Raw genomic sequence first — 70,731 nt, 5'->3', positions numbered from 1 at the left:
GAGGGGAAGGAGAGAGCTTCCCGTCCGGGCGGGTAAGTAAGTCTCAGAGTCCAGACAACTCAGTGGACCCTTCTGACTCCAACGCCCTTAGCCAACTATAACAAGAGTCTCATTTCAGTACCTGGCCCTAGGAAAGAGCTGTTGGTGCCTGGCACAAAGAAAGCCCTCAAAATGTCAACCACCATGAATATTATCATCACCCTTGAAATTAAGGGAGAATTGAGACTAAAGGGGAAAACATCACCTGGAACTGGAGGCCTCCTGGCAGACCAACACTGGGCCTTCCCAAGGCCAACCCGGCTCAAGCCTCGGTTTCCTCCTCTGTAGGGTCAGGCAGCACCAGCTTCCAGCTCAGAAGGGAGTTCCGTGAGCATCTGAAGGCCTGGGGGCCCAGCCCTTGCCTTTCCTCTGTGAGCTCACTTCAAATACTTTCTAATGGATGAGTGGATGAGTCTGTGAGGACAAGGATGAAGCTGACCTTGGGAGGGTGATGCACCAAGATGCCCAGAATTTAATTTTCTGGTACCCCCAAAGTCTAAGTGTCTGTGCACCAAGATGTCGTGTGATTTCTGGGAATAGAGACCAATGAGAAGAATCAGGGGCTTCCCCAGTGGCTCAGAGGATAAATAATCTGCCTGCAAAGCGGGAGACACAGGAGAAGTGGGTTCAATACCTGGGTCAGGAAGATTCCCTGGAGGAAGAAATAGCAACCCCCTCCAGTATTCTTGCCTGAAAAATCCCACGGACAGAGGAGCCTGATGGGCTACAGTTCATGGGGTGGCAAAGAGTCGGATACGACGAGCAGCTAAGCACAAGACAAGAATTAAAGATATTCAATATCGTGCAATATTATGCACCAAAAACTAGGAAACTGTGTATAAGAAAATGCTAAAGTCTCTAGTTGTCAGAAACAACCACCACTTACCAGAATGTGATAGAAAACACACTGTGTGATCCCATGCAGGTCGTACAGGAAGCAGCGCGTCCAAGGGGAACAGTCCAGCAGGGGCCCCTTGAACCTGCAAAAGGTTATTCCCAGTGAAGAAAGCAGGCAGGAGGGGAGGAAGAGAGGGGGCGTCTTTCTCTGTGGTGGTGTAATGTACTAATACTGGCAGTGTTTGCTGGGAGGTTTCCTGCTCATCCGGCTCTCTGGGCTCATCTGGGCTCCGTGGATCTGGCTGTGGGATTGTCCCATGTGCCCCCCCGCCCCGCCCCAACTTCCCAGCCACGGGCACTGCTCTGGACCAAGGGGCTGGGGATCCTGCAGCTAGCGTTCAGCAGGGTCACTGGGGGCCAACCATATATGGCAAACCATCATCACTTGCCCAAAATAGCAGCGCAGTGTCAAAGTGGCCACAGCGGAAAACCAGCAGCACTGTTGGAGTCGCACCAGCCACTGTGGCAGGCCCAGGCGCACGAGGGAGGGCTGCCTGCTCTCCTCAGCACGGCCTGTGCTTACGACTTCCCTGGTGCCCTGGCACCCCACCGAGCCTTTCTCCTTGATGCCACAAGAGAGATGGGAGGAGGTTGAATGGGTCTGCTATCTCCCTCTGCAAAACTGTGACACTTTGTGTCTGAGAAACATCTCCACCCTCCCTTGGACAGGGTCCTTGTCCCACGCTCTGTGAGATGGCCCTACCAGAGAAACCAGAGTTGCTGAGACTGGAGAAGGAGAGTCTTGAGCAAACAGCATCAAGTGCCCTTATCAACAAGGGCTGGCCTGGGAAGGGGAGGCCCCCATGGCATGGGCATGGGGCACGGGGCAGTGCCTGACTCTAGGGGGACAGATTTGAGTCCATGGTTTATGTGGGTCAGAGCTACATAAGGGGTGAGCTCCCTATCCCTGGAGGCATTCAAGAATTGACCACTTTGAATCACAGAGATGTTCTTCCAGTCCGCAGGGTGGCCATACCAGTGTTTCCTGCCTCCTGCATTCTACCTGCCTGAAGCCAGTGGGTAGCCACATCACAGATCACACCCCAGACATCCCCAGTCGCGGGCTCCTCACCCTCCAGGTTCCAGTCTTGTCGACTTGATTCCAGAAATTCTCTGGCCTCCCTCCCCCACCCAGGCAAGCCGTGTGGTGCAGGCTGGTGACACAGAAGCCCTCTCACTGCCCCTTTGGCTGCTCTAGGTTTCCTCCTTGTAGTCCTCCACTTTCTACTGCACAGACAACGGATGGACATGTGACTGTGGCCCTCCTTTGCTCCATACCCCTCTGGAACTCCCCATTGCCTGAGGGCAGAGCCTAAAGCACTCAATCTGGTGTTCAGGGCTCTTGTGTTCAACCTCCAGCTGACCTCCCAGGTCTCACCTTCTCCCACCAAGTTCCCAGCAGTCTGGGAGCCCTGAACCGCAGGAGTTTGCAAGCGTCTGTCCCTGCTGTCCTCTGCCTGGAATGTCCTTGCCCTTGTCTGGCTGGCACCCCCAGTTCTCTCCATCTTTACAATGCCCTCTTAGATGTCCCCACTTGTCTCAGAGCAAGACCTCAACCCACTTCCATGCCCTGGAAGCACTAAGCACTAGCCCTCTCTTCTCGCTGTGTGATGGGCGTGGACCTGACCATGGTGACTGAACCCATCAGCCTGCCTGAGAAGGAACCAGCCCAGGGGAAGCAGAGAGAGGGACTGACTTCCTCAGGAAGAATTAAAATGCTTGGATCCAGCCACGCCTGGAGTTTATGCTCTGCCTCATGTTGGAAGCTGGTCTTTGCTTTTTGGAGGCTTCAGACTGACTCAATGGTTTGAGCAAACTTTGGGAGATGGTGAAGGACAGGGAAGCCGGACGTGCTGCAGTCCATGGGGTTGCAAAGAGTCAGGCATGAGTGACTGAACAACAACAAATATGGAAAATGGGACCAGAAGTTGGGTGTTGAGATGAATGGATTCTATGATGTGGAACTGGTGAGTCAGGTTGAGCTGCCTTAAACCCAGCTAGAGAAGAAGGAACTCTTGGGTGTTCCCTTCCATGAGCTGCTAAATATACCTTCCACCCACCGGGTCAGGTGGTGCTGACTTTGCTTGCTCGCCACAGAGAAGCCCTGATGGACCCACCCTGTCCCCCTCCGAAGGCTTTTCTTTTCCTCGTCCAAATCTCACTGTTCTCCACCTTTCTCTTCTCTCTATTTTCACTGTTGTAGTTTGGCTACCCCTCCATCAACAACCTCAGATATGCAGGTTATACCACTCTAACGGCAGAAAGTGGAGAGGAACTAAAGAGCCTCTTGATGAGGGTGAAGGAGGAGAGTGAAGAAGCTGGCTTAAAACACAACATTAAAAAACTAAGATAATGGCATCTGGTCCCATCACTTCATGGCAAATAGATGGGGAAACAATGGAAACAGCGATAGACTCTATTTTCTTGGGCTCCAAAATCACTGCAGATGGTGACTGCAGCCATAAAATTAAAAGACGCTTGCTCCTTGGAAGAAAAACTATGACAAACCTAGACCTGTATTAAAAAGCAGAGACATCACTTTGCTGACAAGCGTCTGTCTAGTCAAAACTATGGTTGTTCCAGTAGTCATGTACAGATGTGAGAGTTGGACCATAAAGAAGGCTGAGCGCTGAAAAGTTGATGCTTTCAAATTGTGGTGCTGGAGAAGACTCTTGAGAGGCCCTTGGACAGCAAGGAGAGCAAACCAGTCAATCCTAAAGGAAATCAATCCTGAATATTCATTGGAAGGACCGATGCTGGAGCTCCAATACTTTGGCCACCTGATAAGAGCCAACTCATTGGAAAAGACCCTGATGCTGGGAAAGATTGAGGGCAGGAGAAGGGGAGACAGAGGATGGGATGGTTGGATATCACAGACTGAATGGGCATGACTTTGAAAGCACTCCAGGAGACGGTGAAGGACAGGGAAGCCTGGCGTGAGGCAGTCCATGGGGTTGCAAAGAGTCAGACGTGACTGAGCAACTGAACAACAACAATAATAATGACCACTGTGTGTCATTTGACAGGCACTTCCTGTTACACACCAGTTGGGACTGCGATCAGCTCCACCAAGGTGAGGCACTGGTCTCCTCTTCCTCAAAGCTCCCAGGCTTGCTCCCACCTCTGGGCCTCCTGCCTGGGACACTTCCGCAGGTGTACCCCACCTTCCAGAACCCCACAGAAAATTTCAGCCCGCTGACACTTCACACCCCCTTCCCCTGAAGCCCTGTAGAACCACCGCGGGCAGAAGGAACACACCCTACTGTGTCTCGTTTACTGGCTGCGTCTTCTCTAGAACATCAGCCCCCTGAGGGCAGAGCTGTTAGCTGATATCCTTCACTGCTGTGGCCTCAGTACTTGATTCAGAGGAGGTGCTCAGAACACTCTTACAAAAATATTTAATTATTTTTGGCTGTGCTGGGTCTTTGATGCTGCGTGTGGGCTTTCTCTGGTTGCAGCCAGTGGGGCTACTCTTTGTTGTAGTGCGAGGCCTTCTCACTGAGGTGCCTTCTCTTGTTGTGGAGCACAGGCTCTAGGGTGCCCAGGCTTCAGTAGTTGTGGCTCACGGGCTTAGTTGCTCCACACCATGTGGGAACTTCCCAGATCAGGGATCGGACCAGTGTCCCCTGCATTGGTAGGCAGATTCTTAATGACTAGACCACCAGGGAAGTCCCAAAATGTACTTTTAAAGCCAGTGAATACTGGGAGAGACGAGCTAGTGAGCAGTGCCTGTTACTTGTAAGGTGAGTGCTCTTATCGGACCCATTTTGCAGACAAGAAAGGTGAGGCTCAGAGGGGTCAGACTCAGTCATGTCACACTCTTTGCGACCCCACGGACTGTAGCCTGCTAGGCTCCCCTGTCCATGGGATTCTCTAGGCAAGCCTACTGGAGTGGGTTGCCATGCTCTTCTCCAAGAGATCTTCCCTACCCACATCTCCTATGTATTCTGCATTGCAGGTGGATTCTTTACCCACTCAGCCACCTGGGAAGCCCATCCTTGGACATAGGAGCTTTGAACCCAGGCCAATCCAGCTCCAGGACCCACACACTGACTGCCCAGCAAGGTGTGGGGCACATGGTAGATCCCCCAAATAGAATGAACCTATAAGAGCTCCCTGGATGTGGAGGGCCAGCTGCTGCCAGCTGTGGGGACGGCTGAGTTGCTGAGTCCCCAGCTGATCTGCAGCTGGAGCACACACTGGCTCAAACTGCCCCAGTTAGCACACCTTTAAATTTAGCTTTCTCTCCCTGCCAGGGGACATGGGGATTCAGCACGGGAACACTCCCTTCTTTCGAGGAAAAATGCTTTGCAACTGGAGTGTGGGCCACTGGGCTACTCCTGCCTAGTCCAAGGAAGGGCCTCTCAGGCAGTGTACTCTGGGTGCCAGGGTGAGCTTTAGGTGGATCTGCCTGTAACGGGAGAGGCTCCCTGCTCTTCCCCAGTCCCGTGTCCTGTCTTCCTGGTACCAGAAGTGGAGCCAGGTGCCTCATTTCCCAGCCATGCTTATGGGTTCAATATGTGTAGCCTGGGCCCATATCACTTCCTGGCTTAACATCTCCCCTGGGGATGTCCCTGGTGTCCAGTGGTTAAGAACCTGCCTTGCAGTGGAGGAGATGCAGGTTTGATCCCTGGTTGGGGAACTAAGAGCCCACATGCCATGGAACAACTAACCCCTCCCTTGTACTGCAACTACTGAGCTTGCTCGTCACAACTAGAGAGTCCATGCACCGCAACAAAGATATCTGCACGACGCAGTGAAGATCCCACGTGTCACAGCTAAGACCCAATGCAACCAAACAAACCAAAAACCTCCCTGGGTGCCAGCTGTGCTCATAAAACCCAGCTCCTGGCTACGGCTTGGTGGGGCCGCTCTCACCTCTGCTCGCTTCTCTCTCCTGTTCCCAGATGAGCCGGCACTGTCCAGCCCCAGGGCCTTTGCACATGCCACTTTCTCCTCCTAGCACGTGCTCCCCCAAGCTCTTCGCAAGGCAGGATCCTTCTTAGCACTTCCAACAATGCCTCCGAGACCCTTCCCGACCACCCAGAGGGGCCACCCACCAGCCAAGCCTGATTACTGCCTGTTACCCTGCCTCACTCGCTCTTGTCAGTTACCTGGGATCTGCCTTGCTCTCCTTGATGGAGCGTAGCCTCCATAAGCAAGGGCAGAGGCTGGGTGTGGCCTGGGCAATCATTTATCTCTGGAGCTTGGCATGGGGGAGGCTCTCCCAGCACAAAAGAACACAGAATCATGTGAGAGGGTAAACTTAGAGGAAGAGCAGGTGACCCACAAAGTGCCCGGAGACTTGCCCCTGCTCCAGGATCCCATCTTGATCCTCCCCATCCTGTCCCACACCCTCGTGCTCTAACGGAGGAGGCAGCAAACTCCATCAAGGGCCACGTGTCTTTTCTTCTTTTTTACTATGTATATTTTTTTGGTTGCACTGGGTCTTAGTTGCAGCCTGTGGGATCTAGTTCCCTGACCAGGGTTCAAACCTGGGCCCCCTGCATTGGGAGCCCTGAGTCTTAGCCACTGGACCACCAGGGAAACCCCAAGAGCCGCAAGTCTCAACTACTCAGTTCTGCCGCGGTGGCACAGAAACTGCTGTAGAGAGAGAGAACACAAGGGAAAGAGAACAGGTATGGCTGCCTTCCAATGAAATGGTACTTATGTACGCTGAAATTTCAGCTTCATGTACTATTCACGTGTCATGCAATATGGCTTTCTCCCCAGCCATTTAAAAATGTAAAGAACCATTTTTAGCTCCCGGGATGCACAAAATCAGATGATGCATGCTAGATGGTGGGTAAGTGGGCTGTGGTTTGCTGACCTGTGGTCTCTCTCTGTCTTTATTTTCTTATAATGTAGGCACATTTTCTAATTTATTTGATCCTATAAGTGCACTCCTCATCAATTAAATTGAATGTGGAGACTTTCCTGGTGGTCCAGTGGCTAAGACTTGGGGCTCACAATGCAGGGGGCCCAGGTTCCATCCCTGGTCGGGGAACTAGACCCCATATGCCAGTAAAGTAATACTCCAGTGCAGCCAAGTAAATAAATATTTAAAAGAAAAAAATGAAATATGTTGCTGTTCATGGCACACAGGAAGTTCTCAAGTGCTTTCCAAACCACATAAAGCTCCTCGACTCAGCAATGGGCCCCTCGAGGGTATGTGTGTTTTCTTCTTGTCAAAATTAATAGTAGCAATATTTGTAGAACCTTTGGCTCTGTGCGGAAGACTGTACAAAGCTTAAGAAAAACTGTTTTAAACAAAGCACCGTGTGTCTCACTCCTCAGTGGTTTACACATCTCTGGATTTATCATTGGAATGTTTGTTGTCCATTGATTTCAGGAACAGACTTAACTCTATGAGATATATTTCTTTCTCCAAAGTTCTCAAACAAAGGTATCATGACTTTTGTTTAAATGAATATTCAGTGCTTTTATTATATGAAACTTTTGTTCACAGTGCAACAGTGTCCACTAAGGAACACTTTTATTTTCTAAGACTTGCTCTTTGCTCTTCCTGGAGTTAGTGATTGCCTTTGTTTTGTATGTCTATGACTCTCTCCCTCCCCGAGCTCCTCGAGTGGAACTAACTACCCCAAACAGGAGCAGCTGTTGCCGGGTTGTGCTTCTGACCCCTCTTTCTCCTGTTTATTGGTTTGTGCCTTTGTTTTAGGAATTCATACTCCCCGGGCATTCCCAGAGAAGGTGTTTCCCTTCACTCTCCTGTGTGATTGGTGGTGTGACTGAGGACAAGTGCTTTGGGTAGCAGAGTGTCCTGGGTACACAGTCCCTTGCCTCAGACCTTCCAGCTTCCAGTCTTGGACAGCTAAATAATCTGAACTGTTCTGCTTCCTCATTTTCTGCTTGTCACTTTTCTTTCCCCTCCTCGTTTCTCTTTGGAAGCTTGTAGAATCTTCTCTGTCTCCTTTCGTTTTTGTTGTTCAGTCGCTCAGTTGTGTCTGACTCTTTGTGATCCCATGGACTACAGCACACCAGCCTTCCCTGTCCTTCACCAATTTCTGGAATTTGCTCAGACTCACGTCCACTGAGTTGGTGATGCCATCCAAGCATCTCATCCTCTATCGCCCCTTCTCTTCCTGCCCTCAATCTTTCTCAGCATCAGGGTCTTTTCCAATGAGTTGGCTCTTCACATCATGTGGCCAAAGGATTGGAACTTCAGCTTTAGCATCAGTCCTTCCAATGAATACTCAGGGTTGATTTCCTTTAGGATTGACTGGTTTGATCTCCTTGCTGTCCAGGGGACTCGAGAGTCTTCTCCGCATCACGGTTCAAAAATATCAGTTCTTTGGCCCTCAGCCTTTTTTATGGTTCAACCCTCACATCCATATATGACTACTGGAAAAACCATAACCTTGACGATACAGACCTTTGTTGGCAAAGTGATGTCTCTGCCCTCCCCACCCAAATTCTTATTTACATGGCTGCATCAGGTTTTAGTTGCAGCACATAGAATTTTCATTGTGACATGTGGAATCTAGTTCCCTGACCAGGGATCAAACCCGGGCCTCCTGCATTGGGAGTGCAGAGTCTTGGCCACTGGACCACGAGGGAAGCCCCTCTGTCTTCTCTTTACTCTCCACATCCTGCTCTTTCACAGTGTGGGTTTGCTGTGGACCTATTTTCACCTGTGATGCTGTGCATTTGGGGGGCTCAGTCATGTTTTCCATTGCTGGCAAACTTTTTGGATGACATCACTGGTGATTTTTTCCACTTTTGATGTCCCTGTTCTGTCTCTGTGGAACTCTTCTTAGTCACATATTGGGCTTCCTGAATTGATCTAATTTTCTTGTCTACATTAGTTTTTCTTTCTGTCTTCTGTTTTTTTTTTCTCGTCCAACCCTTCTGTTGCCATTTGAATTTCGATCATCAGGTTTTTTATTTCCAAGGGCTTTTTTTCTGGTTCTTTGAACATTCCTCTTCAAAGGGCAAATTTAAGCTTGTTTCCTGGCTCGTGTACTTTCTACTTGTTCTCTGAGGATAGTGTATATACATAAGTTTGGGGGTTTTTTTCTAGACTGCTTTCTTTTGTTCTACTTCTTTCCTCCAAGTTGTGTGCTCACGCATGCTCAGTTGCTTCAGTCATGTCCAACTCTTTGCACCCCTATGCGGTGTAGCTTGCCAGGCTCCCCTGTTCATGGCGATTCTCCAGGCAAGAATACTGGAGTGGGTTGCCCTTGCTTCCTCCAGGTGATCTTCTTCACCCAGGGATCAAACCCGCGCCTCTTATATCTTCTGCATTGGCAGACGGGTTCTTTACCACTGAGCCACCTGCGAAGCCCTCCTCCCAGTTTTTTCCGGCTTCTTTGACGGTTACGCTCAAGAGGAGAGGGCTGCAGAGCTGACAGGAAGCTCCTCACTGTGGGAGTGGCTTCACTCTGGGGTGATTATGGGGGGACTGGCCACTACTGGAGAGTGCTCGAACATCAGCAGCACCTGTGGGGTTTTTCTCACTCACATGCATGTTCCGTGTGTGACTTCCATCTTAATCACCAGTGTTCGCCCTCACCCCTACCCTCCACTGTGCCCATATCCCTGGGACTAAACACTTCTGAGCACCAAGCGTTTTTAAAAAATGCACTTTGTGTCTGTGTCTCCATTGTTGCTGTTCTTCAGTTGCTCAGTCGTGTCTGACTCTTTGCCACCCCGTGGGCCGCAGCACGCCAGGCCTCCCTGTCCCTCACCATCTCCCGGAGTTTGCCCGAGTTCATGTTCATTGCATCGGTGATGCCATCCAGCCATCTCATCCTCTGATACCCTCTTCTCCTTCTGCCCTTGATCTTTCCCAGCATCAGGGACATTTTTGCTGCTCTGAAAATAGGTTCATCAGTACCATCTTTCTAGATTTCATATGTATGTGTTAATATACGATATTTGTTTTTCTCTTTCTAACTTCACTCCTATAATAGGGAGGTTCAAGAGGGAGGAGACATAGTACACCTATGACTAATTCATGTTGATGTATGGCAGAAATGAAACCAATATTGTAAAGCAATTATCCTTCAATTAAACATAAATAAAAATTTTTTTAAAACCGTGCTGCAACTAAGCCTGGTGCACCACCACTGCTGAGCCTGTGTTCCAGGGCCCATAGCTGCAACTACTGAGCCAGTGTGCCCTAGAGCCCGTGCTCTGAGACAGGAGAGGCCGCTGCAACGAGAAGCACGCATGAAGCAACAGAAACCCAATGTATATTATTACTGAGCTCTCTCCACCGCCCTGCAAGGTTGGTGCTAATGAGTTTTAATCCAGTTTCATAAGAGGCTCTGGGAAGTGAAGTGAGCTCCTGACACCCCATGGCTAATATGTTAAAGGGCCACGGAGTCACCCTTTCTGAGTGAAGTGACTCTGGCTCCGCTTTGGGTTCTCCCAAGGAAGGCGATGTTTGCAGATTGTTGTTGTTCGGCTACTAGGTCGTGTCTGACTCTCTGTGACCCCATGGCCTGCAGCATGCCAGGCTTCCCTGTCCTTCACTGTCTCCTGTACTTTGCTCAAACTCATGTCCATTGAGTTGATTTGCTGAGTGAACATTGAATCAACCTCAGCATTCTCAGTCGGGGACAGAGAGAGGTCCCACGAGAAATGACCCATGGCACATGATAAGGTGTTCAATCAACACATGTTGTGTGAATGAGATGCTGATAGAACAGCAGCTGAATATCCAGGACACGGCAGAGGGAGACCTAACTGTTAAACGTATGTGCAGGAAAGTATCTTGGAAACTGAGAGGGCGTGGTCCTGACTTGGGGACTGGAGTCGGTCTCTTTAGTTTAAAGCGGGGGTGGGGTGGGGGGGGAATTCACACAGTTCTGATGGAACGTGGTCTTGCGCATGGAAGTTTCAAATGCCTTAAAATGTTCATTCCTTTAAACATTCAGGAAGGTGTTTACCGAGGTGTAATTTGTAATCTGCAATCTAAACATCCAACAGTAAGAGAACAATTAAGCAAATTAGGGTAGGTTCATGCAGTGGAATGCTACACAGCTATTAAAAACTACATCTCTTCAAAGGAGAAACATCCCTTGTATGTGGAATCTAAAAAGAAATGATAGAAATGAACTTATAAAACAGAAAGAGACTCACAGACTTAGAGAAGGAATTTATGGTTGCCAAAAGGAAAGGGATAGTTAGGGAGCTTGGTATGGACATGTATACACTGCTATATTTAAAACAGATAATCAACAAGGGCCTGCTGTATAGCACATGGAACTCTGTTCAGTGTTACATGGCAGCCTGAATGGGAGGGGGGTTGTGGTGGGAATGGATACATGTACATGTATGGCTGAGTCCCACATGTATGGCTGAGTCCCTTCACTGTCCACCTGAAACTATCACAACATTGTTAATTGGCTCTACCCAAGTACATAATAAGTTAAACAGAAAAAACAGACCAAAAAACTATATCTCTTCATAGTAGCCACAAAGTGGAAGTGACCCAAATTCATCAACTGGTGAATAGATCAAATGTGGTCCATCCACACACATGTAGTCAAAGCTATGGTTTTTTCCTATAGTCATTTATGGATGTGAGAGTTGGACCATATTTCAGCACCTTGATAATAATGAAAAAGATTTGTCTCCAAAGGTCTCCAGAAGAATTAACTTAGAAAAACTATATCTAAGCACCTTGAAAACACAGCTGAGAAGTCAAAGTTGTTCTAATGTCAAGTGAAGAAAAGGAGGAAAGAAAGTAGTGTAAACAGCGCACTGGTAACCAAGAGTGCCAAAAATGAGAAAGTTGGAAGGAAACAGTATTAATGATGGTTGATTTTATTTCCCTTCTCCCATTTTTTTCTGAGATTTCCAAGATTTTTGTAATTGGAAAAAGCCAGTGCATGAAAAGAGAATTTTATTGTGTTAAAATAGACGTGGTACCAGAGACAAATAAAATAGACAAAATACTATCGTAACCATCTTTAGAGGCACAGGTCAGTGGCATTAAGCGTATTCATATGGTTGCACAATCCCCACCATCATATGATGCAGTCATTCATATGATTCCCTACCATCATCTCCAGAACTTTCTCATCTTCCCAATCTGAAACTCTGCCCCCAAGAAACAGTGACTTTCCCCTCCCGTCCCCAGCCCCCAGCCCCCAGCCCCTGCCATCTCCTTCCTGTCTCTACAGATCTGACTCCTCTAGGACCTCCTGTGAGTGGAATAAGACAGTGTGTGTCCTTCTGTGTCTGGGTTATCTCACTGGGCATCACGTCCCCAAGGTTCATCCATGTTGTGGCAGGTGTCAGAACCTCCTTCCTTTTTAAGGCTGAGTAATATTCCACCACGTGAGTGACCACACTTGTTTATTCATCATCTGTAATGGACACTTGGCTTTTGGCTTTTTCTCACCATTTGGCTGCTGTGAATCCTACTGCTGTGAAAATGGGTGTTCCATGAACAGCAAATATCTGTTCTCTAGTATCTTTATTTTTCAGAGCTTGGGCAGATATACAGAGGGTGACACTCCCCATGCCCAGCTGCCTACTCTGGGCTGCCTTCTCCATGAGTCCTCTGGCCTGTTCACTCCAAAGAGCCTTGATCCGCTTACCTGAAACATCTTCTCAGCCCTGGGAGCTGAACTAACAGGTGACCAGGGAGAGGATGGAGCCAACATCTCTCCAAACAAGTTCAGACCAGCCGAGCCCAGAGATGCTTCCTGTACCCCTGAGCATGACTTATCTAGACCAGCGGCTGCTGTGTGTTTTCGTGGTTTTCATTCAGTGTTATTCGTGACCTTAGCAGGTGGGGTTGCAGGCAGGTCTACCCTCTCATGTTTGTCTCTCCTGGACTGCCTGCCGGGTCTGGCTCTGGCCCTGCCCACACCACCCGCGTCATCCCTCCCACACACAACACCATCTCCTAGCAACCGGGCTGGCCTCCAGCATCCCACAGGCTGAGGTCCTGCTTCGCTGCTGTCTCTGGCTGCTTTTCTCCCCCCTGTCTCCCCACAGTGGTCTCAGTTCTCAAGTGCCTGGTCCTGAGTCTCCCTGCCAGCCGCCCGCCTGCTCTGGGGTCCTCTACCCTGCGGGAAGAGGGCTGGGAAGCAAAGCTGAGAAGCCACTGCTCTTCAGGCCTGCAGTAGGCACCACCGCCTGGGCGTTCCGTCCATCTGGACTGAGTACATCGTTCACCAGCTGTCTGAGTCTGTGGCTGTGTTGCCTAAACTTGGTGTCTCGCAGTTGCTAGGGGGGCAGATTTAACTCTCTGTCAGCTGGGCTGGTTTTAAATCACCTGATGGAGCAGGTCACACCTGTCTTCCCCAGGAGGCAGGGATGGGATGGTGAGCCATGGCTTGTGAGATTCTGGGAGCTGCCATGGCCAGGATGAGAGAGGCTCATGGTAGTGGGACAGGGTTGCAGCTGTGACTGTCCACTACCCCCAAAAAATGCCAACCCGTTTTCCCTTCCCTCCATCCTCTCACCGCCTTAGCCAAAGGCCCTCACCCCGACTGGTACGGTAATCTGGGATGAGACCAGAACAAGAGGTGTCATTTCATCTGCTGGGAAAGGAATTCCTCCAACACAGAGACCCATCTTTGTGGGCAGGGGCATGGCTTCAAGTATTAACAAACTTGCTACACTTGGTGTCTTCTAGACCCGGGGTACCATGGTGAGTAAGACAGATGCAGTTTCTGTCCAAAGACAATTCATAGTCCTGGGGGTGGCGGCGGGCAGGGGGGAAGGCAGATAACAAACTGTTTTAATCGGTTCTGTGTGGGTCTGAAGGAAGTAGACAGAGTTATGTGACAGGCCGAAGGGGTCAAGAGCTTCCCTGGTGGCTCAGATGGTATATAATCTGCCTGCAATGCAGGAGACGTGGGTTTGATCCCTGGTTTGGGAAGATTCCCTGGAGAAGGGAATGGCAACCCACTCCAGTATTCCTACCTGGAGAATTCCATGGACAGAGGGGCCTGGTGGGATACAGTCATGGGGTCACAAAGAGTCAGATATGACTGAGTGACTAACACTTTCACTGAGGAGGTCTAGGAGGCCTCTCTGAGACCCAGAGGAGAAGAGCAGTGGCTGTACATACAGGTTGGGGAGGGGCTTACCAGGCAGTGGGAATAGCATGTGCAAAGGCCCTGGGGCAGCAGGACATGGGGCTGGTTCACTGAGGACCAGCAGAGACTAGTCGGTCTGGAGTGGAGACACTGAGGTGGAGGGTGGCCCCTGGGGTTCCTCTGGGGGCACTGTCAGAATCGGGGGTTTTATCTTGGGTGCAGTCCTGAGTTTTACCCAGAGCCCCAGCTGCTGGAGGACTAAAGCTGTGAGTGGAGCAGCAGGCAGGGGACCAACAGCACTTCTTATTGACTTGGCCCAGAGCAGCCCAGGAGGTCTCCCCAGTAGCGGTGGCAGTGGTAGCCTGGGCAGCTGGGTGAACAGCAGGGCTGTGGATGGAGATGCAGAGGGGGAGGGGTGTGTGGGCAAGACTGCCCTGCCTGAGTGGACGGTGACCACAGCCAAGACCTGCTCAGGGGCTGCTCTGTCTCCTGGCGTTGTTGGGATGCCACTCCCCCAGGAAGGGCCTGGAAGCGGAGAGCAGCCTACCATCCCAGGGAGGTCAAGTGGTCAGGCACCAGCTGGCCACTTCCTGTTTCTGGTAGCTACTGCTCCAACTAGAACCAGACTCAGCTCTGAACGCACCAGAGGGCTGATGCTCCCCTGGCCCAGCTCTGAGCAGCAGGTATTGGCCGTCTCCCTGCCCAGGTCTGTGCTCACGGGCGTGTGCTACTGCCACCAGGGGCCACGCAACCTTGCCCGCCTCCTACCCCTCTGGCCTCCCAACCACTGCCTGGGGATGACCCTGGGCATGCCCCTGGGCACTCGAAGCTGTCAAGGGCTCAGCTGTGACAGGTCTCCTTATCTGGACCCCCTCCCACTGCCCCGAGGTTTGCAATGAGGACCTGGGGAAACAGCAGGGGAGCTCTTGGTAGGGGCCTGTGGAGGCAGAGCCACCACTCCCCACTCAGCTTGGTTGCCCCCTCTTGCAGGAAGCCTTCTGGGTCCCACCTCCTGCTGACAGCCTGCCGATAAGAGTACCTCCTGGACCAGGCCAGGCTGGCTTCCTGGAGTGGCTGTGGATGTGTGTGAGATGAGTGCTGCGGGTGTTGGATCCCTGGTGTTGGGGTGGGGGTCTGCAGAGCCTTGGGGAGATGTCCTGGCCACTCAGGGTCCTGCCTGGAGCCCAGCAGGGTAACTGTGTCCCGAAGAAGGACTGTGTGGGCCACACCAAGACACAAGCACACCTCATTTACTCCCCACCCCCCAAGCTTCCAGGTGGTTCTACGAAGACACTAGACGTGAAGCTGCACACAGGCTGTCCCTCAGATGCAGAGGTAAACTGAAAGCAGTCAGGTGACCAGGGGAGATGGTGTCCGCCCAGAGATGGACATGTCCCCTTCAGCACCACTGGGCAGCCAGGCGAGAGGAGAAGTAGCAAAGAGGGAAGTGTGGACAGCTGGGGGCGGGGACTGGGTGGGGGTGCTTCCAGGCCCACCTACCGGGGCAGGGGGCGCCTGATCTTATGCCCCACCCCCCAGACCCTGCCGCTGAGGGGCAGGCCCCGGACCCATGTTGGCTGCACCTATGCGAGGAGGACGGGAGAAAGAGGAGGCAAACCAGCCCCAAATGAGGCGCACAGAGGGGCTCCTCACAGTGCAGAAGGCACGCAGCGGCACAGCATGCAGACCAGGGGGGTCACTCATGTTCCTGGGGTCAGGGGCCAGCCCAGCCTGCACCCTCACCACCCAGGGGCTCTGCGGCCCCCTCCATGGCGGGCGGGGGTGAGCCCAGCTCAGACCCTGCAAACCTCTGGCCAAGTCTCCAGCCTGGGGAACTGTCACAGGTGGTGTGTTTGGAACCAGCTGGGCTTGGGGATGGGGGACCCCAGCTTGGGCACACTCCCAGGCTTGGCCAACACCCCCTTCCAACCTGCTTCCAGGGCAGGTTTCCTGATGTGGGGCCCTCAGTGGGCTTGCCCATGTTGAGTTGAATCCACGTGTGCTAGGCGCATCCACACGAGGTCATTAAAAACCCACACCCTTCGCAGGCCACAGGGTGACTTTAAAGCTAGCAAGAAATGCCAGGGTTTACGGTTGTGCTGCCCCTTCTCACCCCAGGGTGAAGGGAGGCCTTGGGTGCTGCGCCCAAATCCCACAGCTCAAATTGCCAGATGAAGAGAGCTCACTAATGGTTTAAGCACAGGTGTGTTTAAAGGAAACTACAGAACGTTACTGCAACGGGAGACGTGGGCTGTCGGTGTCAGGGGTGAGGCGGCCGCTCAGCGGCAGCGAGTCAGGTCCCGTTGGGGAGGCGAGGCCGCTTCCTCTGGTCGCTGCCCACCTTGGCCTCCAGCTCGCCTGCCTCCTGTGGCCTCTTCCGGAAGCGTGCCCCCAGCCTGATTCTGGGGGGCGGCAGCGGGTCGATGCCCAGGATCTTGTGGATCTGCCGGAACGCCAACATGCGCAGGGCGTGCTGGGGGCAGACCAGCTGTCAGGACCCGCCTGCCCACGCCCGCTGGCCCACCTCACACAGCCTGCGCAGACTCAGGCATCCTCGCACCCTCCCAGCAATGGCCAAGCTCGAAGCACCTCTGGGCGCGAGGAACTGTGCTGGGAGCTGTTCATACCCACTGGTGCCAAGGACGCTGCCCGGAAGCCCGACAACCTCAGCTCTTCCTCGTCTGCTAAGGGGACCCTGGATCCTGCTTCTCCCAGTTGGGCTCTGATTAACAGCAATTTGACTCTTTCCACTTAAGACCCTTCATGATGTCATGCCCAATGTGAAGTCTGCTGAAGAGACTTGCTCATTAATAGAAATTTGCAAATGAAAGGGAAGCCAGAGATGGGGTGGTGGGGGGGTGGGTGGGTAATGCTTTGGTTCTTGAAGCTGTTGAGGCGCAGCAGGAGGCCTGGCTAGGTGTGTGCAGACCTGGGGCATTGGGGTACTCCCAGGACGATGAGGCCCCAAGTCTGCACCTCATCACGGCCTCAGTTCTGGGCTGGGCTGGCCCTACCCCTGGAAGCAGTCCTGTCACCCACAGGCCACCTGATTCTGCAGGGAAGAGGACGGGAAGTGGGCCCAGACCGTTTCCTGGGATGCAGCAGAGATGTGCACAGGGGCTGGGAGCCGGGCTGCCTGCAGCCGGCTCATGTGGGCCCAAGTTGGGCTGGCCTCCTACCTGGGCGCTGGCTGTGATATCTTCTCGTTCCTGGAGGGTCATGGAGCTGAGGGCATCCATCTGGTCTCTCTCACAGGGATCCTGGAGCCCGGGCCCATCTGGACGAGGGGTGGGGGGTCAGTGGGAGCGGCAGAGAAGCAGATGCACCCTTGTGAAGGCTGCCACCACGGCTCTGCGATGTTGGAAGTCTGCGCCTGGACCTCCACGGGCCCACGGACCACAACTGGGCCTCTCCCCGCCAGTCCCCCTCCGGCCCCCCACGCATTCAGCAGAGCTCCTTGCAGCCTGTGTGTGTGTGTGTGTGTGTGTGCACATGTGCACACGCGTGGGTGAGTGTGCAGTTACATAAAAGGTTCACACCACAGGCCCATGTATCACGCTCGTCTTCCATGAAACACACTATCATCCAAGTCACCAAAACAGCTGGAAAACACCGACTGCATCTAACACGTCACGTGGGCTGCCGGCCTGGTCTCTTCCTGCCACCACCACTCAGGATGCCGTGAACAGCTCCGTGCCCGGCCCACGATGGACCTCCTGTCGTTTCCTTCAGAAGCAGCCCTCGGGCTATCCCTGGCTCCCCAGGAAGGATGGATGTGGCATCAGAGGACCCCGTGGAACCCCCTCCAGCCCGCACCCGCCTCTCCTTCCACCCGTCCACGCCTCCTCATGGCTCCCTTGGGTGAGTGACACGCATGTGTGTGTCTGTGTCCGATGTCCTGCCTAGGCTGGATGGAACTTAGGGGTGTTCCTAAGAGGCTCCTTTGTCCACCTGCCCCGCTCCCCCATGGTCCTTGGTGTCTGCCAAGTGCTCTAGGGTCTGAGCTGCTGGCCAACGGGGACTGACCTGTGAGGAGCGTCCCTGAGGCCACGCACTCCAGGACTCGGCGCACAGCATCCCCGGGGCTCAGGGGCCCCTTGGTGCTGCTCAGGGCCTTCTCCACCAGCAGCTCCATGGCCTGGGCCGGGACAGAAAAGGAGACCCAGGCCTTTGAGGGGACAGTGGTTTTGCGGGCAGCCGGGTCTCCAGAGGACACGGGACTGAAGACTCCTGCCCAGTGGCCCCTCACGCCCACCCAGCCCCCCACCCAGGGGGTCACCGGACCTCACTGCCCTGGCGTGGCCGTGGGCGGGTTTCATCACCCTCCCTTTTCAGTTTCCTCATTAGCAAAATCCCATCAATGGTAATGTGGCAAACTAGTGTCACGTGGGTTCAGAGATTCATTCTCTGTGACCTGAGGGCCCCTGAGGGTCACAGGATCCTGGGGCCTAGTTCAGGTACGTTTCTTCCTCCAGGAGCCACCTGCCTGGAGGGCCCAGGGACAGGGTTGGGGGTGTGAGCTGTCGTGGGGGCGTGTCTACACTTAAAGGGAAACGGGCTCCAAGAAATGCGCAACAGGTCCCACCCCCCCACCAACCAACGCGAACATCTGAGTGAACCTCTCTGGTCACTCAGCATGGGGCAGCTACTGTGCCACCCACCTGGGGTGGAGCTGAGAGTGGACGTCTCCTCAGACCACAGGCAGGAAGCCAAGGTCCGGGGGGCATCAGAGCCCCTGGTTTTGGAGACGGCTCCCTTGAGTACAGCCAAGGGCAGCCTGGGTTGGGGTGTGGGGAACGTCTAGGAGCCCGCCTATGGGCATGGAGCTGATGGACTGGCTACAGATGGCTGCAGAGAAGAGGCACGCGTTCCTCCAAGTTCAGGGCCAAATACCCAGGGATAAGGTCAAAGGTGAAAACCTTAAAAACCTACAAGTTGACTTGGTCACTGGGGAGGTCAGTGGGTGTGTGACAGGAGAGGGATACTCAGAGATGAGACCCTGAAAGTCGAGGCATGGGGCTCCAGTGGGCGGGGCTGGGGGTCTCACGAGGCAACTTTGGGGGTTTGAGGTACCCAGGGTCCCTTGCATCCTCTCTCCTCTCCTCTCCCCCCGGAACGGCTCCAGGGCCAGCTGAAGGGGCGTGTCAGGGCCACTGGATTCTATCCTTCAGAGGAGGTGGGTCTGCCCCAGGCCTAGAGGTCAAAGTGGAGCCAGGACAGGCACGGGCTTCTTGCCCTCACCAGGGCCTCTGCACCAATGCCTGCAGGTCTAGGCAAACACCCCAGCTTTTGCTGGGGTGCCCTTGTATTTACATGCTTCCTGGTGCTGCCTGCAAGGTTGTAGGTTTAAGACAATACAGTCAAATGAGGCCATGTCCTGTGGCAAGCCTCCCCCCTGGGACTCAGACCGACACCAGCCTTTTCTCAGAAAGCTGGACACAGGACAAGGATATGAGGCTCAGCCTAACAGGGCTGTGGCCTGGCAGAGTTTGGGGGCTTCCTAAAGCAAGGCTGGCCCCTTGGCGCTGTCTTACCCAGTCCGGCAGGGCCCCCCAGGTGGGCACGCGCTGGCAGAGGTCCCGGAAGACCCTGATGACAATCACACAGGGCTGTAGGCCGCTGGCTCTTGCCTTTGGGGGAAGAAGCACATGGGAAGCCCCAGGAAGCTCTGAGCACATGGCTAGGGTGGGACAGGGAGCTATGCATGGGGCCAAGGGAGCAAGACTGAGCTGGGGCAGTGAGCCTGGCTGGCGGTCCCATGCTGGCAGTGGAGGCATTGAGGGACTCCAGTGGGATCAGGCCAGCCTCCTGGGCTGTGGGAGGCAACCGGAAGCAGATTCCACTCCCAAATGGCCCAGTCTAAGCCCTAGTGCCAGCCAGCGGGGCCAGAGCGGTGGTCACCCCTTTCAAGCTCCCAACCCAATTGGCCAAGAAGTGACCTCCATCATGATGGTGAGCGTGAGGCGAGGACCCAGAGCCACCCCACCCATGTTGACCCCTGGCCTCTCCTGGGAGCCCGCCCGCCGCTAACCTGGAACCACTTGGCATGGCGGAGAGCAGCCAGTGCCTGCAGGCACTTCTCTGGGCTCAGGACATCTCCTGGGTCCGGCGGAGGCACCTCAGTTCCTTCTGGAAGAGAAGGGCAGATGGGCCAGCCATCCCTCCCCGTTCCCACCTCCTGGGCCCTCAGGTCCCTGAGCCTCGCTGCGTTCATCTGTTCATCAGGAAGACACGCAGCTCAGCTCGCTCGCCCTGCCTCCAGACACTGCCATGGGGACACAGAGCTCCCCTCCTGAAGTCCCATCCCTTTCCGAGACTCTGTGGTCCCTTTCCCCCAAGAGGTCCACATTCAGGGGGAAAACTAGGAATGAAACTGGATTTCCAGAAACTTCCATGTGCGTGTGTGATTAGGGTCAGGTTTGAGCACATGCCATCACAGATGACCAGGGCCCCATGTTGGGGGAAATGTCCATTTCTTCTTATTTCTGCTTGCTTTAGGAAGATTCTTCTCCCCTCATCCCGTGAGGCCCTGGTGTCCAGGTCGCAGGAGGGAGCACCGTTCTCCCCCCGGCCCCCCAGGCCTGGGTCAGTTCCTGGGGGCTGAGAGCCAGCACAGAAACAGCTGAACGCCACCCCCTCCCACCCAGCAGCGGCCAGCAGTGTGTGGACCCAAGTGAGGAGCAGCTCTAGGGGTCCAGCGTGCCTGCAGAGGGGCTTCCTGCTCTCTGGACCCCTCCAGCCCGCCCCCTCCCCGACATTCCTAGTTCCCACTTGTTGGCAGGGGAGCGAGCTGGAGCAAGCCTGAAGCTGGTGTCAAAGGGAGGGCGTCACTGTTCCTTCCCACTGCATCTACTTTTAGATGACACGTGGCACTCCCCTGATAATGGCTTTCCACTCACAGTTCAAAGGCTCTCTTCTTTAAAAGTGGAAGAGCCAAAAAGGACTTGAATCAGAGAAAGCAGCAATGGTTCGTGGCCCTTATTCAAGGCAATGATCCGGAAGGGGGTCTGAGAAAGGCTGGAGTTTGGGAGAGTCCCAGGGGCTGTCCCAGGGGTTCCCTACTCCTGGGCATGAGACCTGGGGTGCCCTCCGGCCTGGCCCCCACCCTCTGTGTTGGCTGCCCTCTGGCCTCGGCCTGCACTCCTCCCACTTGCCCAGGCAGCAGTGCCATATGTCTCAGGTCCCCAGAGCCCCTGCTTGGCTGGGGGACCCCGCACACTGGGTCTCCTTGGGGCGGGGAGCAGGTGCCCGCATAGCCTGAAGGCTCAGGGGGAAGGGCCCCGAGCACACCTGCCACAGCCAGTTCTGAGCCACTTGACACTTGTCCCAGCTCCCCTCCTGCCTTCCTCCGCTACCCCAAGGCCTGGCCCTTATCTGACCAGGGCATCCAGGCTTGACAGAAGCACGGGAAGGTGGTGGTGGCACCCCTCCCCCTAAACCAGAGCAGAAGTGGGTGCTGCCTTAGGCCGCCAGGTATGTGGGAAGAGGGGGCTGAACAGAAGGGCCCAGCCGCACCTTGGTCTTTGGAGGGGTCCTCCCGCATTAGGGGCGAGGTGATGGACACAGCGACCTGTATCCGGGGCTCCTCGCAGGAGGAGATGACAATGCTGGCGTCCGGGTCAGAAGAGACCTCGTACTTGTCGTCTGTTACCACCTGCGAGGCACACATACAGCATGAGGCCTCAGGACTCCACCTGTGAGGTGGGACCCAGCCGGGTGCCCAGCCCCACACCTTCTGGGACCTCCTAGGGACCGAGACACAGCCTTGCCCTCCAGAAGTGCACATGTAGAAATACCAAGGTGCCTTCATATGTAAAAAACACCTGGAGCTCAATAACAACCAGATCAGCAACCCAACAACAAAACTGGCAGGTGATAGTTTGCAGAGAAAGAAACCAAAGTGACCCTTTTCACACAAAGACAAAAAAAAAAGAGCCCCATGGTAAGGAAGACTCATATTAAAACTAGAATGACATGCCATGGCCACCTGTAAGAAGGGCAAAATTTGAGGAATCTGAGGAGCAGCTGGGCTGGCGTGTGCATGCTTAGTCACTTCAGTCGTGTCTGCAGCTCACCAGGCTCCACCGTCCATGGGATTCCCCAGGCAAGAATACTGGAGTGGGTTGCCATGTCCTTCTCCAAGGGATCTTCTGGACCCAGGGATCAAACCTGAGTCTCCTGCATTGCAGGCAGATTCTTTACCATCTGAGACACCAGGGAAGCCCTTGGCCGGCAGATCCATGCATCTATAAACTGCTGGTGGAGGCTGACCTGGCGACACTCACCAGGAGCATCCAGGCTCGTGCCTTGGACCCAGAGACTCTGCTCCAGGAAGTGCTCCCACGTGTGTGGAGCAGTGTGTGTACAAGCTTATTCACTCTCTGCAGCTTCGCTGGTGACCCGGAACACGACACAACCTAAATGTCCAATTACATGGGAGGACCCGGCCAGCTACGGACATGTGGAAACAGGACACCCTCCGGCCACAAGAAAGAGTGAGGCTCCCTACACATGAGTGTGGAATATGGCCTGACAGATCCACAATTATTCAGTGAAAACCACACAGTCCTTCAGCTGGCCTACCAGGCCGCCCTTGGGAGGATGAGGGCAGACCATGGTCTCTCGGAATGCAGGACAGGGGGTGCCTCCAGGCAAGGTCTGAGGCCGCTTGGCTCTGGTCCCCACCCGACCCCTGCCACGGGGCCCAGGGTTCAGTCTTGCCCCAACATGGGCACCTTATGGCCCCGCCAGCCCCGGCCCCCTCACCCGGGGCTGCCCAGAGGGTCAGTCCTCTGCAAGCAGAGGCTCCAGGCAGCCCTGCCCTCTTAGCGGGCCCCCTCCTCTCCAGACCTCGTTCCAGTCAGTCTCTCACAGGGGGAGCTTCGGGAGCAGGGGCCCTCGCTTATGGCTTTAGAACTCCGACTGCTGCCGCCTGGGAGACAGCACAACGAAGGTGGGTTTGGTGCAGTGACCCAGTGCCTGGAGACAGTTTACTGTGTCCCTCACGTTGCTCTGGAGTTCCCGAGTCACTTGGCCAGGTGACAGCTAAGAGGGTCTGTCTATCTCTCTGGAGGCTGGGCACCACCAGCTCTCCCATGGCCTCTGCTATCTTCCCTCCGGCCTCATCCATCTTCATGGCCCTGGGTTGCCAGATTCTGGAGGACAGGGCCTGCATCTGAGCCATCTTTGCATCCCTTGAAGTATTTAGCAAAAAACTGCTATGTTGTGGGGTGTTCAGGAAAAATGAGTGATTACTGGTGGAGTTGGAACATGTCACTCCCCTGCTTAAAGCCCTCCAGTCTCCCCATTGCCCTGAGGAGGCAGTCACACCTCCCCACACGGCCTTCCCTGGTGGCACTAGTGGTAAAGAATCTGCCTGCCAGTGCAGGAGACATAAGAGACACGGATTTGACCCCTGGGTCAGGAAGACCTCCTGGAGGAGGGCATGGCAACCTGCTCCAGTCTTCTTGCTTGGGGAATCCCATGGACAGAGGAGCCTGGTGGGTTGCACAGAGTCGGAGACAACTAAAGTGACTTAGCGCTCAGGTCGCCTTCAGGCCTGGCTTGATCTAGGCCCTCGTCCACTCAGGCTCACCTCTCCGTGGGCCTCCTGCCTCTTGGCCTCTGCAGGTTCCTGTTCCTCTAGGGGAACGCGGCCCGCCCCCAACTGTCAAGGCTTCTCCTCATCTCTCAGCTCACCTGCTCCGTCTTCTGTTGAGATCCCCACCTCCCACGGTCCCGTCTGCAGTGGACCCCGCTCTCCCTGAGTGCTCCCGACCTGGCATCAGGCTTGAACTGCTCTACAGAAGATACATCAGAAGTCAGCCTTCTCTGTGTTTGTTTCTTGTGTCTGCCGACCAGACTGGGAGAAGGGCTAGGAGGGACGAAGCTGAGTCCCCTCGGGAAGGGTGGCAGACAGGAAGGAGAAAGCACCCTGGGAAGCGATTGTTTTAACTGCAGATGATCAATTGACATCATGACATGCCCTCCCTCTTCTCCCAGTTATTATCTCGGGTGAGCAAAGCTCTATGACAACGATGGGAACTGTGCCGGGAGAGAAAGTCCGGCCACGCCTCCAGCCCCGTGCCTCCCTAGTGCTTTCCCTGCAGATCGTCCTCATGCCAGCTGGCTGGGCTCTGTGTGGGTGTGACAGAAGTGACCGTCCTCATGAGCCAGATGTTAGACTGTTTCAAGCCCTACTGTGAACCCCCTGATAAGGGAACCCTCAAGTTCCACCAGTGGATCCCTGTGCCTGTTTCTAAAAGCAGACCGGACCGTGTCTCACCCAGGCAGACCCCACGCAGGGTGGCGGGCACCTCACCGGGAGCTGGAGGGGCAGCTGCTCGGCGACTCTGCGCTGCAGGGCGTGGGTGGGCTTCTGGGAGCAGAGCAGGATCAGCTGTACCGCCCGATCTCCCCGCAGGAGTAGCCCCTTCGCCAGGAGGCCAACCCGCATCACGCCTTTCAGGATCCGGGCTGAGGGGCTGGGGCCGCTGCTGAGACAAACCCATGGACCAGTGAACAGGCGGCGGGGAGGAAGGACCCCCACTCCCGACCCAGGGGCATGGGTTTCCTTGCCAGGCGCCTGCACCTCCATGTCTTCATCTGTGAAGTAGGAGTATGGCCCTTCCCAGAGGGCACCTGATCCGAGAGACACCGGGATAACTGGGAGAACAGGGAAAGTTCTCGGACCTGAGGATGGGAACCTATGCTGCTCGGCGGGGCTGGCAGCTGGCACCCTCTGCTGGTAAACTGCATGCTGGGGGGAAAAGGTTGCCTGACCCCAGCCAGCCTCGTCGGCCCCTGGCTTCTGAGCTGTCTCCGTGGCCACGTCACCCCGACCTGGACTCCTCTGAGGAGGCCTGGCCGGCAGTTCCCTGCCTGTCCCCACCTCCAGTCTGTGCATCTAGTCCCACCTCCCCTGCCCCCAACTCTGCCCTCGCCTGCCCACCACTGTCCCAGCCACTTTCTGCAGGCGACTCCCAGGGCCGAATTGGCCCGGCAGCCACCCTCCTACTGCTGCCCCGCTGCAGGCCGGGGGACACCCCAGCTTCTTCCTGGGGCGCCCACCTTGATCCCTGGCTGCTACACCACCACCCTCTCCTTCCACTCCCTCCCCACGAGGCTTGCCCACCCGGACTGTTGCCTGGGGTGCCCCCACGCCGTGGCGGGCCTCTCCACGCTCTCTCTCTCTCACACACACACACACGGTCACCTCCTTGGAAGCTGCCACCTGCTCCCACCACTTCCCGACTACCACTTTGCTTCATGTCATGTCTCAGGACATGAGATAATCTTGTTCTGCGATGCATGTGGGTGTCTTTGTGGTCTGTCTCCAGACCACCAATGCTGGAGCCTGGGATGGTCCGGGGGACCAGCCACGCCTGGAATGTCTACAGGACAAGGATCAGACCCTTTAGGGGAAGGCAGAGCAGAAAGGTGGGAACCCACGGATCAAGAGACTTAACCGCTTGTCAATTAATTGGGACCCTGATTCAACACAAACTGCAAAACAAAAAGACCTCCTAAACAAAAGACTGAATTGTTGTTATCTATGGGACAACTGGACACTGCAGCACTGACTGGATATTTGGTGTTGCTAAAGAATTATGGTTCATTTTTCTTTGAGGATGATCATGGTATTCCGGTTTTGTTAAATGAAAAAGAGTCTTGTTTAGAGACATGCGTTGATGCACTGACATACTCCAGCTGTGGGCTGGCGCCCAACAGGGTGTCGGACAGGGTTTCCTTTAACCACTGTGGGCAAGGCGGGAGATGGGGAGAGAGCAAGTGAGTCACCCTCAGTTTAGGTATGGTCATCTTTTGTGTGTGTTAGAGAATTTCCATAATAAAACTGAAAAAAAAACAAACAAACCAACACTAATGAGCTCTTTGCGACAGTTAAGTAAATAACGCAACATCCATAGGACAGTTCATCATGTTCCTATTACACACACACACACACCTTTCCACAGAGAAAAAGGCCACAAACAAGAGTGAGAAAGGGAATTCCCTGGCAGTCCAGTGGTCAGGACTTCACGCTCTCATGACCAAGGGCTCTGGGTTCAGTCGCTGGTCAGGGAACTAACATCCCACAAAGCTCAGTGTGATGAAGGAAAAAAAAAGTTGTGAGGAAAAAAAGCCACCAACACTTCTATGTTTTTGAAAAATAATGTAAAAAAAAGAGAAAAAGACAAAAAATAAAAATAAACAACAAAGAAAGCAAAATAATGTAAGGACAGACATGTAACATGACATCAATGTTATGTGAAGGCTTTAAAAGAGTGCAATCGGATTTGCTTTAAAGCTGGGTTTGGGGGCTGTGGGAGTGTGGGGGCAGCAGGGCTCCTGTGCTGGCGGAGGCCCCGTGTTCTCACTGCGGTGGGGCGTCTGCTCGGGGGCGAGCTGTCCAGCACCGGGAAGGCCTGAGCGGGGCCTGGGCCTCCCTGTGGTGCCTGTGTGGATGCCCAGCCTTGACACCTGTGGGTCCACGCTGTGGAAGCTGCGGGAGGGTGGAGGGTCCTCTCCTTACTATGTTTGTGTTGAGTCCATAATCATTTCAAAATGAAAAATTAAACTAACAAAAATAAAACCTGAGAACGGGGAGAAAACGGGGAGGGAAGCCACGAAGCACTGAGTGAGGGCCCTTCTCCTTCAGGAGACACGGGGGCGGAGGCTAAGGGAAAGCTGCCCTGTCTGGGGCCACGCCTGCTTCCACTTCCAGGCAGTGAGCTTCCTCACCGGAGCTGGGGGCGGGGCGGCGCCCGTGTTCACACAGGGACGAGTGCGTTCAGCTATGACACCTGGTGACCCACGCACGACTCTCATGTTCTTCTCAGAGAGCAAACACTCCGGCACAAAGAAGCTGCTGACTGGAATCAGCCTGACACAAAGGCTGCACGATTCCATTGACAGGAAACGTCCAGAACAGGCCACGCCATGGAGATGGGGGGTGGAAAGGTGGGTGCCGGGGGCTGGGGAGTTTTACGGGATGGATTTCTGTTTCAGATGATTAAAAAGTTCTGGAAACGGACAGCGGTGATGGCTGTACAAGCTTGTGAATGTGCCCACAATGGCCAATTTCCTGTTATGAGTATTTTACCACCAAAAAAAAAAAAAAAACCTTAAAATAGTAAATGAGGGACTTCCCTGGAGGTCCACTGGTTAGAACTGTGTGTGCTCACTGCTGAAGGTCCAGGTTCAATCCCTGGTCGGGGAACTAAGATTTTGCAAGCCATGCGGCACAACCAGAAAACAAAACAAAACAAAACAAAAACAAAAATGGTAAATGAAAAGGAAGCCACCCAGAAATGGGGGACCTGGAAAAGCTAAGTCCTTTGGGATTCTCTAAACCGTGCAATGATTCACTACGAGGTGCCGGGACTTTCCGTCTTCTGACAGTCGGGCAGCTGGAAAGATGATTCACACACATGCTCAGTGCTTGGTGGCACCCCTGCTCAAGCCTCCCACTGGTCTCTGTGTCACAGGTGAGGACACAGAGGCGGCTAATCCTCTGCAAACCACATTTCTAGACTCGCCTTCTACAGGAAAGTGACTTCCGGTGTAAGAACAATCACTCTCCTTGGCTGGGAGTACTATAACCCCCTTTGATCTCCCAGCCTCCTGGCTAGCTCCTAGCCTCCTGGGGTGATATCTGAAGGGGGCTGGAAAGCCCAGGCCCCGAAGACACCAAGCCTCCTGGCACTGGAGCTGCCACTTCCTGCACGGACCCTGACCCCTGCCCATCCAGCCGGGGATCAGCAGCCTCTGGGCCCCTGGACAGGAGGGCGCCGTCCATCACCTGTGGTCCCCGCCCTCGGGCTCCGGGCTGGCAGAGTCCTCCTCAGCCAGCGTGTCAGACACCAGCTTGAGGGCACGCTCCGCATGGGAGACAGCCTTCTGGACGGCCAGGAGCTCCTCCTCCGTTGGGTAGATGGCCGCGTGCTTACACATGACATGCCGGTCGTCGCTGGACTCTGGCCGCCTTGTGGGCTGCGGGGAGAGGTGCGTGTGTCTTGTCACAGGCAGGCTGAGAGGTCCTGGGCACTAGGGAGCCGTGGGGGCCCTTGGAGCCTGGCTGGTGCGACTGGCGAGCAGTGGCTGGAGAGCCAGGCAGAGGAGTGACAAGGCCCAGGGGGAGGTGGAACAGGGAGGACCTCAGCCCCGACAGCTGTGGGGAGCTTGGGCCGAGTGGGAGACCACTGGGCTCCCTAGAGAACGCTCTCGAGTTTCAGAGCCAGAGGCTCCGGAGGCAGCCGGGGCCCCTCCCTCGGCAGGGCACCCTCAACGGTTTCCCCCCAGCCCGCCCAGTCCCCACGGATGGACAGTCAGACGCCTCAGTGCTTCTGAGGGATGTGACCACTGGGGTCTCAGGAAGCTGAGGGACCGCTGTGGCTGGCGGTGAGGCCCTCAGGTCCCTTCAGCTTCTGCCACTCCGAGGCATTCGACCACCACCCACCAGAGGCTTGGCTGTGGGCGCCCCTGGCCGACTCCTGAGGGCAGGCAGGTGCTGGTCAGGCAGCGGGCGTCCTGAGTGTGCGTCTGGGATGGGCAGCCCCTCTTCCAGCCGCCTCCTGCACAAGTCGTAGCGCCTGTGGGACGAGAGGGACTCGGGGCCCTGAGGGGCGGCAGGGCTGTGAGGTGGTCCCGTTGGGGCCCTGGGGAGCCCGTGGGGAGCCCTCCCACCGCGCAGGGCCCCGAGGCTGCACCTTGTCTCGTTGTGCCAGCGCCGCAGCTCCCCCAGCCGCCTCTTGGTCAGCTGCCGCTGCCTCCGCAGTGTCTCTTCCACGAGCTTGCGCACCCGTGTGCTGGGCTTGTCCGCGATCGGGAGGTCAGGGTTCACTTTTTTCTGCCAAGTTCGGGGACCTTCATTCAGATGAGAATGCTGGGAGGGGGGAAACTCGGGGCCTGGGGGACACCCGTCTGACAACACCCTTCCACTGGATTTAGACAACGGTGAGTTTCAGTCCCGAAGTCTCAACATTCCTTGTCCCCCAAAGGCCATGGCAGAAAACCATGAGGACAAAACCATGGCTGACTCAAAGAGCCGCAGACGTGACACCGAGCGAACCATGCGGAAGTCTCATGGAGGAGCCAGAGGAAGAAGGTGCTGAGACACCTTGAAGCAAGGTGCCACCAGTGGTCACGCTGTTCTCAGAGGACTGGCCAGAGATGCTCGTCCCAAACAGAGTAATTCAGAAAACACCGTTTGTGTGAGATCCAGTGTGTATTGTAAATAGAATTGTTAACTCACTCACTGGGCTTCAATTTTAGCACTTAATTTCCTCACTCAGAGAGTGTGGTGGTGTCTAAGGATTAATCACCGGTGGAAACAACACAAGTGTGCTTCAGTGGCGAAACACACACAATGTGGTCCCCTCCACACACGGAGCAGCACTCGGCCCCAAAAAGGAGAGAAGCCCTGACCCTCGCTACCATGTGGACGGACCTTGAGAACATGCCACTCAGTGAGAGAAGCAGACACAGAAGGACACACAGGGTGTGACTCCACTGACGGGAAACGTGCAGAGCAGGCAGATCCGCAGACACAGAGAGTGGGTTCCTGTTGTCAAGGGCTGGGGAGGGGCTGGGGGTGGGGGTATGACTGACGATAGGGACTGGGGCTCCTGATGGATTGTTCCGGAATCAGATGGAGCCCCTGGCTGAATGTACACATTTGTGAATGCAGTTAAAGCCGCTTCACATGCACCAGCTGCATGGTGTGTGATAGCTCAACAGGCTGCTTAAAAGAGAAAAATGCCCAGAAGCCACTGTCTCTCATGAGGGTCATAGCCTGTGCTGTGCACACACGCACTCAGGATCACGTGTGTCTAAACATACTTGTGTATGCCCTGGCAAACCTGGCAAACCTGAGGCCTCGTGATGGCAACTGAGGGCCTCTCTGGTTGAGCCCGTGGTGCTGAAGGGCCCAGGGACTCAGACTCACAGAGGCACAGGGTGCGTTCCGAGACGTGGGCCAGGGCGTGCAAGGCACAGCTGCCCCCCTGCCCCCCTGTCAGGGCACACCTTGTACTGCAGCCGGTGCCGGCGTCCCCGTACGTGCATGTCCCTGGCGTTGGGGTCGTTGAAGCTGCACTCACACAGCTTGCAGCGGAAGCGGATCACCCGGCCCTCCTCGTTGCACACCTGAGACACAAGGCCCGGCTGAGCACCACCTGCAACCCTCATGGCCCCTGCGCTGCGGGTCTGGGCTCTAACAGGAGCCTCCGCCCCCAGGGCCTTCCAGGCCAGGCACTGGCTTCCTGTCTGCCCTGTGGTTAATGCTCTCAGAGGAGTGACCTTCACCAGCACATCCTGCCAGCCTGGCCCTTCTTGCCACCACCTCTGCCACCGTCATCCCATCCTCCTTCCCTGCCCCCACCAACCCCCTTCCTGGGGCTGCCACCAGGAAGCCTGCCTGGTGTGGCTGTTTTTCAGGGCACAAAACTGAAGTGCTGAGTGGACTGAACAAGAGCCTGAACTCCAGGACAGAAAAAGTGCCAACATGCACGTACCTAGAGGCAGGGACTGTGGGCATGGCGGCAGAGGGCTCAGAACCCGAGCTCCACAAGGAACCGCGTGTCCAGGCAGGTGCCTGGGGGGCACGTGGGCTCCAGTGCCCAAGAGTCACATGCCTGTGGGTTTCCAAGGCACAGATCCCTCCTGCCACCTTCCTTCCTGCAGGAACTGGGGCTGCCCGGGAGCAGGAGACGCCTCCGCCTGTCTCAGACCTCCTTCCAGGATCTGAAGCCCCACACCCAGGGTTCCCAGTGAGATCCCAGTGACGCTGGCTTGCAGGGTTATTTGCCCAGGCGGGTGTGCGAGTCTCAAGGCATGGCCCCACCAGGCCTGGCCAGGTGCGTGATGGTCGTCCAGCTCTTACCTCCTCCACGTAGCCTGGGCCCACCGGCTGCCCCTCACAGCTGCTTCCAGAAGCTTCTGTAGAGCCTCCTCGGGTGGACGGCTCCCCGGGCCTCTCTGATCTGGGGGTTGCCGGTTTCCTGTGGGGGGCTCTGCAGTCAGTTGCTGGCAGCGCAGGAGGCCCTGGAGGGAAGAATTTCATGACTTGTAGCCTGCTCCAGCCAGAAACCATGGCCAGCTCCTGGCCCACCAGCTGGAAGGGTACAACACAAGGCCACCGGGTCCCCCGCCATCCCTCTCATCCCCTTGTGACGTCATCCTGTGGGGTCCGTGGTCCTGAGAACCTCACCCACCAGCTCGGGTCACACTGGAGAGTGGGGGTCCACAGGGAGGCCCGGGTTGTAGGTCTCTCACTGAGGACACCCCCTCTCAACGGCACAGTCTGCAGCCCTTAGTAAACAGTGGACACCAGGTGGACCAGGGTCACGTTCACTGACCTTGGTTCACTGACCCCCAGAAGAGAGACTTTTTTAAAATTATGTGTTTTAAAAATAATTAGTTTATTTATAGCTGCACTGGGTCTTTGTTGCTGCCAGTGCTTTTCTTTAGTTGCGGAGAGTCGGGGCTACTCTGCTGTGGGGCGCGGGTTTTTCACTGGGGTGTCCTTTCTTGTTGCAGAGTACAGGCTCTGGAGCACTGGCTCAGTAGTTGTGGCTCACAGGCTTAGTTGTCCTGTGGCATGTGGGATCTTCCTGGACCAATGATTTTACCCATGTCTCCAGCATTGTAAAGTGGGAGGTTATTTACCACTGAGCTACTAGGGAGACATTTCTTTGTCACCAAAACTGCTTTATATCTTCACTATCACATGACTGTTCAAACCTCAGTCCTGCTGAGGCTCAAAATAAAATAGCCCCTCATCCCTCAAATGTGGTGGTGGAGAGCAGAGACTGTCCCACACTGGGGTAGAACCCCACCTCCACTGCCAGGAGGCCCAGGGCCAAGTGCTTTGCCACACCTCAGCTCTTCCATCTGTAAAGTGGGACTGATGACAAATCTAAAGCATCGTGGGGGGAGTCAGGCCCTGCACACGACGCAGTCAGTGTAGCTCCTGACACGGAAGCCTATGTGCCCGTGCCATGCAGGGCCTCGGTCACAGCGACAGGTGTGGAGGGTGCACACCTGAGGGGAGGCGGGGTTGAGAGGAGCCCACCTTAACCTCCTGGTGCCCACCTAAGTAATCAGAACACCTGGGGGGCAGGGGGCTGCATCCAGCACATAGTCCAGGGCCATAGAGGGGCTACTCCAGGCCCAGGATGGGGCTCAGGAGTGTGACCAGCACCCGCTGGGTCCCAAGCTCCAGAGAGAAAATGGAAGCTGCTATCTCACTGCCCACACTTCCCCAGGTGGATTAAAGGCGCCAGAAGGCACCGCCTGGCCGGAATCCCGCAGAGAACCATCAGAGGTCCTGCCTCCTCAGAAGCTATGGCACACTGTGAACCGGATGGCCAGTCTCTGAAGCTCAGGCTCGCCTGGGGTGGCTGTGAGGCGCAGAGCCGTACCCACACGCGAGGCCTTCGAGGTGGCCGGTCTCCTGGGCGGTGGTGGCCTGCTCGGGGCACACACGCTGGGGCTGGTGGGGGCCGCGGGCTTGGCTGAGGCTGCGGGGGCGCTCTCTGCGGTGACGGTGACGGGGATGGAGGCCGGCTGGCTGGTGCTGGGGGCCTGGGCCAAGTGGGGGTTGGCCGGTGCAGGGTCTATGGTGGGGATGGGCTTCCCCAGTTTGGTGTGCAGCTTGAAGACCTGGAACAGACCAGCCCCATCAGGGCCCCTCCGCCTGACCAGCCTCCTCAGGGGCGGGCAGAGCAGCTTGCGGGGGTGGGGAGCTGGCAGCCTGTGCAAGTGAGGGGGTCTATCACAGCCCCCTCCCCAGCACCCATTAAATGTCCCAGGGAGGGCCTTCCCAAGCTCTCCTGCTAGGAGGTACCCGTCAGTCATACACAGGTGGGACCTCAACACAACCCCAAACTCCACACTCTACACCTGTACTGGTTTCTCACTCCCAGCACTAGCCCAGGGCCAGCCCCACAGCATGTGTGGGTGAACGCGCTGAGGGGGTCGGCTGCTCCAAGGTACCCGTGTGCACGCCCATAGCACAGGTCCACGCTCTGGGGGAACTCACACACACATCCAGATCACCGAGGACATGGTCATAGCCCCTCCTTGGCCTGACCCCCTCCAAGGCATTTAAGTGCTGAAGCTCCACTTGGCAAGGACGATCTGCACTGACGACCGTCTCAGACACGTTCATGGGCTCCAAGTCTCTGACGCTCACAGCTCAAACCTGCCTCCCACCCCACCCCCACCCTGGGGCTTCCTGCAGGGCTTCCTGTCCCCAGAAGCAAGTTCCAGCCTGCAAACCGAGCTGTGACACCCGCAGCCCACCGCACCTGGGCCCCAGCTCCCCCCTTGCACGCCTGTGACCATCAGGCCAGGCCCCTTCTCCACACTCCCCTGCTCCTCCCTCTGTGGGGTTTGCGGGTTCACTCAGGCATTCGAGAGCCTGTCCCAGCTGGGCTGCGGGACAAGGCCCGTGGTGAGCGGGGGCAGGGGACAGGATGGGTGCTCGGGGTGGCCGGGCCTGCAGAGGGGGCTGGGGAAGGGCTGGCAAAGCTGCGTTGTTGGGGGGCGGGGGGGGGTTCGAGGAAAGGCCCTGGGGCAGGACGGAGCACAGCAGGTGGGCTGGGGCAGCTGGAGGCGATTCTGTGGACAGGGCAGGGGCCTTCCCAACCCTCTTACTCTAAACCACTCAGGGCAGCACCAAGCAGGCCTCCTGCCAGGAATTTCCCCCTCCTGCCCTCAGCGCACACGTGGAAGGCGAGCGTCACCTACCAGGTTCATGACACTGTTTGGGGGAGATTTGCTGATTTACAAAAACCACCTCTGGGCCAAAAAAAGAGGCCCCAGGGAGGGGGACCCTACCTCCTCTCTGGTGGGGGACCCTGTTCACTTCCCATAAAATGACATACTACAAGCATTTCTAAGGCCATAAGAAAACGCTGATACTAAAATAGTAATAAATATGACAAATGCTGATACTGCTGCTGCTGCTGCTAAGTTGCTTCAGTTGTGTCCGACTCTAAGCCCACGAGGCTCCCCCGTCCCTGGGATACTAAATAATATCAATTAAATCTCGGATGTTCAAATATGAAAACTTACTACTTTAATTTGATTTTTAAATAAATAAGGACCCCCAAATGGACTATACCGTTGGATCTCATCAACATACAGACTCTGGACTGCATAAACACACAAGACACCCCGAGGGCCTGGAGCAGTCTCCTCTTGGGCCAGGCATGGGGTCCAGCTCAATGCTTCTGCTCAGGGGCAGGTGTGACTCTTGTAACTGGGAGGAGGGGCTGGTTTCTGAGGAAGGAGGACACGTGGGCCCGAGGGGAGAGCTGCCTTTTGTGGATTGCTGTCTCTGTGCCCCCCGCGTCAGCAGATGCCCCTCTGGGTCCTGAGTGGGCCTGGCTCCACGCAGGGTCCTACCTTCTGGTGCTTGGCCCCCCGGATGTGGGCAGCGTAGGCCTCTGCCCCGGTGCAGGACACGGCACAGAGGTCGCAGCGCAGCTGCGCCTGCACCCCCCGTGGGCTGCCGTTGGGCTGGACGCCCATCTTCTGGGCTGCCTCTTTCTTCTTGTGCTTCTGCCCTTCCAGGTGCTCGCGGTATGTCTGCTGGCAGAGAGTGAGGGCGGCCTGATGGGGGTGTGCCCACCTAGCATCATGTCCCCACAGTTCCCAGGGGTCTGATGTCCCCAGCCCTCTGTTCACGGGCCTCCCAGAGGTTTGTGTACCACCTTTTAAAGCCCAGTCAGGACTTGTGGCCCAGTGGTTAAGAGTGCACCTGCCAATGCAGGGGTCGCAGGTTCAATCGCTGATCCGGGAAGATCCCACATGTGGCAGAGCAACTAAGCCCGTGCACCACAGCTACTGAGGTCTGTGACCTAGAGCCTGTGGTCTGCAACAAGAGAAGCCACTGCAACGAGTAGCCCTCTCACCGCAACTAGAGGGTAGCCCCCGCTTGCCACAACTAGAGAAAAGCCTGCGTAGCAATGAAGACCCAGCACAGACAAAATAAATAAAATCTTAACAAAAATAATAAAGTCCAGGCAACAGACCTAGAAGCTCAGACTGAAAAACGTAAGTTTTCTTTCTTCTAAAAATCAGTGAGTTTCTGAAGCAAGCATCCTCAAAGGATGACACATTTAGTTTCGGAGGCTGCTTGAAAAAATATTCCAGCTTTTCAGAATCTGACCTCGGAAGCCAAGCAAGGACACATGTTACCAGAAAGACATGGGACACACTTCTTATTAGGGCGCTGCTTCCTAACCGTGAGTCCACGCCAGAGGGGACTTCGTGAGTCACAGACCCACGCTCCTGCCCCAGGGCACCTGAGATACCAGACACATGACCGAGTGTCCACAGGGCAGTCCTGACTCGTCTTTTGGAAGGGGGCCTGCTAACACCATGTCCTCTACCCACACCAAGAGCCAATAACCCTCAGAGCAGAAAGGCCTCTGGGAAATACCAAAGGCACTGGTGATCTTGGCAGGGACAGGAGTAGGGGCAGTGCTCTCGGAACATAGGCATCTGTCTTTACCTAAGCCACAGGACACGCACACACACACGCGTGCATGCATGTGCGTGCACACACATGCATGCATACACACATGCACACACATACATATATACGCATGCACACATACACACATGAACACACACCCACATATAAACACATACATGACATAACAGCCTATGGACAGAGACCAGCCTAGAAAGAGATACACCAAGGTGCCAATGGTAAACTACTTCAGAACACACCTCGTAGAAAGAGCATGTGTTCACAGCTTATGCCATCCCGATGCCCAACTTGGTGGTGGTGGTGGTGACGGCGGCAGATGTGCAAGCCTGCCCAAGTGATGAGCTTGCACAGAGCAAACCATGTACACGCACACACTCACGTGCAAAGGCACACACTCACGTGCAAAGACACACACGGGTGCAACTGAGACTAGTAAAACTAGGGGCATCTGACTAAGCAGATGGGTTCAAGGCCAACAAACGTCAGCACTAGAGGCTCTGGAGAAGGGCTGGTGGGCCTCCCTGCAGTTTTTCTTACAACCACATGTGAACCCAATGCTAAGCGCTGCTAACATTAGCAAAAAGCTGGGAATAACAGGAGCTGACATTTCTATGTGCCAGATGCTATGCTGAGTGGTGATGTGCTTGGGCAAACCCAGTCCCATGGGAGACAAGGCTCAGAGAGACCTTGACACTGCTCGGGTGATGCTTACATGCCCACACCCCGTCCCATTCCCACATCCGTGGGGAGCGTCCCACGTTTGCTCAGTGTGATGCCATGAAGGGTCTAGAATCACAGTGCAGACCTTGTGTTTGACTGGTGACAATACCCAAGAATCCTCACGATGCAAATTTAAAGTCACACAGAGAAATAAAGAAAGGAACAGGCAAAGCCAATGTCTCACCAAGGGAGTGTCATGCAGTGGAAAGAAGCACAAGGAGTTGGGGTGCCCTGCACTCTGAGGAGGGAAGGACCACAGACCGCTGGGGGTCTTGGCGTCGAGGTCCTGAGTGTGGGGGACCTGGCCCTTGACCCTCAGCCAGGAAGTCAGGCTGGAGAAGACAGGCGTGGGTGCCTCCCAAGTCTCTGCAGTCCACAATGGGGAGTCTCTACAGGCCTCCAGGAGCAGCTTAACGAGCCCTAGTGTCTGATGACCTCTGCAGGGAGCAAGCTGGGTTACCTGCAACTGCGGCTTTGGAGGGCCTTTGCCTACAGAGCAGTACAGGCCCACTCACATGCACACACATGTGCTGCTCCTACCTGGCTGCATGCCTGTCTACGTGGCCCTTCCTACACAATCCTGCCTGTCTGGCCCTGCAGCAAAGTTCCACTGTGACCAGCTACATCCACTGGCCCTCATGTCCAGGAGGGGGCACAAGTGCCTCCCTGCTGCAGACAGCCTCAGAGTGCGAGACTACGCTGCTGCTGCCCACACCCAGAGCTGGGCTGGCTCTCATGTCTTCCACGAGAACATCAGGCAGTTTTAAGGCCATGCTGATGCCCACTTGATGATGCAAATTATTAACAAGCCTCTTCTGGGCAGGTAACAACCCTGCCCTCTGGCCGGCTGCAAGGATGAGGAAGGGCTCCCCTACTATGGGGGCAGGGGGCTCCCCTGGGCCTCCCCACAGGTGCCAGAATGGGGGCCTGACCTGGGGGCCGGCACAGCTGATCTTGCAGATGTCACAGTAGTGAAGTGGGAGCGGCTGGGGGCCAGTCCGTGGTCTTGGCAGCTTGCTGGGAACTGGAAGCTTCTTGGCGACGCTGTGGGCACAGCTGGCACTGGGACTGCCTCCTGGGCCACCCCACTGGGATGAGTCCACAGGCTTTGGGGGTGGGGGTGGCGGCGGCGGTGGCTGCATCTGTGGGGTGAGTAGCGGCGGGTAGTAAGGACTGGCCACGGAGTAGGAGGACGCGTCATAGCTCGGGTAGCTTGGTCCTAAGAAGGAAGAGGAGAGCGAGAGGGTAAGATGGTTGGTTCTGAGAGAAGGGCCACATGCACTTCAGCAGCAAGCAGTGGAGCGGCCTGTGCCCATGTGCCAGCTCACCCGTGTATGGGGCGGAGGCTGCGCTGAAGGACGACGAGGCCGGCAGGGCGGGGACGGAGGAGGCCATGGGCTGGGCGCTGCTGCCTGGGGCATAGTTGTAGCTGGAGCAGGCGACGCTGGCTGGCGGCCCTGCCTCGGCGGTGGGCATCTGTGGCAGGGGCTGTGCCTGGCCGTACCCACCGCCCCCGTAGGCTCCTTGGGTCCCTGGAGAGCAAGCATAGCCTCTGCAGAGTCAGCCCTACGGCCCTGGGTCCCGGGAGTGGACAGTGAGAGCCACATAGGCGATGGTGTGGCTAGCTGGCCGTGAAGCCCAGGTGTCTGAGAGGTGCTGGAGGCCAGAGACCCCGGTTCTTCCATCTCTAAGTTCTCCATGAAACCCACCTCCTTCCATCCTGGGAAAGCCTCCTGGGAAACCACTCCCAGCTCTACTTCAGTCTCTCCCCGTCTCTCTGCCTCCCCTCCCCACCCTACCTTTGCATCCTCTGGCCCACTGACCTGCGGAGACCTGGGGGCATACCCACCCTACTCCCGCACTATGAATCCGGAGTTTGAAATGGGACTTTCCCAGGGTCCCTCCTGTATAAGCAAGGACACTGGCCCCTACCTGACCCACCTGGCGGGCAGAGCGTGGCCGTGGCTGGGAGCTGATGGCCGGCAGCAGGCGGAGGGTACTGTTTGGTCTCGTAGCCACTGGTGGCTGTCGACAGTCCGTAGCTGTAACTGTCCTGAGCGGGTTTCCACAGGGAACACAGTGCACGCTCAGGGCCCTGAGAATGGTGCTCAGGGCGGCGTGAGGCACCCTCCCTCAGCACCCGTCCCAGGCCCGCATCCATAGGATTCCTGAACTCCGGCCCTGTACCAAAGCTCTGCTCTGGGACCTGGGGATGAGGGACCAGGGAGAGGGCCGTGGCCTACTCCCTCAGGAACCTCATATCTGAGAGCAAAAGTCCCACAGGACGTGGGCTGCTGGGGACAGCTCCTTGGAGGGGCAGTGACAAGGAGGCTGGTATGCAGAGACTCCAGGACAGAGCTCCTGGTCAGGTCAGTAGAGTCCAGAGGCCTTGGTGGGGGTTAGTGTGTAGGCTTGCAGGAGACCCAGAAGGTGGTCAGAGCAGAGGTCCAAGAGGGCCAGGAGAGGGGCTGGGTGGGCAAGTGGGCAGGGGCTGTGGGCAGGGGCTGTGGGCAGGATCTGGGATGGCAGGGAGCAGGGCTGGATTTTGGTTCACAGGGGGATTTCAGCCGCGGGGTGGACCAGGGATGATATGGAGGCGAGAGGCTGGAGGAGGCCCTAGGAACAGGGCAGTAGCTCAGGATGGTGGGTTTGGAGAAGTCCCAGGGCTCTGGGAGAAGCAAAGGGGAGATAAGGAGGAAGGAGATGGAGCCAGATGGGTACGAGCTTGGCTGAGCGAATCAGGAACCAGCTGTGGGTGACCGAGGCTGGGGGGTGGGGGGTGGGCCACATGGAGCGTGGGAACACAACTGCCCGATCTGCAGGCCTGGGGCCTAGGGTCAGCACCGGGAGGGCCCAGCCAGGAGGAGCCCATTCTCCATGCCCTCTATGGGCAGAGGCTGGGGCATTAGGAGTGGGGACCTGTCCCCGACTGTGTTCTCAAGGAAGGGCTGTGCTGGGCAGAGACAAGTGGCTGATACCTGGTAGGAGGGTGCTGTGGTGGCAGCTGGCATAGGCTCCTGGGGCTGGGTGCTATAACCGAGGTCCTGACCGGAGTGGGGCTGGTACCCACTGTATCCTGGCCCGGGGGGCTGGGCGGCCTCCGGAAATGGGATCAGGGCTGGGCCCAGTCCAGGAGCAGGCTGTGTGGGCAAGCTGGCTCCAGCAGCAGGGAGGGGGAAAGCTGACGGAGGCGGGATGCTGGAACCGCAGATGAACACAGCGTTAGATCCCGGCCCAGTCCATAAGGACCTGCACTGAGCCAAAAAATGCCTGTGACACCAGGCATAAGCTCTCTGGGTGCTCCCCGTCCAAGACCTTCCTGGGAGCGTGGGCACCACTGGAAGCGCTCTTCACGAGTTAACGCAATCTCACAGCAAGCCTGCTAAGTTGGAGCCAGCCTGGTCCCCATTTCCAGGAAAATCATGGAAGGTCAATGAACACTAAACTAAGAATTCTTTACCTACAAGAACCAGCTCTTGTTCATGGTTTGCTCTGCAGGAAGCCGTGTGTGTGTGTGTGTTTCTGTTTAGTTGTGTCTGACTCTTTGTGACCCCATGGACTGTAACCTGCCAGGCTCCTCTGTCCATGGGATATCCCAGGCAAGAATACTGGAGTGGATAGTGATTCCCTTCTCCAGGGGATCTTCCCAACCCAAGGATCAAACCTATGTCTCCTGCATTGCAGGCAGATTCTTTACCATCTGAGCCACCAGGGAAGCCCGTAAGAAGCCCAGAGCCTAGGCTTCTTGTCTGCCTCACCTCATCCCACCTTTTGGCCCTTAGAGAAGGCACTGGCTGGCTGGCTGTCAGTCCACCTGTTGGTCTGTCGCTACTGTGTAGCTGAGGAGCTCTGAGGACAGGTGATGAGTGAGGTACTCTATTCGGACCCAGCCCTTACTCTGTTAAATATCAGCCAACCCGTAGAGAGTGCTCAAATTTAAAAGCCCACGTATCGGGGAAGGGTATCAGCAAAGATTTTAGCCCAACTCCAATAAGAATCATATAAGTAAGTTCTCATGACCCTCTTGCATGGTTGGTGGGAATGTACACTGGTGTAGTCACTATGGAAAACAGCGTGGACATTCTCTGAAAAATAAAAACAGAAGGAATCTCCTGGCAGCTCAGTGGCTAGAACTCCATACTCTCACTGCCAAGGGCCTGGGTTCAATCCTTGTGTGTGTGTGTGTGTGTTTGTCACTCAGTCGTGTCCAACTCTTTGCAACACATTGGACTATAGCCCAGCAGGCTCCTCTGTCCGTGGAATTCTCCAGGTAAGAATACCGGAGTGTGTTGCCATTCCCTTCTCCAGGGGATCTTCCTGACCCAGGGAATGAACCCAGGTCTCCCACATTGCAGGCAGATTCTTTACCATCTGAGCCACCAGGGAAGCCCTGGGTTCAGTCCTTGGTTGGGAACTAAAATCCCACAATCTGTGCAATGCAGCCCCAAAATACAAACATAAAAACAAATAAATTTTTTAAAATAGAGCTACCATATGATCCAGCAACCCCACTCCTGGATATATATCCAGAAAAGACAAAATACTCTAATTCAAAAAGATACATGCACCTCAGTGTTCTCAGCAGCAGTGTTACAGCTGCTGAGACATGGAAGCAACCTAAGTGTCCATTCACAGATTAATACATAACGATGTGGTATGTATATATATGTATATACACACACACAGTGGAGTATTACTCAGTCATAAAAAAGAATGAAATACTGCCATTTCCAACATGGATGGACCTAGAGATTATCATATTAAGTGAAGTGAGTCAGAGCAAGACAAATATGTGATATCATTTATATGTGGAATCTAAAAATAATAAATGAATTTATTCACAAAACAGAACCAGCCACATAGACACAGAAAACTTTACATTTACCAAAGGGGAGGGGAGTGAGGGATAAACTGGGAGTAAGGGATTAACAGATATATACTATTATGTATTAAAGTAGATAGCATGGGGGACTATGTTCAACATCTTATTATATCATAATCTATAATGACAGAAAATCTGAAAATACCGAATCACTTTGCTGTACACCTGAAACTAACACAATATTGTAGATCAACTATGCTTCAACTTTTGAAAGAAGAAAGTTCTCACAAACCCCATAGGGGATGAGGCGAGGTGTGTGCCCAGCCCGGGGCCAGGCAGACCCAGGGTGCGGAGGGACGACGGCCGGCAGCACTGGCCCACTGTGCCTTCACACACATTCTGGGCCGACACTAGGCTCACACATGGTGCCCACAGTGCCATTCCTGCCCAGTGGGAGACCCATGGAGAAGCGGGGGCCACAATGGAGGTGTGTTATCCCGGCCATGCTGGGGGCGCTGAGGGCCAAGCAGAGCCCACTGCATTGCCCTGCCAGGACCCTGCCCAGCTCCTGGCCAGCAGCTCCTCATTCCTTCTGGCAGCCAAAGGGGTCCTCTTCAAGCACAGACCTGACCGGGTCACCGTCCTGCTCAGAGCTTCCTAAGGTCCTCGGCCCCATCCCCGCCCACACCGCTCACTCGCCTCCTCCTCCAGCCCTCCCTGAGCCCTTGGAGGAGAGCAGCGGTATCCTGGAAGTCATCACCCTGCCCCCCGTCATCTGCTTCATTTTTCCTCCCAGCATTGCCTGACATAATCCTTCCACCGCCACTTCTATCACTGTGAAGCCCCAGGAACTGCAGTGGGTCTCAGGCCATCTCCCAGCACCACAGGGGCACCTGGCACGTGGCAGGCACTCAGGAAATATCAGCATGGGGAATGGTGGATGGAAGCGACCATAGGCAGTGTCCTGGCCCCCAGGCTGCTGGGGTCCTTCTCCCCACGTCCTGATATGGTCCCCCTTTATGTGTCTGTGTCTGTGTCCTAATCTCTCTCTCTTTTGACTTATTTGGCTGTGCTAGGTCTTAGCTGCAGCACATGGGATCTTCGACCTTCACTGTGGCATGCAGGTTATCTTTTAGTCTCAGCATGTGGGATCTAGTTCCCTGACCAGGGATCAAACCCCGGGCCCCCTGCATTGGGAGCATGGAGTCTTAGCCACTGGACCAGCAGGGAGGTCCCCTAATCTCCTCCTCTTATAAGGACACTAGGCATATTGGATCAGGGCCATACCTAATAGCTCATTTATAGCTTCCCTGGTGGTTCAGTGGTAAAGAACGCACCTACTGATGCAGGAGACAAGTGTTCAATCCCTGGGTCGAAAGATCCAGGGAAGATCCCCTGGAGAAGGAAATGGCAACCCTCTCCAGTATTCTTGCCTGGGAAATCCCATGGACGGAGGAGCCTGGAGGGCTACAGTCTATAAGGTCACAGAGTTGGATACGACCAAACACACACACACAATACCTCATTTCACTGTAATTATCTCTTCAAAAACCCTATCTTCTACAGTCACATTCTTTAGTTAGGACTGAAGTCCTGATGCCCCAAACCTAATGGCCAAATATGAATTTTATGCAACACAAGTCAGCCCACACCAGCTGCTTCAGGTCATTATTGTAACAAAACTCAAATGATGTGAAAATCTTGATTACACAAACATCATTCATACTGAAAAGAAAGCACCTAACATAAAGTTTACAGAATATATAATCATTTACGAATCAGTATGTTTTTATCTCAGACACCCAAACATCACCAACCCAGCACCAGGCACACCCAATAGTAACCTACGATGATTTGACAGCTATAAACCAATGTCACTTTTTTTTTTCCTTGCTCATTAGAAAGGTATATTTGTTGAGGTAGGTGGGACAGGACATATGGTATCTAATTTTTGCCAGCTTGGTCTATAATGTTGAAATGTTAGGACATGGCATGCCAGCTTCCATTTGTGCTTTTGCCCTGGGCCTCTCAAACCATAAAGGCTATTCATTTGTTTGACTCTACCACAGTTCATTTGCCTATTTTACTATTGGATGGTATCTATATTATGTATCAGTTAGCTATCGAAGAGTTAAAAATTACCCCCGATAAACGTCAATTGGTGCAGCCACTATGGAAAACAGTTTGAAGGTGCCTCAAAAAGCTAAAAATAGAACTAACACATGATCCAACAATTTCATTTCTGGGTAATCTTCTGAAGTGAAAAGATTATACACCTCAATGTTCACTGCAGCATTATTTACAATAACCAAGATATGGAATTGACCTAAGTGTCCATGGGTAGATGAATAGATAAAGAAGATGTATGTATCTTTATCCACTCATCCAACAACAGACACTTAAGTACACACACAGGCATGTGTGTGCACAACAGAACATTACTCAGCTATAAGAAAGAATGAAACCTTGCTATTTTTGACAACAGAGTAGTACGCTGAGTGAAATAAGTCAGAGGACAAACAACACGTGATCCCACTTACACGAGGAATCTATAAAACAGATGAAGGAACATGACAAAGCAGAAGCAGACTCGTAGATACAGAGAACAACCTGGTGGTAGCCAGAGGGAGGCGGGACAGGAAGACGAGGGAAACAGGTAAGGGAGATGAAGAAGGAGACACTACCAGTCCTTAAATAAGCCACAGGAATGTAATATGCAGCATGGGGAATATAGTCAATAATACTGCAATAAAGACACATTTAATATTATTATTAATAAATATGTAATACTATATTTAACAGTAGTTATTAATATGGATATATTTATAAATAAATACAGTTGATAAATTTGCATGGTGGCAGACGATAACTAGACTTTATCCTGGTGACCATTCTGTAAAGCATAAAAATATATCAAATTTCTATGTTACATACCTGAAATTAACAGATTATTATAAGTGATTATACTTCAATTTAGAGAACTACCCCCAGTGATGTGGCTCCAAACAGTAGTTATCATCCATCTTCATAGTTTCTGTGGGTCAGAATTTGGGGGTTGCGTGGGTGGGCTCTGACTCAGGGTCTTCATGAAGTTGCCAAGCAGCCGCCGGCTGGGGCAGCATCGTCTGAAGGCTCGACTGGGGTAGTGGGCGCTGCTTCCAGCATGGCTCCTTTACGCGGTGGGGAGGTTGGTGATTCCCCAATGCTGCTTGGGTGTTCTTACAACATGGCTACCTGCTTCCCCCAGAATGAGGGAGAGAGAGAGGGGAAGGACCAGACGGAAGCTATCCTTGTTATGACCCAGCTTTAGACATCACATGGCATGACTTCCGCCACATTCTGTGTTAGAAGTGAACCACTGAGGGGCTTCCCTGGTGGTCCAGAGGTTAAGACTCTGGGCTTCAAATGCAGGAGACGTGGGTTTGATCCCTGGTCAGAGAACTAGAGGGGCTTCCCAGGCGGTGCTCATGGTAAAGAACCTGCCTGCCAATGCAGGAGACATAAGAGACATGGGTTTCATCCCTGGGTTGGGAAGATCCCCTGGAGGAGGGCATGGCAACCCACTCCAGTATTCTTGCCTGGAGAACAGATGAGCCCGGAAGACCACAGTTCATAGGGACACAAAGAGTTGGACATGACTGAAGCAACTTAGCATGCATGTGCACAATGAACTAGATCCCATATGCCAGGTGGCATGTCCAAGAAATTAAAAAAAAGAAAAAGAAGTGAACCACTGAATCCACCCCACCCTCAAGGGGATAGGATTAGGCCCCAACTTATGAAGGAAGGAGTGAGCTTATTTATATGTTGAATATGAGAACTTATGGAAAATTTTTATTATCTTTTTAAAGATTCCTATTATATTTTTTATATCCGGCGTGAGACACGCCGGATCTCAGTTACCCGACCAGAGATTGATCCTGCTCCCCCGGCACCCCCTGCAGTGGAGTGTTTAACCACTGGACCCCCCCAGGGAAGTCCCTATGGCTATGTTTTCAAACCACCACATACTATTTGCAATTTTCTACCGTCACCTGCGTTCTGTGCATGTTCTATACATGTCTTCTTGTGCCAGCTTCCCCTCAGGGCTTGTTGTGCTGCCTGGGTCCCACCAGCTCCAACCAGGGCACGGTTGAGGACAATGGGGCAAAGGTGCCTGCTTCAGCTCCACCAGGATTTGTCGGGGAGCTGGGGCCACCTTCTCCTGACTCAGTCACATGGGACAGTCCATGGGACAGGGGTGGTCCCAGCCCAAACCGGCAAGGAAAACGGAAGGCATGGACTTTGGGAGGATGATAAAAGGCTATGCCGTTGAAGCCACCCACAAGGCTCACCAAGGCGGTCTGAGCTGTCCAGCTGCAAGGACAGAACTGGAGCTCTCTGGACTGAGATCTACTGCCTCTGCTGGGGAAGAGGCCATCAGCACTGCACACTGACACTTCCTTCTTCTTCTTTTTAAAAGATTTTTTTTTTTTTTAGCTGCCCTAGGTCTTAATGGCAGCTCAAGGGCTTTCTCTTGTTGCAGCGCACAGGCTCAGTAGTTATAGCATGCAGGCTTAGTTTCCCTGAGGCAGATGAGATCTTCGTTCCCCGACCAGGGATGGAGCCCACGTCCCCTGCATGCGAAGGCGGATTCTCAATCCCTGGACGGCCAGGGGAGTCCCAAGCTTCCCAGCATGCCATGGGCCCCCACCTCCATCCCTGAAGCCCAGTGCACTGAGTGGTGCCAGCTGAGGAGGCAGAGGCAAGTGTCTCCTGGGTGGAAGGGTGATTCTTGTCATCTTTTAGCTGAGGGCCCCAACGAGGAAGCCGAGACAATTTTGGGGTGCTCTTCACTGGCTGCTGCAGTGACCTAGCTCAGGTTAAAAGCTGTCTCCATCCACTGGGGGCCCCATGCAGGGAACCACTGAGGAGGGCGGTTGTTGACCTTATTCATGCCAGGAGATTCAATGGCCTGCTCCATTTAGGGCAGGGTTTATTGCTCCTGGTCCTGTTGACACTGTGACCCCCATCTCTCTCCGTAGGGGACCGTCCTGGGCACTTCAGGCTTTGGAACAGCATCCCTGGCCTCCACCCACTCAGTGCCAGGAGCGCCCACAGTCGTGACAACCAGAGATACTCCCAAACACCGATTGAGAGCTACTGGTCTAAGACATGCCCAGTCCCGGGGCACCAGCTTTGAGACCCAGGCCGCGATGGGTGGCGTCACGTGATCAACTATGCCTGGTCTAGACCCGGTTCCGGAAGGACCCCTGGGTCGCTGCGGGCTGCTGTCTGACTGGGTATCAGGCTCAAGATAGCACATCTGCAGGCGCAAACTGAGAACTCAACCACATTTTGGTTGTGTACAACCCCAAGTAGTGATGATTACACACCCTGAGGTTTGAAGACCGCTTCCCAGGTGGTGCTAATGGTAAAGAACTCACATGCCAGTGCAGGAGACATAAAAGACATGGGTTTGATCCTTGGATCGGGAAGATCCCTTGGAGAAGGAAATGGCAACCCACTGCAGTATTGTTGCCTGGAGAATCCCATGAACAGAGAAGACTGTTGGGCTATAGCCCATGGGTTTGCAAAAGAGCTGGACATGACTGAAATGACTTAGCACAGGCTAAACCAAAGTCAAGGACAAGAGGAGCGTCTGCCCACAGATGGCCTTGATTTAACTCAGTGCTGGGAGACCTCAGGTGTTCCTGTGCCCTGCAGGATGCTCCCATCAGGTTTATTATGAAGGCAGGCAAAGGTCACAGCTGTGAGAAGGCTGGTTGGCTGTGAGATGCACAGGGCTGAGTATACATCAGCTTTGAGGTTTGTTTTTTGGCTGCGCTGGGGCTTAGTTGCAGCACTCGGAATCTTCAGTTGCAGCATGTGGGATCTAGTTCCCTAGCCAGGGATCGAACCCGGGCCCCTGGCATTGCGAGCAAAGAGTCTCAGCCACTGGACCACCAGGGGAGTCCCAGCTCTGAGTTTTATTTGGGATGGTGAAACACCCTTGACCTTACTAGAGGTCACTCTCCCATCTGCTCAGATGACAGGAGGAAGCACCTCTCCTGAGGGAATAGCTGAGATGCTGGGGGAGGGGCAGGGGAGATGGAAACATGCTGTCTGGGAGGATGGTTGTGCTGACAGCTGGGTGGGTGGCAGAAGCCTCTTCCACCAACCCCGGACATGAAAGGCCTGATTATGGAGGTTTCTGGAGTTCCAGAGAGGGGTTCAGATGCAGCCCCCAGGCTGAGAGCAGGGCCTGGCACACATGTGGGGATGGGAGATGAACACGGAGGTTGGCAGAACAGCCCTGTGTGTGGAGGCATGGAGGACCTGTGGGTGACAGGAGGCTGGGCAGTGGGCTCAGGGATGCGAGGCAGAATATGGGAGTCACTGAGGTTTCTTAGGATGATCTGTCCTGTTTCAGGGCACTAATGGGGTGCTATGCTCTGAATCGTGCCCTCCCCTAAGTTCACAGGAAGCCCTAACCCCAATGTGACTTGTTAGGAGATACAGTCCTTACAGAATTAAATGAAGCTATAAGGGTGGGGTCCTCATCCTGCGAGGCTGGGGTTCTTATGAGAAGACACACTGGGGATGCCTGCACAGAGGGAAGACCACACGAGGACGTGGGAAGAAGGCAGCCATCTGTGGGCCAAGGAGAGAGGCCTTGGGAGAAACCAACCCTGCTGGCACCTTGGTCTTGAACATGCAGCTTCCAGACTGTGAGCAATATATGCATTGTTTAGGCTGCCCAGTCTGTGGTGCTCTGTTATGATGGCCCAAGCGGACTAGACAGGCAGTGAGGGCTGTGGATGGGAGAAGCTGAGGGTCCTTAGAGGACATGACACACATGGGCCTCAACCAGCCTGGTGGAAGTGGGGAGAAGACGTACGAGACTTCAGGCCTCCTGCACAAAGTCCGGCCATGCTGGTGGCTGGTAGTCGAGAGTTTTGCAAACACCCAAATGGGGGCTTGCCAAGCAGTCAAGCAAATAAATGTTTGGTGACAATGATCAGAGCAGTAGCTGTGATCCCAAAGGGAACACTAGGCCCACCATATGCTAAGTCACTGCTCACAACAGCATGGTCTGGGAGCATCATGCGTGTCCTGGCATTTATTTAGCAGAGCAAGCTCTGTGAGGAAGCAGAGCACAGATGCCCTGAAGCTGTGGGGCGGGGGTGGTAGGGGATGTGCAGGTCCTATGGTCTCACACCCTTCTCAGGAGTGGCATGGTGGAGCCCCAACTAGACCGGTAGAGAAACGGAAGGGATTTACAGCAAGGCTTGGACAGTGTGGCCACACCTGCCCACTGCCTGTTTTTGCACAGCCCATGAGCAGAGAATGGATTTTGCATTTTTCAGTGGTTGGAGAGGGTTAAGAGAGTACGATTTCATGACACGTGAAAAGTATACGAAATTCACATCAGTGTCAAAATATAAGTTTTGATGGCCCACAGCCTCATCCGCTTGTTTACATCTCGTCTTCAGCTGCTTCCACCCTAGGGTGGCAGAGCTCTGTAGTGGCGACATGTATGGTACAGTCTGCTGCTGTGGGCTGAATGTCCGTGTCTCTGCAAAACTGTTATGCTGAACCCCCTTCCCCTGAATATGATGTTAGGAGGTGGGGCCTTTGGGAGGTAACTTAGCATTAGATGAGGTCATGAGGGTGTGGCTCCTGAGATGGGATCAGTGACCTTATAAAACTCATAGGACGAAAGTGAATCAGACAGAGGAGAAATATCGAATGACATCCCTTATATGTGGAATCTCAAGTAATACAAATGAACTCACTTACAAAATAGAAAAAGACTCACAGACTGAGAGAATTAATTTATGGAAATTTATGGTTGGTGAGGGGAAGGATGGGGGGAAAGGATAGTTAGGGAATTTGGGATGGGCACATAAACATTGCTCTGTTTAAAATGGATAACCAGCAAGAACCTATGTATAGCACAGGGAACTCTGCTCAATGTTATGCGGCAGCCTGGATGGGAGGGGAGTTTGGGGGAGAATGAATACATGTATATGTATGGCTGAGTCTCTTATCTGTTCAACTGAAACTATTACAACAATGTGAATCAGCTACACCCCAATACAAAATAAAAAGTTAAAAAGTCACAGGAGGCCTTCCTCCATCCTCTGTGCTCCTTTATGTGAGGACAAACAGAAGTCGGTGTCTGCAACCTGGAGAGGGTTCTCAGCAGAGCCCAGCCCTGTCTGTGCCCCGATGGCAGACCTCCAGCCATGAGAACTCAGAGGAATAAACTGTTACTTACAAGTCATCCAGTCTGTGGTGTTTGGTCACAGCAGACTGAACTAAGACACCCACAGAGTGGAAAATATTTACCCCCTGACCCTTTACAGACAAAGTTTGCTGATCCCTGGCTTAAAATAGCCATCATTGGGACTTCCCTGGTGGTCCAGTGGTTAAGACTTCAAGCTTCCAACGAATGGGGTGTGGGTTCAATCCCTGGTTGGGGAACTAAGATCTCACGTGCCATGTGGCTGAGCCAAAGACAAACAAACAAAACAGCTACCCATTACTTTGCTCTTCACCCTGTGGGCTGCACTGGGCTGGGCTGCAACTGAGGTCGGTGGCAGGCAGCTCTGCTCCTGGAGAGCAGGGCCTGCACCAAGGCCCTCCTCCCTGTGGCATCTCCTCCTCCAGTGGGATAGTCTGGGGTCCCCCATGTTGTAGCAGGGTACCCCCGAGAATGGACGGGATGTGGGCAAAGGCTCTGGCGGTCTAGGCTTAGAATCAGATTAGCAGCTCAAACAGATGCTTCTACATGACACCACAGAGTGGGAACTTAGAAATTGCTCAGTTCTGGAGACTGCGGAGTCTGAGACCAAGACACCAGCAGATCCAGTGTCTGCTGAAAGCCCAAGTCCTTGTTCAGAGATGGCTACCTTCTTGCAGTGTCTTCACATGGCACCTCACAAGGGATGAGAGGGCTCTCTGGGGTCCCTTTAAAAGGGCACTAATCCCATTCAAAAGGCACTGTCCTCATGACCTTATCACCACTCAAAAGGCATCACCTCCTAACACCATCAACTTAGGGGTTAGGTTTCAATATATAAATTTGAGGGGGGACATAAACCTTCCATATATGCACATACGGTGATATCACTTCCACTGCGATCTATGGGCCAAGGAGAGGCATGAGAAAGCCTGGCTCCTGGGCCAGGGAAATAGATGTCTTTTCCCAATGGGAAGAGTGCAAGGTCCCAGTGGAAAGAATGTAAGAAGGAATTCCTTCCTGGTGGCTCAGTGGTAAACAATCTATCTTCCAATGCAGGAGACTCAAGTTTGATCCCTGAGTCAGGAAGATCCCCTGGAGAAGGAAATGGCAATCTACTCCAATATTCTTGCCTTGGAAATCCCATGGACAGAGGAGACTGGCAGGCTACCGTTCATGGGGTCACAGAGGCAGACACGACTTAGCAACTAAACCAATACCGTAAGAAGGAAACACATAAATGACAGGGGTGTTTTGGCCATGGATCTACCACATGGAGGTTTTAGGAGCTGGGAGTGCCAAAAAAACAGCTCATGGGAAATCCTCCACAGGCTTGGCCCGTAGGGTTGTCAAAACCTAGGTAATCTAGATCGGGGTTCTCATCTGGGGTGATCATGCCCCAAGGGGACACAGGGTGATAGTGGGGACATTTTTGGTTACTTTGGGGGGCTCCTGGCATTGATAAGTGGGGGCCAGGGATGCTGCTCAACACCCCACAGTGCCCAGGATGGCCCCACAGGGAACAATCTGGCCTGGACATCAGCAGGGCTGCTGCTGAAGAGATTCAGGTCTGCAAGGTCGGGGTGCCCAGGGGTGGGGGATTAGAGGCTAACGTAGGGGGGCGGTGGGGAGGGGAGCGGCAGGTAAGTTAGCAGCGGACGCTGTCACTCCCGCCCAAGCTCCCTGCTCCAAGTCTGAAGGGGTAGTCCCCACACCTTTTCTCTAGCTCCCCTTGGTGAGAGGTCAATTTCTAATTTTTTTGGCTGTGATACGTGGCATGCAGGATCTGAGTTTCCCAATCAGGGATCAAACCCACACCCCCTGCAGGGAAGTGTGGAGTCTTAACTGCTTGACCAGACAAGGGAAGTCCAAAGAGGTCAGTTTCTAATAGCCTTTTTCAGGATCCTTTTAAGAATGAGATGAAAGCTGTGACTTCCTGCCCTCTCAGATGCCCTGGACATAGCATAGTTTTGCCTGTAATTACCTGGGGCTTCACAGGCCCAGGTAATTTGGAAGGACATTGCTCTCCCATGGGGGAGAGGGTAAAAGGCAAAGTTTATTTGGCCCTGTGTGACATGGCATATTCCCTTCTCTTGGAGTGGGGCTGGGGAGAGGAATGTAATCAATGTTCTTTCAAGAGCAAGACCGCCCCCTGTCGTCAGTCACCTCAAGATGAAAACCGCACAGGAACAAATGAGATGTGCCCTGAGAGCAAGGTGGAAGGAAGCGGCTGAGGATCCAAGGGCTCTGCATGAGGACTGAGGGCCAGGGACCAGGGAAAAGCTGACAGGGTTTCAAGCTAGGAACTGGGAGCGCTGCAACCTAGGGGCTGGGACAGGAGCCACACCACCTGGTTTCCAACCCTGTCTCTGCTCACTGTGGGGCCTTGAGCAAGTCACTTAGTCTTTTCTGACCTCAGTTTACTCACCTGAGAATGGAACGCCTACCTTTTGGGAGAGTGTGACAAACAAAAACTCATGTGCTACAGTGCCTCGCACCGGAGCTCACAAGGCCTCCCAGGGTGGCCAGCTCTTCCCATTTTAAGCAATCCTCTAGAAATTTCTGAAAAGTCTCCCAACTTTACAGTATTAGCTCCAAATTTAAATATTTTTTTTGTGCTCAGTCATGTCTGACTCTTTGCAACTCCACATACTGTAGCCTGCCAGGCTCCTCTGTCCACAGAATTTTCCAGGCAAGAATAATACTGGAGTGGGTTTCCATTTCCTACTCCAATTCAAATATAGCAAGCAAAAAAAAAACCCACTGCAGAGAGCAGGTGTGAGAATCCAGCGTGGTCTGCAGGAGATTCCTGAGCAAGAGCAGGGCGCTGGGCGGGAGTGTTGAGGAGTGCAGAGTCATGAACTGACCCCAGGTGAAGCCTCCCCTAAGCCAGGGGCCCCGGCTGTGGCTGCTGCTGTGTGCTCATCTGCTGCTCACAGGGTGTGCCACTGCAACACAGCGCTCAGGACACGGTCCTTGTGACGAGGACCCAGCGGCTGCCACCTGCCCTGCCCTGCCTGGGAGTGGGGAGCTGAGGCAGGAAGCTGCGGGAACGCACCGGCACCTGTGGGCTCAGGAAGAGCAAGGCTGAAGCCTGTCTGAGTGACACAGACTCGAAGTCCTAGCTGGCGTTCTCGTCTATGGGCCCCAGGTAAGTATCCTCTGATGGCTTTCTGGTCTGAATTCTGTTTCAGGGAGCCAGGCTTTTTTGGGTGACTAAACATCTAGATAAAATTTTTAAAACTTGTTGTATTATTCTTATTGTATTTACTTGTAATTTTTGTGTCACATGGCATGTGGGATCTTAATTCCTGGACCAAGGATCAAACTGGAGCGCCCTGCACTGGAAGTGCGGAGTCATAAAATTTTAGAATGGAGAGACCCATGGATGTCATTTTGTTCAGTGAGTCACCGAGCTGATGGGGACATGGAGGGGATACATCTGGGGAGGCTAGGTTTCCCGACCTGGGGGTCTCTCCCATGGGACACACTCTGGTTGCTCCTATAAGGCCAACCATGAAGGACATGTCGGATCTTGAGCACAGACCTCACTTCAGAAGGGCACACACCTGAGGGAGCTACAGGTAGGTGGTGAAATGTCCCAGGGACCGTCAGGAGGAACGACAGGTCATTCTAGGTTTGCCGTAACAACTCTCTGCTGGAGACCGCTTTCAAAGAATCGTTCACAGTGAGAATACACACAGGATCAAAAACATGCAGAGTTTGGGGCAGAAAAAATCAAGTGGAAAAAAGAGATTTTTCTGGAAACACAGTGGTGAGAAACCTCACACAGTAATTTCTTTTAAAATCATGGACTTCCCACCTATTGTATAGCACATTGAACTTCTGCTCAATGTTATGTGCCAGCCTGGATGGAAAGGGAGCTGGGGGGAGAAAGGATATACATGTATATGTGTGGCTGAGTCCCTTCGCTATTCACCTTAAACCACCACCACATCATTAATCAGCTATAGGTGTTAAAATAAATACATAAATAAAATCACGGGCTTCCCTGGTGGTCCCGTGGCTAAGAGTCCACCTTCTAATGCAGGGGCTGCAGGTTTGATCCCTGGTCAGGGAGCTCAGATCCTGCACACCTCATGGCCAAAAAATCAAGACATAATACAGAAGTTAACAGTTAACAGTTTACTATTGTAACAGTATTTGTTACAATACTGTAACAAATTCAATAAAGACTTTACAAAATGGTCCACACTAAAAAAAAAAAATCAAGGACTCTTCCCTCCAGGGCAGAGATCTTCACTCCCTCATTTATTAGCCCTGCTCCTAACACTCCCCCTGCCCATCCCGTGGCTTAAACTAAACCAGACTGAGGGGTTAAACCTGAGTGCGGGACAGTTAGACATCTCAGCCTAGATGATCACAAACTCTGCAGGGCTATGGGGAGAAAACCCTGGCTTCGGCATCCTGACCCAGGTCAGCTCCCCAGGTGTGTCTGTGACTCCTCACATGGCTGAGGAACATTCAGGGGTTAGGGTTAGGGTAAGGCTAACATGCTCACTCAAGACATTCATCAGGGAGGAGGTGTTCAGATGTTTTATTGGCAATGAGATCACATCTGTTACTTTGTGTGTACACGCATATATACACACCCAGAGAGATGACCTCATTTGGCACTTCGGTTGACAAGGGTTTTATGTCAAAACATATGACATACCGTACATTTATACCCGTAACAATTCTGATTTTTTCTAACGGATTTTTTTTTTAACCATGAAAGCTATGTGCATTCTCCATATGAAATGCCCATTTCGGATCCAGAGATGCCCAGAAAACGCCCTGGAAAGTTTTAGAGCTGATGCACTAAATCCTTGGGCCCTTAGGAAGAGGATGGAGAATTTCATTCCTCTGCCCCCGTCTGCAACCTTCTTTGAAATGTAGTCAGGAGACCCCAGCTCCCCCGTCAGGGCCAGCCTGAGCCTCCACAAAGAGTCACAGGATGGCTGGACATTCCCGAGGCAGGGGTTTGAGACCGCTGACGGGAGCTTCCTAAGCCTCAAGGGTGAGCCACGTTGTTTGGCAGTGAAACTCCAAGAATCCTCTTCTGTTCTTCTGAAAAGGAATGTAGTTCTCACGTGGAGGGTGGCTGCATGGTTAACGCTGTGGGTCAGATGCTTAAGAACGCCGTCTTGTTGATACATGCTGGTTAAGCTAAACAGAAAGCGTTATGTACACACACACCGCCCCCCGCCAAAGCCTTGCAGGTCAACCAGGATCAGTGTGGCTGCGCCTCTTTACTGCAGTGAACCAAACCCTTAAAAGGCGGCTCTGGGCACACCGAGGGCTCATTCGTGGTTCCAGCCCTCTCCTGCTGTTCCAAGGGGCAGAAGAACCTCCACAGCCATGTTGGTGCTGGTCTAGCGCGTGTGCCTCTTGCGTCAACCCAGGGAGCAGCCACTAGACAGCCAATCTGAGTTCCTCATCAGCAAATACAACATATGTTGAACCACCAACCCTGGATCCAACAAAGGACATTCAAAATTTAAAAGAAGCCACTGGCTTTTTAAAACATTCATTCCAAGAGTCTGAGAAGTTATGGTTCATCCTGCTCCCTATGAAGGAGATAATCTCAGTCTATGGAACTGATTTTCCAAACTACAAAGTGCTGCAGAACCAAAGCAAGGGATTTCTCAAATCTTATTTAGTCTCTAAGTCATGTCTGACTCTTCTGCAATCCCACGGACTGTACCCTGCCAGGCTCCTCTGTCCATGGGATTTCCTAGGCGAGAATACTGGAGTGGGTTGCCACTTCCTTCTCCAGGGGATGTTTCCGACCCAGGGATTGAACCTGTGCCTCCTGCACTGGCAGGCAGATTCTCTACCACTGAGCCACCATGGAAGCCTTCTCAATTCTTAGTCAACAGTTAATTGTAAAAGGCAAGCGAACAGTGATGTGCCATAAATGCAACTTACCTCTGGGGGGAGAAAACTGCCCAAAGCAGCAAAATACCTACCAAAAAAAAAAAGTCCCATTCCCCCAAATATTTACAAATGAAGTTTCTAATTTAAAAAGGTCTAGCAACCTTGCAAAAATCCTCTAACACAAGTGTAAGAAGAAAGACAGGCAGAGGTCAGTTCCCGGCTGATGGCAGATGCCTCAGCACAAAGCACAGAACAAGAAACAATCAGTCAAACAGTGAGACCCTGGGTGGTACCAAAGCTTTTCCTACCAAGGTTCTACCAAAGAGCACCCTTCAGATTTAAGGTGTCACAGACATGCAAAAAACAAAAGAAACAAGAAAAAAATCTCTGTGCTTTGTCAAAGCTTCCTAATTCTGTTTTGAATTAGACATCATTCCTCACTTCAGATGAATAAGCTATCTAAAGAGTTCAGAGTCGTGATGAAAACAAAAACTGTTGTCAATTTTTAATACACAGACACACACATAAACCCAGAACTTTCTTAAATAACTAAAACCAGTTGAAATGGAGGTCTCCCCCTTCTAGTTGAAATAGGTACTGTTCCTTTCAACTATTCAATGTAAACTATAATGTCTTCCTAGCCTCCTGCCTTATTAAACATTATGTTTAATTATCTTCCTGTACATTCTTGTATCCTCAAGAACATAAAGGAAGGTCAAAGAATGGAAACAGATGTCATCTGTCTCACACAGTCTGAATTTGGTCCTGGTATTTAAAACTTGGGGGATTTCACACAGAACAGGGCTTGTGGGATCTCTGGGAAAGCAGGAAGACTCTAAGTTCAGTCCCATGAGTCAATGACAGGTGGGGGTGGGGTGTGCAGGCCCTGCTGTGATCCTCCCCCAATGCACCCTCTATCCTCTTAGACTCCATTCATACACGTACGTGTACGCCCCTCACAAGGCTGTCTGCAATCCCTGATCTGAAGTTTCAGACTTTCAATCTATTAATATAAAATAAAGAGTGAATGCAAGGTCTACGAATACCTTTTTACCTGTCTACCTTACTTTTTCGGACTCTTCAGTTATTCATCCAGGTCAATGGTCTTGGTCCTTACTTCCACAGCCACACAGAAGAACACCAATTACACTCAATGTGAAAAAACAATTTTAAAGGGTCATTTGAAAATGCTTTTAAATTTGATGTAGCTGTTTTGGTCATTTTAAATATATACACTGGTAGATCCAGACAAAACAAAAAACTAAACTAAAAAACATTCAGAAACAGAATATGTTGAGAAAAAAATCTATATTAGGAATTAACTTATACTCTAAGGTTAATGAGCTGACTTTTGGTTCTAGAATGTATAAAATGAAAACTCAAAATCCACACTTCAAAAACTTTCAATGTACCTCATGTACTTGTGATAGAAACACAGATAACACAGTTCTATCATTTGAAAGGTTTTCCTTAAAATACCCTGAAATCAGGTTTTGTCTACAGTTGAGAGCTGCCACTCAAAACTGCCTTCCAAGGGCCCCTCTCACTCAACCCTTAACAGGTATCTCAGCCTGACTGAGATGGGCCTTTAAAAAAACGATAGGAGTCACACTCTAACAGAACTCCTGTGCCCTGTGCTCCCAGGGTCCACTTCAGCTAATCCCATCAGGAGTGAACGAAGGTGCTGCTGAGGAGCAGTCAGGTCATGTTCCCACCAGCCCCACCCCAGTCCCCGGAGCAATGACATCAGATTCTCCCTGGCAGCTTGTGCTCCTGGGACCTAAGTTCAGGGGACAGACAGGCCTTGGAGGGGAAGATTTATTCTGGAATGGCCTGGAGACCAGAGCGGGGGCATGCTGGGGGGTGGGTGCAGGCAACAGAGGCTGGCAAGGGTACAATCTGGATGCTGCGCCCACCCTGACAGGGCAAGGCTCCCACCTAGGTGTGTTAATGGGTGGTCTTCCTGTGCTGCTCCCTATGGCTGGCATGGGCCCCAGTGCCTTTCCCAAGCTACCTGTTTTGACTGGGAGAGATTACAGAGATACGGCTTGGCTTACCATTACCATCCCCACCACTCTGGACTAGATGCTTCCTCGGCTTCCCTGCTCCAGAGAAGGTCATTTCTCAAGGTCTGAAGAACATGGCCCTAAACCACAATCTGACTAGGACCCAAACGAAAGGGGCAGGATCCAGGCAACACCTACAGAATGACGAAACCCAGTCTCCGCCAGCGGGCCCCACTGCTAAGCGGCTGTGTCAAGCTTGGTCTGCTACCACCAGCACCTCGAAGACTCAGGTAAGCCCCACGAAAGGGCAAAGGCATGGCAGCCCGCATGCCTAGCCAGACCCCACTGCTTGTCACCCTGGGGATCCTACACCAGTTACTGCACCCCAAGCCTCATTCCCTTATCAGCAAAACAGGCATCAGAACACCTTGTTCACAGGATAACTGGGAGGACTGGAAGAGATGTCAAGTGCCTGGGACTTACTCAACACAGAGAGTTGGTAACCAGCACTCCTCAGTGTTAGTACCACTAAAGGAGTTTGATGGGGGGGTCACTCAGGCTTCCAACTTTCTGACACTCTCCAGGTAAAGGAATCCAGCCATTAACATAAACACCAAAAGCTTATCAAGCTCCTGACGGGAAATCAATTATTACACCAAAATCCAACAGCCGTCTTAGATTTAACAAGAATGCAAAGGTAGAGGACACCAACTACACTAGATGGGTGGTGTTTTGACAAAACTGCCTGGGTTCAGGCCCTGATCAGGGAGGATGATCCCACGTGCCACAGCTAAAGATTCTGAGTGCTGCAACTAAGACCTGGAGCAGCCAAACAAAGAAATACTTAAAAAAAAAAAAAAAATCTGCAAGAAGAGGGAAATGTTCACAGTAGATCTGGCCTGCCTGTCATGTTCCACCAGTGTGAACATCCACCGGACAGCTCTGAGCTCTCAATACTTTCATTACCAACATGATTTAACTCACACAGGGCCCTGTCGGATTTCTTGAGCAGCTCTCAGCCTCACAACTGAAACTTGCATTCAGTGCAAATTAAATGCACTGTCAATTTTCCACATGGGACTAATCCGTAATTCTGAAAACTTACAGCGCTAACTCTAAAAAAGCCTTAAGAGATCTAAAAGACCACATAAGGTGAAATAAATGAAAACCACCATTATTAACAAGGAATTACAAACTTTTCTTATAGTTCAAGAGTGAATGTGCATTTGATCCTTTTCTTTCTTTCTTTTTTTAAAGTTTTTACTTTTTGGCTGCATCACGCAGTATGTGGGCTATTAGCTCCCGGACCAGGGATTGAATCTGTGCCCCCTACACTGGAAGCACATGGTATTAATCACTGGACTGCCAGAGAAGTCCCTGTGGTTACCAGTTTTAAAAGCCAAGAAAATCTACACAAAATTCCTCTAAGAAATAAACTGCTGTCTTTGCTTTGGTAGTTCATGAAATGGGCTTTGTCAATACTGCTGTCCAAACACTACCACAAAGCAGGTACTCACAAAATGTTATCTGATCAGTTTTTCCATGGCACATTACACAAGAAATACATACTTTAAAAGCAGCTGAAGGTTTCAAGCAAAAGTCGTTTCCCCCAAAAGAGAATGTCTGGTTAACTTAAAACTGTTCAGATAAGGCAGATTATCTTGTTTCAAGGTTTTGTGAGACTGAAATTTACTTTGCTATAATTCCTACACTTCTGTTTTAGTTAAATCTACTTCTTAAGGAATAACACACCTTCTTGGGGACAATTTTAAAGACACAGACAAATCTGACATTCAGTTCATGACAGTTTCACATCCTTAGTTACATGGATGTTTACTGTATGACTTAAGTTATCAGAATCCACACAATAGCTGCATCAAAATGTTAAAGTACCTTAATTCAAATGAATGACAAGAATCTGAAGTCCTGAGATTACCTGTTTTACCAGTGTCAATTCTCAGATTTCTCCTCTGGAAGATAATCTTAATAGAAAGCACAACATTCAAGTGATTTTCCACATCCGACTGAAGAATGCAATGGAGAAAGAAAAAAAAAGAGAAACAGAAAAACAGAGAGAAAGAAAAGAAAGAAGCGGCAGCAAGCAGGCAGAGGGACACAGCATTTCCAAAAAAGGCCTTGGTCTCTGACAGCCTAGCCAAGTCCTGCTGCTGTAACTAAGTACTGGCGGTAAGAACACCACCAAGGATGCCGAAAACAGGGAAAGAGCACATAAAAACGCAACACTCTGTTTCAGGAAACAGCAGGCTAGACATCCTTTCCCCGACAGAAAATCTATGTCTAGTCAATGCTACACCTAGAGAATCCTCTGGGTACAGGAAACAGGAAGAACTCTGCAAGCTGCACAAGCCTTGGATCCAAGCCCTGACCTCGTTCCTTCTGACCCCACAGGAGCGAACATGGCAACATCACAACTGGGTAGACGGGGGCACTGACTTCCCACTAGCCTGACCTGTGTTCAACATGCTGAAACAGAGCATGCAAGAAACAGGAGACACAGGCCCATCCTGCAAGCAGACACCAGTCTCTCAGTTACCTAAGGGGCAGTTGGAATCCAGTCTGTAAGCGACTGGCCCAGAAAGTTCTGCCAGGCTACCAGCTGGAACTGACCCTAGGGTGACACATGAAAATGATGTGAGGGGGACCCTTTTCCCCAGGGGCACCAGCTCTATCTGCATCCCTGCCGGGGACCTGCGTGCCCAGCTGAAAAACAGACCAAACAGAGGCTCCAAGGAGAAGCCATGGAAAATGGTGTGTGTGTGTTTACATTTGGGGTCCAGACGCACTCCATGTGTCCCTACCCCTAGATATTTCCTTCTGTGGGCTGCTTCCTGTCCCTGCCCCCCCCCCCCCCCTCCACCTCCCACCAGCTCTTCTCTCAGCTCCTTTCTCTCCCCTCCCAATGCTTGGGTCCCTGTCTGTTGTACTGCATTGCATTTTATTCACTAAGTCGTGTCTGACTCAGCTTCCCCAGGGACTGTAACCCGCCAGGCTCCTCTGTCCATGGGATTTCCCAGGCAAGAAAACTGGGGTAGGTTGCCATTTCCTTCTCCAGGGGATTTTCCCGACCCAGAGATCGAACCTGTGTCTCCTGCATTGGCGGGCGGATTCTTTACCACTGAGCCATCAGGCAAGCCCTCCCAGTCTTACTGTTAGTCACTCAGTCGCGTCCAACTCTTTGCGACCGCATAGACTGTGGACGCCAGGATCCTCTGTCCATGGGATCCTCCAGGCAAGAATTCCCTTCTCCGAGTTTGTTAAAACATCTCAAATACCCAATGGCCTCCTCCACTGACTTCCAGGATTCCAGGTCCCTCTACCCTTCCTTATGGTTCCCGTCCCCCGGAGCCCCCGGTGCCTGCTCTCCTGTTGGATCTCAGGACTTCCCTCAGGTCCAGACTGCTACTCCCTTGAGTCTCGGCCCGCCCCTCCAGTCAGGCCTCTCTCCCCCTCCCCCAGGCCTCTGTCTCTCCCTCCGGGTCTGTGTGTTCTTTAGCACCTCCTGGACCCCCGCTAGGGTTCCTCTCTCCAAACTTAAAATCCCCCTGCCTGGTCAGGAACCCCTCCGAGGCTGTCCTGCCTCCCAATCAGGGGTCAGGTTCGCACCTCCACTCCCCTGCTCCCCGCCGAGGTCTCTCCGCTCCACCCCCTGCCCCGCCAGGTGCCCTCACAGGCCAGTCTTCTCCCTACTCGCCCTACCCCCGCCCTCTGTCCTCGGCCCTTGCCCCGCCCCTAACCCAGTCAGGTACCGTCCCACGCCGGTCTTCTCTCCCCCACCTCAGGTGCTGCATCCTCCTAGGGCAGCCCCTTCCGTGGTCAGACCTCGGTGCCCGCTGAGGTACAATTCCCCCTCGGGCCCATCCCCGCGACAGGCCGAGAGCCCCCTCCCACGTCAGGAGCCCCTCCGGCTCTCCCCGACAGAAACAACTCGGGGCCGTGGCCTCCCTGGGGCCGGGGTTGGGGTCGGACGGCGCCGGCGGCGCGGGGGCCGTTACCTGTACTGCGAGCTGACGCCTTGCGCAAAGCCATAATAGTTACTCGCCGCCATCTTGGCGTCTCCACCAAGCGCCCGCCGACCCGGAGGCGCGAAGGGGCGGGGCCGCCAGCGCATGACGTCATCTGGCCGGCGCCTGGGCCGCGTGCCTCTCGCGCCCCGCCACGCGCCACAGGCCCCGCCCCGCCTCGCGAAGCTCGCGCCTTCTCACTTACTAGTCTGCTTCCAAGGGAGTATCTTTGCCTCGAACCCCGCCCCTTGCTGCAAACGCCTCCCCTTATTCGGAGTCCCCACTTTCCCTCTGCTCAGCATCAGGGTCTTTGGCGTGACCCTCTTTGATTTGGTTCAAGCTCCGCCCCTCGCTGCAAGCCCCGCCCAACATTGGACTTCCCTTTAACCTCTCAGCTTGGGGATTTCGAGGCTGCATTGGAGAAGGAAATAGCAACCCACTCCAGTACTCTTGCCTGGAAAATCCGATGGACGGAGGAGCCTGGTGGGCTGCAGTCCATGGAGTCGCTAAGAGTCGGACATGACTGAGCGACTTCACTTTCACTTTTCACTTTGATGCATTGGAGAAGGAAATGGCAACCCACTCCAGTGTTCTTGCCTGGAGGATCCCAGGGACGGGGGAGCCTGGTGGGCTGCCGTCTACGGGGTTGCACAGAGTCGGACACGACTGAAGCGACTTAGCAGCAGCAGCAGCAGTGGTTTTTCCCTTTTGAGCAGGGTTTCGTTGCTCTGCTGACAGTTTCTGGCTGGGTGAATATGGCCCTGCTGATACAGCCAAGTACTGCTGATCAGCACCCTGTTTGCCAGTCTTTCGTTAGAAGGCTCCAGTAGCTAAAATTCAGTGGCTCTAAATTCGTGGTTCTCAACTGGAGTGTTTTGCCCCCAGAGGACAGTGGACAGTGTCCGGGGACATCTGTGGCTATCATGCCTGGAGTGCTCCTGGCATCAAGTAGGTGGGGGCCAGGGATGCTGCACAACACCCAGCAGTGTGCAAGCAGGTGCCCCTTGACAGAGAAGAACCTGTCTCCAATATCGGCAGTGCCGAGGTGGAGAAACCCTTTTCTAAGGGTAATTCATTTTGAGAGATATTTCTTTACCCACTTACTACAGGCAGGGCCTTCTTGGAGGGTAACAGTGAGCTGCCCGACACCAGTCCTCAAGAACTTGGATTCAGGGAAGCAGATCATAACCAAACTATTACAGTTATGATACTCTTTGGTTAAGAGCAGATTTATTGAGATATACTTCACATAACATACAATTCACCCACCTAAAGTGTGCAATTCAATGTTTTTTAGCATATCCATAAAGTTGTGGATGGCAGTTACAAACATTAATTCCAGAACATTTTCATCACTCCAAGAAGAAACCTTGTACCCCTTCACAGTTACTTGCCCACACCTCCCCCAGCCCCTGGCCAACACTAGTTTGCATTCCATCTCTATGGATTTGCCAGTTCTGGACATTTCGTATAAATGGAATTTATTCTCTGCAGTAAGAAGGAATAAACTCTTGACACACACAGCAACTTGGACAAAGCTCTAGAGAATTATGCTGAGCGGGAACAGCTGATGTCAAGAGGTCACATATGATTCTATTTACATAAAATTCTTGAAAGATCAAAAATTATAGAAACAGAGAATGTATTTGTGATTTCCACCACTTTAGGGCATGGGGGTAGGGGAATAGGGAATGGAAGTAGCTATAAAAGGGCAACATGAGAGCTCCTAAGGTGATTGAAATGTTGTGTATCTTGACTGTATCAAAAGCAATAGTGCTATTGTACTATAATTTTCTAAGATGTTATTAATACCATTGGGTAACATGGTGGAAAAGGGTACATGGGATCTTTCTGTGTTACTTTTTACATATGTGTGTGAATCTACAATTATTTCAATTTTTTAGATTAACTTTTTGGAACTTCCCTGGTGGTCCAGTGGCTAAGACTCCACACTCTCAATTCAGGAGGCCAGGATTCTATCCCTGGTCAGAGAACTAGATCCCACATGCTGCAGCTAAGAGTCTGCAGACTGCAGTGAAAGTCAAAGATTCCACATGCTGCAACTAAGACACCAAATAAATAAATATTTAATTTTTAAAAAATTTTAAGCCCCCCCTCAAAAAGTGTCCATTTACTGATCATGCTGGAGTGGTGTTCTTTTGCCCCCCCCTTTTAAGCAGGCACAAGGCTAGTCAAGCCTTGGACAGAAACCATGGCAAGCCCAGGGTGCCAAGGAAAGCCGTATGGGTGATTTAGTGGATGGCATTCTTCCATTTGTGTCTTAATGGCCATGTGTGGTCATTAAGGAACAATCCAGTGCGTCTGGCAAACGCAGCTCCCCTGCCATGCCCTGGCTGAAGGCCAGTGTGGTAATTACCCAGGACCTCATTCTGACTCCCTAAAGCTCTAACTAGCTAACCCATGCTGCATACATTTTACAAAAGCAGGTCTGTTTTCTCTGGAGTGCATACTATCTTTTTTTCCTATTATTTGCTGTAAGTGTTAGTCACTCAGTTGTATCTGACTCTTTGCAACCCAATGGACTGTAACCCACCAGCCTCTTCTGTTCGTGGAATTCTCCAGGCAAGAGTACTGGAGTGGGTTGCCCTTCCTTTCTCCAGGGGAATCTTTCTTACTCAGGGATTTAACCCAGGTCTCCTGCATTGCAGGTGGATTCTTTACCATCTGAGCCACCAGGAAAGCCCCTATTTGCTGTGACCAGTGTGTAAAATGCTTTACATGCACAACGTTATCTAGACCACACAATGGCCCTCAGAAGTAGATACAGTTGATTCTCGTTATTGGCAGCAGTTCTGCTCTATAATGTTGCAGCAAACACTGAAATGGCAAATACTGACCTTTTGCTCCCAGGGGAAATACAGACTTAGGTTATTGAGAGCCTCAGATCACATTTTCATTAGTCGATCAATACCTGAATGTGTGTGATGTGTGTTTTGTTTTGTTTAAGGGCATCTTGTTCAATATACATTGTAGATTGCTTTACATTGAACTCACAGTCCACAACACTATAACTCACACTTGAATGAAGCTTATCTAACATGCTTATTTTCTCCATAAGGCACATCTTGATAGTTTACAGTGAACAATGTCGGATTTGTGATTTCTGAAGATTTAGCTTCAGGACCAGGGACTAGGTTTGATCACTCAAGAGCTTTTGTGTAGCAGAGTTTTATTAATGTTTAAAATGGACAGAGAAAGCTTCTGACATAGATATCAGAAGGGGGAAGGAGAGTGCACCCTCGCTAGTCTTTTCAAGGCCTTATATACTTTTACTAGACTCAGTCCTACAGCATACATCTTAAATTAACAAGATTAGAACTAACAATAGAAAGGTCTTACCAGACCTTGATGAAAGTGAAAGTGGAGAGTGAAAAAGTTGCCTTAAAGCTCAACATTCAGAAAACGAAGATCATGGCATCCAGTCCCATCACTTCATGGGAAATAGATAGGGAAACAGTGGAAACAGTGTCAGACTTTATTTTGGGGGGCTCCAAAATCACTGCAGATGGTGACTGCAGCCATGAAATTAAAAGACGCTTACTCCTTGGAAGAAAAGTTATGACCAACCTAGATAGCATATTCAAAAGCAGAGACATTACTTTGCCAACAAAGGTCTGTCTAGTCAAGGCTATGGTTTTTCCAGTGGTCATGTATGGATGTGAGAGTTGGACTGTGAAGAAATCTGAGCGCCGAAGAATTGATGCTTTTGAACTGTGGTGTTGGAGAAGACTCTTGAGAGTCCCTTGGACTGCAAGGAGGTCAAACCAGTCTATCCTAAAGGAAATCAGTCCTGAATTTTTCTTAGAAGGACAGATGCTGTAGCTGAAGCTCCAATACTTTGGCCACCTGATGCGAAGAACTGACTCATCTGAAAAGACCCTGATGCTGGGAAGGATTGAAGGCAGGAGGAGAAGGGGTCGACAAAGGATGAAATGGTCGGATGGCATCACTGACATGAGTTTGAGCAATCTCCAGGAGTTGGTGTTGGACAGGGAAGTCTGGCACCCTGCAGTCCATGTGGTCCCAAAGAATCGGACATGACTGAGTAACTGAACTGAACTGAACTGGACCCCTTCCTCCTTGAGGGCTCCAGACTCCTTATCAGCCTACCTAAATTAACTCTCTCAATCGCAGCCCTTTTGTGCTAACAAAAACTAGACAGCACTTCAGCACCATGCGTGGAGGCCATTATAAATAGCAAAATCACCAACAAATCCCCAAATGTTAAAAGTATGGCACTAAATAGACCCCCCAAAAGACAGTTGTTTGCAGTCAAGGCTTGAACGAGCATCACCTGGTTCAGCTTCAGCTGGGAACACATGGACGGCCAGTACTTGATTTTTTTCACTTCTCTGTGTTGTCTACAAATGATCCTGAAAGCACTGTGAGTGTTGAATTTGGGGGTTACACATAAAGTTCAACAGGCAAATTTACAAATACAGAAACTGCAAATAATGAGAATCAAATGTATTTGTATGAATCACCTTTGCAAATGAAGAGAAGAAGATTCAAGGAGGTTTAGCCATTTCATTGCCTCAACAAATTTTATTGAGAACCAACTTCGTTTCAAGCCAAAGAATTGATGCTTTCAAACTGTGGTGTTGGAAAAGATTCTTGAGAGTCCCTTGGACTGCAAGGAGATCAAACCAGTCAATCCTAAAAGAAAACAATCCTGAATATTCATTGGAAGGACTCATGTTGAAGCTGAAGCTACAATACTTTGGCCACCTGATGTGAAGGGCTGACTCACTGGAAAAGACCCTGATGCTGGGAAACATTGAAAGCAGGAGGAGAAGGGGGCAACAGAAGAAGAAATGGTTGACAGAGGATGAGATGTTTGGATGGCATCACCAACTCAGTGAACATGAGTTTGAGCAAGCTCCAGGAGATGGTGAAGGACAGAGAAGCCTGGTGTGCTTCAGTCCATGGTTTGCAGTCAGACACGAATGAACAACAACAACAGTTATCTTGGGAGGGGGGCTGTCCTGGGCATTGTAGAGTGTTGGGCAGTGTCGTTGGTCTTTACCTGCTCCATGCCAGTATCAACTCCATCCCCTCCAGTCATGATAATCAAAAATATCCCTGACATCACCAAATGTCCCAAGATGGGTAAAAGTGCCCACAGGTTCTCAACCACTGATCTAAGGATTAAAAATACAGCAATGACAAAATGAAACATCTCTGACCTCAAGAAACTTAGGGGAATGGGAATGGGACATCACTGTTCCGTGGGGACAGAGTTTCAGTTTGGGAAGATGAGAAAGTTCTAGAGATGGATGGTAGGGGGAGTGTCCAACAATATGAAGCCACTAAACTTTACGTTTAAAAATTATTAGAATGAGGACTTCTCTAGTGGTTAAGACTTTGCCTTCCAATGCAAGGGGTGTGGTCAGGGAACTAAGATCCCACATGGCCAAAGAACCAAAACATAAAACAGAAACAATATTGTAAACAAATTCAATAAAGACTTTTAAAAAGGTCCACATCCAGAAAAAAAACCCTTAGGGACTTCCTTGGTGGTGCAATGGGTAGGAAACCTCCTGCCAATGTAGGGGACACAGGTTCAATCCCTGGTCCAGGAGGATCCTACATGCCACAGAGCAACTGGGCCCGTGCACCACAACTACAGAAGCCTGCTTGCTGCAGCTGCTGTAGCCCGCGTGCCTGGAGCCCTCACTGAAGCAGGAAAAGCCACTTCAGTGTGAAGCCCATGCACCCCAATTAGAGAGTAGCCTGCACTCACCCCAGCTAGAGAAAAGCCTGCACAGCAATGAAGACCGAGCACAGCCGAAAAATAAAAATAAATAATAAATAAATAAAATTGTACAAAGGAGAAATGGTGGTGACTGTAGAGGGTTAAATTATTTTTGAAATCTGTAAACATTCAGTTCAGTTGCACAGTTGTGTCCAATTCTTTGTGATCCCATGGACTGCAGCACGCCAGGCCTCCCTGTCCATCACCAACTCCCAGAGATTGCTCAAACTCATGTCCATTGAGTCGGTGATACCATTCAACCATCTCATCCTCTGTCATCCCCTTCTCCTCCTGCCTTCAATCTTTCCCAGCATTAGAATCTTTTCAGATGAGTCAGTTCTTCGCATCAGGTGGCCAAAGTATTGGAGTTTCAGCTTCAGCATCAGTCCTTCCAATTAATATCCCAGACTGGTTTCCTTTAGGATAGACTGGTTTGATCTCCTTGCAGTCCAAGGGACTCTCAAGAGTCTTCTCCAACACCACAGTTCAAAAGCATCAATTCTTCAGTGCTCAGATTTCTTTATGGTCCAACTCTCACATCCATACATGACTACTGGAAAAACCATAGCTTTGACTAGACGGACCTTTGTCGGCAAAGTAATGTCTCTGCATTCTAATATGCTGTCTAGGTAGGTTGATCACAGCTTTTCTTCCAAGGAGTAAGCGTCTTTTAATTTCATGGCTGCAGTCACCATCTGCAGTGATTTTGGAGCCCTCAAAATAAAGTCTGTCCCTGTTTCCATTGTTTCCCCATCTATTTGTCATGAAGTGATGGAACCGGATGCCATGATCTTAGTTTTCTGAATGTTGAGTTTTAAGCCAACTTTTTCACTCTCCTCTTTCACTTTCATCAAGAGGCTCTTTAGTTCTTCAATTACTGCCATAAGGGGGGGGGGGTCATCTGCATATCTGAGGTTATTGATATTTCTGCCAGCAATCTTGATTCCAGCTTGTGCTTCATTCAGCCCAGCATTTCTCATGATGTACTCTGCATATAAGTTAAATAAGCAGGGTGACAATATTCAGGCTTGATGTACTCCTTTCCCGACTTGGAACCAGTCTGTTGTTCCATGTCCAGTTCTAACTGTTGCTTCCGCACCTGCATACAGATTTCTCAAGAGGCAGATACAGTGGTCTGGTATTCCCATCTCTTTAAGAATTTTTCACAGTTTATGGTGATCCACACAAAGGCTTTGGCATAGTCAATAAAGCAGAAATAGATGTTATTCTGGAACTCTCTTGCTTTTTTGATAATCCAGTGGATGTTGGCAATTTGATTTCTGGTTCCTCTGCCTTTTCTAAAACCAGTTTGAACATCTGGAAGTTCACAGTTCATGTATTGCTAAAACCTGGCTTGGAGAATTTTGAGCATTACTTTACTAGCATGTGAGATGAGTGCAATTGTGCAGTAGTTTGAGCATTCTTTGGCATTGGCTTTCTTTGGGATTGGAATGAAAACTGACCTTTTCCAGTCCTGTGGCCACTGTTGAGTTTTCCAAATTTGCTGGCATATTGAGTGCAGCACTTTCACAGCATCATCTTTTAGGATTTGACATAGCTCAACTGGAATTCCATCACCTCCACTAGCTTTAAACATTATTAGATGGTAGATTTTATGTCCATGAGATTCTCCAGGCAAGACTACTGAAGTGAGTTGCCATTCCCTTCTCCAGGGGGATCTTCCTGACCCAGGGATCAAACCCGAGTCTCCTGCATTGCAAGCAGATTCTTTGCCATCTGAGCCACCAGGGAAGCTCTCTCGCTATATTTTAACCACAATTAAAAATAAACCCGACAAGAGCAAAATTTGTTTCGCGCAAGAGGCTTGGCGGCGGCGGCGGCAGCACCACGGACAGCTCCCGGCAAGCTCCCAGGAAGGAGGGGCCGCTGCTTTACAGAAGCCCTGTCGCAAATTCTTTTCTTCTTCTCCTTCATCCATGCAACTCCTACTCACTCCTCAGGGCCCAATTCACATAATCACCTCCGCTGCCCAACTCTGAGAAATCTCCCCATGCCTCACAAAGCCACTCTACTCCAAAGATCTCTTTTTGCTGTTGTTTAGTCACTAAGTCGTGTCTGACTCTTTTGTGACCCCATGGACTGTAGCCTGCCCGGCTCCTCTATCCATGGAGTTTTGCAGGCAAGAATACTGGAGTGGGTTGCTATTTCCTTCTCCAGAGGATCTTCCCGACCCAGGGATCGAACCTGCGTCTCCTGCGTTTCCTCTTTGGCAGGTGGATTCTTTACTAGTGTGCCACCGGGGACTCTAAGTCAGCCCACACTCCCCTGCCCATTTGCTTCTCCGAGTAGGAGTTCTCTGAAAGCATAGTCTTATTCAGTTTTTGGACCCCAGTGCCCAGCACCAGAGCTAATCTGGATTCCCAACTTAGTATCTCTCCCCAGAGCTCCACTGCCTCCAGCCAGGAAGTGCAGAATCCAGACTTTGTTCCAAAGGCTCTGGGCTCTCCTCTGCTGCTGTGGGGTGGTTGTCTTTACACCTTTGGCTCAGAAGGCCACAGCCACCGAACCAGTAAGAGGGGTGGCCACATGAACAGAGTGTTGTCTGAAACCACAAAGGGAGCCTGCATCTATGGTTTCTACCTGCATTTCCCAATATCTCCTTTGTGCCGGGTGCAGCTGCCATGGTACATTACAGTGTACAAAAGAAACCAAGTCTCTTTTCTCTTCAAATTTCTATTCCAATAAGTGGAGGGAATAAACAAAGAAACAAGTAAATAATTTCAAACAATTGTGTTATGAAAAAAAAAGGACTTCCCTGGCAGTCCAGTGGTTAATTAAGACTCTGTGCTTCCAATTCAGGGGGCATGGGTTCAGTCCCTGGTGGGATAACTAAGATCCCACATGCCATGTGACATGGTCCCCCGCTCAAAAAAAAAAAAACCCCACTGTTTTAAATAATCTGTTTTTGGGGGACTTACCTTGTGTTCCAGTGGTTAAGAACCTGCCTTGCAATGAATGGATATGAGTTTGACCCCTGGCCAGGAAACTAAGATCCCACATTCCACACACTCAAAAATTTAAAAATAAAATGCATCAGTCTTAAGCATAGAATTAGCATATCATTCAGCAATGCCACTCTCAGGTATACACCCAAGTTCACTGCAAACAGGGATTCACATAAATCCATGTACACCCACAACAGCCAAAATGTAGAAATGCTTTTTGTTTATCTACTGGTGGATGAATAAACAAACAAAAAAATGGCACAAGCATACATACAATGAAATATATGATTCAGGCAAAAAGATGAATGAAGCACTGACACACACCACGATGCGGATGATCCTGGAAAAATGATGGTGAGGGAGAGAAGCCAGATACAGAAGATGGCATAGTAGATTATTCCATTGATATGAAATATCCTGAACAGGCAAACCCACAGAGACAGAAAGTGGATTAGTGGTTGCCAGGGGCTGGGAAGGGGGAATTAAAGGACGGCTTAATGGGTGCGGGATTTAGGGTGATGAGAAGTTCTGGAACTAGATAGTGGCTATGGTGGTGCAACAGCATGAGTATACTTAATGTCACTGAACATACACTTTCAAATGGCTAAAGTGGTAAATTTTGCATGATGCATACTTTGTACTTGCGTGCATGTGCTCAGTCATGTCCTAACTCTGTGACCTGATGGACTGCAGCCCGCCAGGCTCCTCTGTCTATGGAACTTTCCAGACAAGAATACTGGAGTGGGTGGCCATGCCCTTTTCCAGGGGATCGTCCCAAGCCAGGGATCAAAGCAGTGTTTCCTACATCTCCTTCATTTGCAGGTGGACTCTCTACTGCTG

The 70,731-nt window shown here is 52.2% G+C and overlaps 1 protein-coding gene across 1 annotated transcript; it reads right to left on the bottom strand.

Moving 5' to 3' along the window:
* Positions 1–16,257: 16,257 nt before the first annotated feature.
* Positions 16,258–61,193, bottom strand: ZFR2 (zinc finger RNA binding protein 2). The gene is made up of 18 exons (XM_052643840.1): positions 61,141–61,193; positions 39,168–39,387; positions 38,131–38,242; positions 37,518–37,721; positions 37,122–37,408; positions 34,377–34,559; positions 32,387–32,627; positions 30,847–31,007; positions 29,991–30,110; positions 28,423–28,812; positions 27,766–27,956; positions 24,286–24,460; positions 21,480–21,618; positions 19,996–20,093; positions 19,499–19,594; positions 17,991–18,102; positions 17,144–17,241; positions 16,258–16,437 (listed from the first exon to the last, which is right to left on the bottom strand). Exons 1-18 carry the CDS (start codon positions 61,191–61,193, stop codon positions 16,258–16,260), a joined length of 3,060 nt encoding a protein of 1,019 aa, XP_052499800.1.
* Positions 61,194–70,731: the final 9,538 nt, after the last annotated feature.

This window comes from Budorcas taxicolor, chromosome 7, assembly GCF_023091745.1.
Source record: "Budorcas taxicolor isolate Tak-1 chromosome 7, Takin1.1, whole genome shotgun sequence".
Lineage (NCBI taxonomy): Eukaryota > Metazoa > Chordata > Mammalia > Artiodactyla > Bovidae > Budorcas > Budorcas taxicolor.
Note: the sequence above shows the minus strand (reverse complement) of the source record. Positions and strands in the feature narration are given on the sequence as shown.

Coding starts and splice junctions, on each gene's coding strand:
- ZFR2 (XM_052643840.1), bottom strand. CDS start 61,193: ATGGCGGCGAGTAACTATTATGGCTTTGCGCAAGGCGTCAGCTCGCAG. Junction 24,461..27,765: donor CCCGAGGGCGGGGACCACAG/GTGATGGACGGC, acceptor GGTTTGTCTCAG/CAGCGGCCCCAGCCCCTCAG. Junction 19,595..19,995: donor GCCATGCCAAGTGGTTCCAG/GTTAGCGGCGGG, acceptor CTTCCCCCAAAG/GCAAGAGCCAGCGGCCTACA.